This window comes from Exophiala oligosperma (assembly GCF_000835515.1).
Source record: "Exophiala oligosperma strain CBS 72588 unplaced genomic scaffold supercont1.1, whole genome shotgun sequence".
Classification (NCBI taxonomy): domain Eukaryota; kingdom Fungi; phylum Ascomycota; class Eurotiomycetes; order Chaetothyriales; family Herpotrichiellaceae; genus Exophiala; species Exophiala oligosperma.
This window is the reverse complement of record NW_015622818.1, coordinates 3,169,378-3,236,681: the sequence shown is the minus strand read 5'-3', so window position 1 is coordinate 3,236,681 and position 67,304 is coordinate 3,169,378. Positions and strand designations below refer to the sequence as shown.

The following is a 67,304-nucleotide window of genomic DNA, read 5'->3' as shown; positions in this document are numbered from 1 at the left end:
GTACGCCGAGTTGGTCAACTTCGAGGTCTGTTCAGAGCACATGGGAAGGCCGTTGAGGCTTTATTCTACATCGAGCTGCTTTGGGTTCTAGAGTTGGAGACAATATAGCTGGAAATATACTCCCTATAACTTGGCCAACAATAATGAGCGCCAGGAGGACAAACAATATTTCTATCATTATTTACGCGATCAAGCGCATTTGTGATTGAGGAACATCGATAGTCGTATAGATATATAGGTAGGAAGTGTTGTCTCCAGGTGAAGATGGTTCAGTCTACACAGACTTTGCCTGGAGTTCTATGTGAAGACAATACACCATTTCAAGGCTTCCCGTCACTATCCAGCGATTCTACTTGTCGACCTACAAAAAGGCTGATTCGCCGACGGGAAAGAAGAGGCATTCGGTCTCTAATTTCAAGGGTTGCATCACAGGTTAATGTTGTGGTCGACGCTCATTAATGAATGCTCGGTTAACTGCAACATAAGGCCTGATGTGCCGAAGCCTTATAGCCTTCTTCCCCCTTGAAAGCCGAAGTGGTTCAGCAACATCATGGAGCCATACTAGACTCAGAGAATGATCCACATAAACCCCATAGCTGATATACCCACAAAATCGCCATCAGACATGAGCAAGGGGCAAGGTACAAATACTCTGGGTCAAACCCCGCCTTCCGGTCGGTATACTCCAGGTTTACAATTTCAGGGATAGAACTCGTTTTCTTACTTGGACTACAGCTCAGGTGCAATTTCGACGAACATTCCTCTTCCAAACACACCATGACGAGAGACTGGTTCAAGCCAGGTCGACCTATCCAGCTTGCCATTACCTATACATGCCTGTCGGCATTTGTACTGTACGTTTGAGGCCAGCCAGGGGCCAGGGCCTATCCCCATTTGTCGTCAAGCAAACAGCTGACCAAGCCCGGGCAGTTTTGGTTGGGATCAGGGTGTCTTTGGGGGCTTGATCACAAACCCGGATTTCCTTGACATTTTCCATCATCCTGGTCCCGGATTCCTCGGCATCATCGTTTCGATCTATAATGTCGGTTGCTTTCTCGGGTGTGCCATCAACTTCTTCATCGGTGCTCGATTCGGCCGCCGTCATGCGATTTGGGCAGCAATGTTTTGTATAGCTCTCGGAGCAGTCATTCAGGATTCTGCCTATTCGGTACCTCAGATGATGGTCGGGCGGATCATCACCGGGTTCGGTGTTGGTATCGACACATCAACAGTCCCAATGTATCAGTCGGAGCTGTGCAAAAGAGAACATCGAGGCCGCCTCGTCACCACAGAAGTGCTCTTTACCGCCGTCGGGGTGTCGATGGCCTATTTCTTTGACTATGGCATGAGTTTCACCAGTGGACCAATCGCGTGGCGACTGCCAATTGCCCTTCAGATCCCTATGGCGGCCAGTGTTGCTCTTTTGGTGGCGGGCCTGCCGGAAACGCCCAGGTGGCTGATTCAACAAGGTCGGACTGAAGAAGGCGTGGCTGTCCTGTGCAAAGTCTGGAACACAGTACCGGAGGATCCCCTGGTTGAGACCGAGACGCGAGACATTCTCAAAGCCATTGAGCTGGAGGAGGCAGAGCCCTTTAAATGGGTTCGCATCTTCAAGCGAGATCCCATCCAGACTGGAAGGCGCGTGTTTCTCGCCTGTTTGGTGTTGTTCATGAACCAGGTCGGTCTTCGGAGACAGTCATGTCGTAACCTTGACAGTGCTAATCAGACACACAGTGGGCGGGGATCAACGTCATTGTCTTCTATTCAGCGACTGTGCTCGAAGTCAATGTCGGACTCAGTCGGAATACCGCCATTGTTGTGGGTGGCTGTCTGAACCTAGCATTTGCGGTCGGATCGTTGGTCCCAGCTCTCGGAGCTGATCGTCTCGGGAGAAAGAAGCCTATGATGTTTGGCGCCATCGGAATGGGTCTTTCTATGATGGTGGTGGCCATCCTGCTTTCCTACAATGGAACGGATAAAGGGAAGGCAACGGCCAACGTTTCCATTGCGTTTTTCATCACTGTGAGTTACAGGCTCAGGCCGTCCATCCTTGTTAGACTAACCGCTGCTGGCAGTACATGCTCTCATTCGGGGCCAGCTTGAACGCTATACCTTGGTGTTACAGTACCGAGATCCTCCCACTGCGCATTCGCGCTCAAGGAACCGCGTTAGCTGTCTTCAACAACTGGATCTGGGTGTGTTTATCCCCATGAGAGAATTCGTGCTGTCCAAAAAATCGTGCTAATCTGGTCAAGGTTTTTGTGATTGTCCAAATCACGCCAACTCTGGTTCACAATATCACTTGGAAAACTTACCTGGTTTTCATGGCATTCGTAAGTCTTGTCCTTATTTAAAGTGCCTGGGGCCCAACGACTGACAACAAGAACAAGAACTTCGCCTTCGTGCCCATGATCTACTTTTGGTTTCCTGAAACTAAAGGCCTGGGACTTGAAGAAATTGACTACATCTTTTTGAAGTCCGATCGCCTTCCAGAGGAACAAGGAGAGCATGTAGAACGGGTTGTGATGGCTGAGTCGCACGGCACACCGCGTTCGACTGAGATCGACACTCGAGAGAAGACGAGTTTCTGAAGCTATTGAGGCACCAACTAGTTGGCAAAGGAGAAAGAAAGATAGAAAGAAAGATGACAAAGCAAAGTGTGGAAGTTGAGAGCTGCCGTGATATCCGGGCCGCGTAACCGACGCCCCGGGATCATTGGAATCCCCGCTCGGCCGCGCAATTGAACAGATAGTCATAGTTGAAGGTTTGCAAAACTCGCATGCTTGTCTGCCGAGCACGAAGCTATTTGCGTCAGCGGGCAGGCTTCGGGTTCAAGGCCAGTGGCTGGGATGCAAGCTGTAGTCTGACTCCTTTTAATCCTTGGACATTTGTTATAGCGGAAGTATGCCTCCGGGGTTCGGTTTGGAGTAGATGTCCAAGCTTCGGGTTTCGAGCTTCCTGTGAAGTAGCCGGGGCTCTTACACTCCAACGTTGTACTGAAAACGTTTCAAATATGCCTTATAAGGTTGATCGGTACCATCGAAGCGTCATCTGTCGACCAACGGCCGCCCAACGGCCGCCGGCTATGATCACAGGGCGAGCGTGCGCAAGACTTGTCAACCATGGATGAAGTGCAGCATGCTTATTGCTCACGCTTCCGGACCAGAATGGAATCCCGGAGCTGGCTCTGGATTGAGAACCACCAGAGAGAAAGCAATTTCATGTGAGAGCAGCGAATAACCGAAGAAGGTGGGCGACACACAACGCGAGTTGGCATGGCTTAAGACCTCACGGATTTGGTGCGATGACTACCGGACTGAATAAAACCGCGCGGCCTCTGCTGAGCTTCTCTCGAAGTGTGAGGCCCTGGTCCTGATTGTCCCAGACCAAAAGTCACATTTTTCTCTACTTCGGAGACACGATGACGGCTCCCGGCATCACCGTGCAAGACAAAACTGCAACAGATACCTACCTGCACTGCGACGTGACCAGTCTCTTCAGTCTGAAAGATCGCGTGGTGGTCATCACCGGCGGTGCCAGAGGTATTGGCTTGACACTGGCATTTGCAGTTGCTGAGGCTGGCGGTCTAATCGCGTTGGTTGATGCGTCGCCAGCGCCACATGAACATTTTGAGATCCTCAAGCAGAGAGCTGCCAAAGTCGTATACTACCAGTCAGTCTTCGAAACATCTTCCTACCTGGGCCACACGACAGCAAGGCTTAAGGGCAAGATAATGAGACTGATGTACATGTTTCTCCTTTCTCCAGATCGGATGTCACCGACTACGAACGCCTGAAGAGTACCTTCGACGCGATCGTCCAAGACTATCACCGCATAGATGGAATGTAAGCAGACACTCCTGCTCTCCCCACCCACCTCCTTCCAACCTGGGAGCCGGCAATACTCCGATGCTGTCCTTCTTTCATAACCACAAAGAGAGGCAAACTCACCCAGACTGAACAGTATCACCGCGGCGGGCATCTGCCCTGATCAGCCGTTCCTCGACCGTTGTCCGACAAGTGTCAAGCGGACATTCGAAACCAACGTCCTGGGCACCTATTACGCCGTTCAACTTGCAGTGCGGCACATGACCTCGCGACGACCCCTCGGCTCGAGCTCTCCGACCTCTCTGCGCCCTCCAGCAGCAGCCGGCTCCGTGGTGATGATCGCCAGTATCGCTGCTCACCAAGCGTCCAAGCTCCAGTACACGTCAGACTACTGTGCCTCCAAAGGGGCGGTACTGGCACTGTGTCGCCAGCTCAGCGTCGAATTGGCCACCGCGGGAGTCCGCGTCAATTGCATATCCCCGGGCTATGTCATGACTGACATGACGCTGGACATCAGCGCGGCGAGGCCTGGGTTGGCCGAAGTCTTTGTTTCGGAGCCGCCCATGAAGCGGATGGCTGACCGCACGGAACTCAAGGGTGCCGCTGTCTACTTGCTCAGTTCTGCCAGTAGCTATATGACGGGCGGTGAGCTGTTGATTACCGGCGGAATGCACGCTGGGAGGAACTGAACCTGGGATAGTGCTTGGATGGAGATATTTCCTGCACAACCGGTTCTGAGGTAGAGTTCACTTGACCGTTCCAAGGCGGCGAGCAGTGCAGAGAATGCCATATCAGAAAGGGGCAGCGTCCTACCTCTGTCTGCTGGCGGCGGCAAGAATGCAACTACTAACATTCTCTTGTGGTGGGTAGATCAAAATCCCAGTGTGGTTTCTTAGACAAAGGATCTATCTTTGGCTGACCCTTTCACTGCAATGTCGGCTCCCACCTAATTGGATGTCTCTGTTTCCTCACAAGCCCAAATTCCGCAAGGAGTATTCTCCATAATCTGGAACTCCTTGCCCAAGCCACTTTCTCTGATACCTCCAAAGGGCGCCTCTGCGGCGCTGATCTTGCCGGGATTTGTTCTGTCGTACAAAGTTGAAGTTGCTGGGAAGATTCTTTTCCCGTCCTCATTGCCTGTCTTGGAGTATCTCAGCCGAACACCATAGCAAATTTCCTTCGGCTATGTGCCTCGTGGGAAGGGGAACTTACAGAAAATCAGGAACAAGTTGCTTTCAGGAAATGGCGGGTCATACCTCTGTACCCCCGCGTGGTTCGACGGAAAGTTGGGTCATATAGCCGGGTGTGATAGAAGCCGCAATTTCAAATCTACGCGCTTCGTAGCTGGTCCCCAGATTCAAGGGTCTTTGAATATTTAAGAATCCAGGCGTAGTGCACAGCCACAGCAGAGCAGCACCGGTATACAGCTTGTACAGCCGCCCATAAAGAGTGCCAACCACTCGTCTAAACCCTAACATGCCAGAAGCCGTAAGTCGAGTTCCTGCAGACCCATGCCTTCTCCTTAACCGGCTCCAAAGATCTGGCCAGATAAGAGGTCTAGGCTCAAAGTGCTCTCCGAGAAGGTGGTACAGTCATTGTCTAACGCGCTTTTCATCCTTTTAGACGATTTGGAGTCGCCCTCTCAACCATGTGGCTGTATCAGTGCCCGATATCCAGGCCGTGGTAGACTGGTACAGCACCAACCTTGGGTTCCGACTTCTCGGCAAGATCGCACACATCAAACGGTCGACGAATCCGGACGCCGCCATCTTTGCCATCTACCCGTCGAGCTTGAACGAAGTCAAGCTGGCGTACATGTCGACCGGGAATGGCGTCGGGTTTGAGTTGTTTGAGTTCGTGGACCCGAAGCCGGTCTCGGCGGAGCGCGAATTCCAGTATGAGCGCGCCGGCTTCTTTCATGTCTGTGTCACCGATCCCGACCCGGACGCCCTGGCGGAAAGGGTCGCCGGCGCCGGTGGTAGGAAGGTTGGCCAGACTGTCGACCCCGGTAACGTCGGCGTCAAGTGTCTTTACTTAGCCGATCCGTGGGGAAATATTGTCGAGGTCTTGTCGGTCAGCTTCGAGTGGTTGGCGTGCAGAACGGCCTTTTAGTAGAGCAGAAGCAGGATGGATGATTCAGCAAGTCTCACCAGAGGGTATTCGGGGATCCCCTATCGGTCGGAATTTGAACGCATACTGTGTAGTCATGTCCTCTCCGAGAGAAAGGGGTGCCCAACAGGTCCAACGTGGCCGATTGGCTGGGATTCCATTCTGTGTGTTCATCATAAGGACATGATATCAGGCGTGTCACTGGACACTAGCTAAGAGACTCACATACACATAGAGAGGTGCTCGTCTGTGAAATATTGGTCTCGCTTCGACCTCTGGACGGCTCATTATGTTGACTTGGTACCCGGCCATAGATATACTGTACTATAACTAAGCCCCCTGCTAGCCTAAGCCCTCACATTCCAATGCTCCGACTCACCCTTGGTGTCATATACTCATCGTTAAACGTTTTAGTTAGGATACCTTTGCTTCCCTTTTCTTTTGTGGGAGGGTTGGCGTTCTCAAAACATATCGGGGTGTATCCTTCCTAACAAAAGAAGCTTGGCTGTGTTGTCCAAGAGTTTGAAAACTTCATCCATACGAGAAAGAGTGGTGGAAGCAAAAAGAAATGCTGCAACAAAATGGAGAGGCTCCTTTTCCCTTCGAACGCCCAGTATGCGAGAAGACTGTCACGTTGAACAACGGTATATTGACTCTTTCCTGCCTCTTTTCAATCCGAAATGCACATGTCAGGTGCCGAACTTGAGCAAGAATGTCTTTGCTGACCTGGCGGGCCATCCTCGTCGCAGGAATGGAATGTCCATTGGTCGGCTTGGGCACATGGCAGGGTAAGCAAGTTGACTAGATCTCCTCCCGCGAACCTTGCCCCTGCTGTACATTCTCACATGGTGGTCTGACTTGACTCCTTTCCGGCCCTCTCTAGGCCAATACGGCACCTTGGCCGCGCAGCAACTCGAGGACAGCATCATCCACGCCTTACACCACGGGTATCGGCTGATTGACACGGCGCAATACTACGGCGTGGAAAAGGTCGTAGGCTCTGCTATTCGCAAGTCCGGGGTGCCGCGGTCGTCCATCATTGTCATCACCAAGTTCTGGTCGCATTGGCACCACGATCCGGCTGCGGCGCTGCGCCAGTCCCTCGCGGACCTCGAATTTGACTACATCGACATCTTCACGATGCATTGGCCGAACCTCATGCTGAAGGAAGGCGTTCCGGAGCCGTGGGGTGCGAAGCCCGATTTTATTGACACGTGGGTTATGATGGAGAACCTGCTCTTGGACGAGTCGCTGGGGCTGAAAGACAAGGTCAGGGGCCTGGGAGTCAGCAATTTCACTCGAAAGCTACTCGAGCCCTTGCTGGAGCGGTGTAGGCTCAAGCCACTGATCAACGAGGTCGAGCTGCATGCCATGAATCCAAATCTCAAGCTTGTGCCGTGGTGTCAGAAGAATGGAATCCAGGTCATTAGCTGGAGGTGAGTTCTTTCATCGTTTCGGCGAAGATGATGTTTGCCGTCTCCAGCGAGCAGGGATGGCAGCTCGTCCACAGCAGTGGTTAAGTTGTCACCTTTCTGGATATGCTGCCAATTTCGCGAGTGGCCACTTTTGTTCCTAACCCTCCCTCGCCGTTTCGCCTGTTCACTACGAAGATGGTAAAGAGACTGACCAAGAGTTCCACCTTTCTTACAGCACCCTAGGATCCGAACGAGTCAACGAACGAAACCAGATTCTAACACATCCACTCTTTGCACCTATTGCCTCCAAGCACGCCTGTTCCGTCGGTGTCGTCTCCCTTTCTTGGGCCGTACAGCGGGGTGTTATTGTCATTCCGAAGTCATCATCACTGAAGCGTATCGAGGATAACATCAAACTGACTGAGCTAACCAAGGAAGAAATGGAGGAGCTCAACAACGCAGAGAAGACGGTCGGCCGCATGAGGCTAAGTGACACGATCCCGGGGATCCAATATAAGATGCCGGATGGGCGAAACACTATTATAGGGTGGACGAAAGTTGAATTTGGGTGGGAAGATGAGAAAGGCGAGTGGTTGTGCTGAGCCGAAGAAGGGATTCATGGAATTGAAGATGTTTGGGGAGGACGCAGAGAAAATAAAGGAACGGACAGAGAGAGAAGCACTGTCGGCCTTCTAGACCTGAAGGTTTGCTGTGTGCTTTGAATCGCTGGACAATCACACTTATAGATGTCAAGTAGGAAGATCTCCCAAGGTACGTTTCATGCCTGTTGTTGGTTTCTCAAGATAGAAATGATACTGGCTCTGTGGTCCCAAAGTAATTGGGGAACATGGCAAAGTCTGTCGACGACGGAAACGTCTCCTCACCCTGCGACATGTCGAAGAAACCTAGAGTCGGGTGGCTCTGCCAGTTGACATAACTGTTGATTCCGTCCAGGTCCATACCGTTTCCTATCGAAGGGCCTCCGTTTCCAGACACGTTACTATTCCGGAGATCACCTTCGTTCGACTCTACATCTTGATTTCTATTTCCGATCAAGTTGTCAAATAGCTTGGAGATCCAGGGCGCAGGGTCCCACGCTTCGTAAATGTGGTGCCAGACCATTTGACAGCTATTCAGAGCCTGAAACCCGAGCTGAGACACGAGAGGTAGCGGGCTCTTCATTTGGGTGTAAAAGACGGCTTGCGCGAGAAAGAGACCTTGGAAGACCTCGTGCGGCATCACAAGAGATTCATTTTTACGTGTAAATGTGCAAGCCAGGGCCGAGATGCGCTGAGCAGCCACCTCGGTAATTGGGCGTGAGGTGGAACCTCCGCCTAGGGATCCGTTGTCGCCGGTCGTGGACGTCACTCCTGTTGTAGGCCGGCCCAGCTGACTTAGGATCAAGTGGTGGTCGTAGAGTATGGCGAGACAAGTAGCAAACGGATTCGAATTTTTCTCATTCTCAGAACAGCGTAAAGTGGGCGGAAGCGCATTATGCCATTCTTGTAGGGTGTCGTGCAGATTGGCCATTCGAGCCTGGGCGCGATTAGGATCGAATCTCGTCGAGATGATCTCTCTCAAGAGGAGGGATAGCTTGGACATATGAATCTGATACAGACCGCAGACGTCGCGGAGAGGATGATTGACAAAATCTGGGCTTTGAGTGTCATACTCGAAGTCTTCGACCGTTAGCATCTCGGTGTCGGAGTGATCGGTGTTGATGCGGAAGGGGCGGCCGACGAGAGTGCCACATGAAGCATCCCGAATGACCAGGATCCACCAGAGTCTTTTCAGGAGACTCCGGTCATGAGGATGCATGTTTGCTCCCGCAGTGGATCGGTGAATACCTAGGGCTTCTGCAATCGTGACGCCGGTAGAGATCCAACTATAAAAGTTCCAATAATTGTTGGGTCCTCCACCCCAGCACGTCAGGACGATGACGCTCTGTAAAATAGTGATCTTATTGGATTCGTAGCCGGTATCAAACAACGCTTTAGCCTTTCGATAATACGAGACTCTGGCTTGCTTTCGTCCCGTAAATCCAGCACGATGCAAGATGGCGAGGGGACAGAAAGTTGCGGAGATGAAACAGAGCGCATGCAGTAAAATCCACGGAACCTTCTTGGCTTTATATTGTTGAAGAAATTCTTGCCGATTAACCACGGGATAAATAGGCCATACTCGGTCCAGAAAATTTCCGATCAAAGCATCGAGAGTTTCCTGAGAAGGAGCGACAAAGGCATTTTTGGCTTGAAGACATGCGATATCCTCTGGGAGCATATGCGAGGGGTGATTTTCATTCGTAGGTTCAGCCCTCGCCTGGTCTTCTGTGAGCGGTGGCCCAGCATGATGGAGGCGCGGTCGTCCCCCTTCCTTGAACTCCTCAAGCACCATGGCCAATGGGAAGGATTCTCCCAAGTAGGTGATAGAACATTTGTCTATCGTGTCCTTTTGGTACCGTCGTCGCCCGTCCAGAAAATGGTCGAACATGGCAGCCCAAGAGATTTCGCGATAAGACTTTGTGCTAGTCTCCGAGAATGCAGCTTCTGGAGAGGTCAGTTCTGTGCTGGAACCAGTGGAAGCCGACACTGAGAACTCATTTGGGACAGTGGCGGGGGGTTGGCTGCCGACACGGACGCCTTGTACTGCTTGAGAGAGGAGCGGCGATCCGTCTGCAGGAGTCGGGTTGCTAAGAGGACGATTTCCTGGCGCTGCTGACACTTCGAGCATGGCGACGGCGTCGGCGCTCGTGTCAGCATCAACCCCGACAGAGGCTTCCGTGAGCTCTGGTAAGGCGGGATTTGGCTTGGACCTTTTGCGAGGATGCGTGCCTCGCCTGGACTGTATCAGGACACATTCCTCGCTGTTACTCTGTCGACATTTGGAGCAAGGAGTTCCGCACTCGAAGGCGTCACACTTGATTCTCTTCTGATTGCAGCGTTTGCATGCTTTGACCGCACGTGTACGGTTTGAGAGCGCTTGTTCCGAGCCGCCAGGGCGCATCGCAGGTGGTGACTTGAACTGGTGGCTTTCGGGCCACCCAATCGCTCCGAGGAAAGAGAGACGCGTGAATAGGCGACAACAACAGAAGCTCAGTTTCGCGGTGTCTGAAGCGTGAAGTGATGAGTGAACGCGGACAAACTGAGGAGCAGACTTGAAGTCGATGGAGATTTTGCAGGCAGGGGCGGAAGAACGAGACCCCGAGTTTCTCCTCGCCTCCGCTTGTAGTGGTTCTCTAGCCTCCTTCCTGCCTATTAGCGGGGCCTAGCACGCCTACTGCGGGGATGAGGGAGGGGCAATCAGGGGTTACTTGGGGAGCCCATTGGGGCTACAACCCTTGTTATCGCCTCCCCCAATGGTAATACCCTAGGTGGGTGCTCAGTGAAGGGCAAGTGCGAAGTATTACTCCGTAGCTACTTGAGCATTCAAAGTTTCAATTCCCTCCACCACAATTCACCTAATCCCATGTAGCCGGAATGGAACTTGATTCCCGGCCACAGCACTCTGTTCCAATTTCTGGTCATTCGTCCAGCATGGCCATTGTTGAAAGTCTTAGTTCTCACTATATAATGTTCCAAGACCTGTTCGAAAGATCTTGAGATCAACAATGGAGACCGCCACGATCCCCACCAGCACGCATCCTGCGCTGCGCATCCATGCCCGCGAAAAGCTCCAGCTTGATAACATTCCTTCTTTGTAAGTTTCTAGCGACACTCCTCCGAGGCATTTCAAGACGAGCTGGCGAGCTAATCGCTGCTACTTAGACCTTGCGGACCAAACGAAGTTCGACTCAAGATTGCCTACTGTGGGATTTGCGGCTCAGACATTCATGAATATCAGGCACTCCCTATTTTTGCTCCGCCACCTGGTGGCAAGCATCATGCTACGGGAGTTGAACTTCCCGTGGTCATGGGCCACGAAATGTCGGGCACTGTGACAGAGGTTGGGTCAGCGGTCCGAGACCTGGAGGTTGGCCAAAACGTGGCGGTCTGTCCCTCGTTGGACGATCGATCTTACAATGAACCGCCGTGCTCATCTTGTCGCAGGGGCAAGGTCAATATCTGCAAGCGTTTTGCCACCTATGGACTGAGTGCCCGGGGAGGAGGTTTTTCGACTGAGATCGTGGTGAAAGACTTCAATTGCTTCCCTCTTCCAAGTTCAGTGTCACTGAAAGTGGGTGCCCTGACCGAGCCTCTCGCCGTGGCCTGGCACAGCATTCGGACATCGGGATTCCAGAAAGGTCAGACGGCACTCATTCTTGGCGCAGGTCCCATCGGGCTTGCCATTTTGCTCTTACTCAAAGTGTGGGATGCCAGTAAAGTGGTCGTGACTGAAGTTACGGAAGCAAGACAGCTACAAGCACAAAAGTTCGGTGCTGACCTAGTTATCAACCCTATACAAAAGCCCGCAGGCAGCTCAAGCCAAGTGCCTACGGACCCCGTGGTGGATGCCATCTGGACCTTCTCTGAAGACGGTGTTGATGTTGCCTTTGACGCAACCGGTCTCCAATCGACCTTAGACACTGCCTTGGCAGCCACACGACCTGGAGGGACTATTTTCAACGTTGCCATACACGAGAAACCGCTATCTTTGAACCTGAACGACATTGGATTTCGTGAGAAACGCCTCCTTGGGGGAATCTGCTACACCAAGGAAGACTATGAACAAGTGATCAATGCGATGGAGTCTGGGAAGATTCCATTTGAGCAGATGATTACTTCAGTTGTACCTCTAACAAACGCAATCGAGGGCGGCTTCATGGAGCTGATCCGGAACAAAGCGAAGCATGTCAAGATCTTGATCCAGCCTGACCAAGACTAGCCTTATTACCGACTCCCCGCCATTGACAACATTATCTCAGTGTAGAGAGTTGCTTGTTAGTCCAGCTAAAACGCAATATGACAACTATTTGATTGACCAGCCCGGGCTTCTGGGGGGGGAATCTCCATACCTTGACGTTAATCCGCCCGCCACTGCAATACAATCAGACGAAGTTGTATTGCCGAAGGCCAAAATCATATAGGCTAGGCGGCGTTTCGCCGGGGAAGCATATAGCCGGAAGTTCCCGCGCATTAAATGCAGATTAGGTGGAACAAGGCTGAGAGCTGCGTGGACGGACCTGCAGGTACCAAATTGTGCGCTCCGTTGCTGTGGTCTAACAAGGGATACAGAAGGAGACAACAATGTTCAATGATTCGAGGTAATGATACACTTGATGAGATCCTTGGGCTTGTCAACAACCAATTGCAACGCGTCGGCGGCTTGCTGCAAGTCGAACCTGTGGGTGATCAGGGGCTTGACGTCCAGCTGCCCAGAAGCGATCATATCAATGGCGGTGCGAAATGTGTTGGCATACCTCCATAGTGACAAGAGGTCGACCTCTCTCGCCGCCGCTGCTCCCACGTTGATGTTCTGAACCGGCTGTCCCATTCCCACAATCACCACCTTGCCGCCCGGCGCAGCACAATGGATCCCAATGTTTACGCAGGTGTCGACGCCCGTACATTCGAACACGACCTCCGCCAAACCCCATCCCTCGCCCTCCTTCTCAAGCATCTGTGCAGCCAGCCTCTTGGCCATGTCCGGCTTTGATTCTCCCTCTTTGGTACGGATAGGAATCTCAAACACACCATCGGCAAATCCTTGTCGCCTCGAGAAGTCCAGCCTCGCGCCATCAACGTCCACCATGCCAACCCATCTGGCCCCATTGACGCGTGCCACCGCAGCACAAAACAATCCGATCGCACCGGCTCCGAGTACCACCACTCTCATGCCACCCCTGACTTTGGCCCTTCGCACCGCATGGATCGCCACACTCAATGGCTCGATCATGGCGGCCTCTTCCCAGCTCATGGTCCGAGGTAGCGCATACACCCATGGCGCAGGGTGCGTGTACCTGGCTTGTAGCGTTCCCTGAACTGGTGGGTTCGCACTGGCGCTGCCACTGAACTTCAGCCGGGGACAAAGGTTGTATCTGCCACTGCGACAGACATTGCACCTCTCGCACGGCCGCTGTGGCTCAATCGCCACTCGGTCTCCGACCCTCAAACCCAGTCCTAACGACTCCACGTCACGACCTAGCGCGATGATCATCCCTGCAGCCTCGTGCCCAAGTACCAGAGGCGTGGTGACCACGAACATGCCATTGCGGCCGGCTGAGTAGTAGTGCATGTCCGTACCACAAATGCCTGTGGCACGTGGAGCAATGAGGACTTCGTGTGGGAGGGGAGTGGGCGTTGCGACCTGCGTCAATCGCAGGTCGCTGGCACCGTGCAGCAGAGCAGCAACATGAGTCGAGCTTGTAGACATATTGGAAAGACTTAAGCCGATAGCAACGTTTGAAATTATCGAATTGATAGGGTCAAGGAGCTTCTGGATAACTCGTCTCTAGAGACACCAAGAACAAACGGTATAGGGAGTGGTGGACTGCAGCTGACAGAATTCAATATCTGTCTTCCTCGTGTTTCTTGATACACCAAAGTCGTAACCGATCTGGTCTTTCCTTGCCGGCGGCTCTGCAGCACCAATGGGTCTTTCAGTTATCTCAATGACCAGTCGCTTCGTCCTTTTAACGTGCGTTCAGAAGTGGCTTTATTGCGATTTCTTCCGATGAATAAAAATGCCAGAAGAACAAAGTAACCCAATGCTACGGCGTAAACGAAAAGCGTGGTGATTAGTGCCAGTGCTACAAATTTACGGCGAACGGCGTCCTTTCCATGTACAAGAAGCACACTCCGGTCTCCAGGTGACAGCCGAAGGTGTGGGAAGAGCACCAGCGGGTCAGGGTACGTGAAAAGGACAAGCAGGCGAACGGTTGACATTCGATACACATCCATCGACCGGTACGCTAATCGCCCCCTTTTCCCTCGGCCAGCTTGCGAAGGCGGAGCCTGGTGGGCAAGGAACTTCATCATATAGCCGCAATGGCCCGGGAAGGGAATAGGCAAGGCTCAGATCTGGGCCAAGGCGTTATGTAAAAGGCATCATGCTGATGGATCGACTCCCGACAAGAGCTACCACCTAAGGAGCTAGAGGAAGAGGACATTGGGGTAAAAAAGCGACAAAGAAGAACCATATGTCTTTCGAATGGTTAACATGATCGTTCAGGCGGCTAAGCCTTATACAGAGACTCCGAGGACTCATTTGTGCGTTCTGTGCGATCGAAGGCAGGGTGTCTGAAGCCAGCGGCATTGGCTCAACCCGCAGCCCGACATCCCATTGGATGCTGCTCCTCCGTTTCGTACTCTATGTGCTAGATAGGCAAACAAAACACATCGTACCCCTTCACAGCACCTTCTGCTTCAACATGTCCATAGTAGGACCTAAGAGGTGGAACCTTCTGTTGAGTAGAACCGGTAAAAAGACCCCAAAACAAGCCAACGTCGCCGCCACCTTCCATGCCGGGTGTAGGGGGTGTGTGCCTTTGCCGCCATAGAGGTTAAAGTCCTTCCACACCGGCCAATAGAGCTGGTACCAGAACTTCCAGGTTTCGTCGGGGTAGTTTGTGGTATTGCGCCCGGCGGCGTCCAGGTTCCAGTTGCTGCAGCCGGCATTCCAGACCATGGACTTCAGCCGGGCCTGGACAATGTTGACGTCGCGATGCTCTGCAGCTTCCTTGACGTCGATGACTTGAAAGTCTCCGCGGAGGATCGGTTTCACCATAGTCTTAATGATGTACTCCACTTGCACCTCGTTGGTATAGATGACCGAGTTGTGCGCGGGAAAAGCATTGGGGCCGAACACTATCCCGAAATTCGGGAAGCCCGTCACAAATGTCGCCTTGTACGCCTGTGCGCCTCTCGTGTCTTTCCAGTGTTCGTTCAGGCTGACACCACCGACACCCTTGACAATAATGGGAGACAAAAATTCCTGGATCTTAAAGCCTGTGCTTAAGATGATTGCGTCAACATCGATACTTTGTTGAGGCGTTCGTAGACCGGTCTCGATGATTTCTAGAATGGGCTCCGCTGAGACTTCGATATTAGGACTGTGGAGACTCTCGAGGTATCCAGGGTCGAAGATACGTCGTTTACACCCGAGTGGGAATTGGGGAATAAGGAGATCATGGTACTTCTTTGGTGCAGTTGCCATCATGTAGGTCTTAGCCTGTTTGGTGGCAGCGGCGCGGTTACGTATCGATCGGGCTGTCTCGGATTGGTATAGATTGTGAAGGGCGTCCGTATTCTTCCACAGATAGAAGCGGTAGATGCGGTTCCAGAGGGGCAAGTAGCGAAAGCACCATTTTTGGAAATCGGTGAAGTTGCTGTTAGGTCTTTCATTGATCCATTGAGGTGACCGTTGAAATTGGTATACCTGCACCGCTTCTTTAACCACATACGGGACAAGTTGAGCGGCGGAGCAGCCATTGCCGACCACAGCGACGCGCTTGCCCTTCAGGGATACATTATGATTCCAGCGCGCGGAATGCCATATGTCGCCTCTGAACTTCTCGTGGCCGGGGATATTACAGTCTTTGGGTATGGATATAGTGCCCACGCAGGATACCAGCATTTCTGCTTCCTTGTGGAAGACATGGTTGTCGTCGAGGTCCCGAAGAGTCACCCGCCAGACTGACTTCTCTTCGATCCAAGCGGCCTCTACCACCTCCACTCCGAGTCGCACATGGGGTCTAACCTCGAACTTGTCGACCGTGTCTTGCAGATATTGAAGAATCTCAGATTGCTCGGCGAACCGCTTCGACCAATCGGGGTTCAGGTTGAAGGAGAAGGAGTAGAGGTGAGAGTCGACATCGCAGCCCACGCCAGGGTACGTGTTGAGGTACCAGGTACCCCCGATAGATCTCTCCCTTTCGTAAACAACAAAATTATCGTATCCCAGCTGTGATCTAAGACGCGCAGAGAGCGCAATGCCAGCAACCCCGCACCCAATGACAATAAGGCGTGGCTCTGCTGTCCGGCGTGTAGGCATTGCGCGAGTATGTAAAGTCAGGACTTTCCGCTCGACTCGGATTATTTCTGCAAATTCTGCATATCTAAGAAACCTTTCCAGACTTCGAGCTCACACTATATATCAAAAGCAGCCTGTTGTGGACCAGCTGCTTGTCCATGTAGCCTTGAGGGACAGCTCCCAGCCGATATAATCGTACGAGGATTGGTTCCGGTTATATGGCGGTGGTCTGAGATTCCCGGACGAGAACCGCATTCAGCTTCCCGGTGGTACGTTGTGGGCCTTGGTGAAGAATAGGCGATCATGGCGATGTCGGGAAAATTGTACAAGGAGTAGATCCCGACGGAGCTGGGACTGCTGTGTATTTCTCGCTGGAAGAAATGCTCGAACCGTTGCAGATATAATGGGGTACAAAGTCCTGACGGAGAATGGAGGATCGGTCATTGTGAGCGGATGCATTGATGGCAAACATGCCAAGTATCACGAACGGACCTTCTACCACAGTCAATGGCGCTTCTGCTCCATCCATCATGACCGACGATGAACAAGCAGTTCGAGACCTGAGGAAGGTCATCATCGATATCTGTCGACAGAACGGCGGTGGCCATGGAGGGTCGGCGATTGGGATGGTGCCCCTGGGCGTGGCTCTGTGGTGCCATACAATGAGATACAATCCAAAGAATACCGACTGGTTCGATCGAGATCGATTCGTGCTGTCGAATGGCCACGCTGCTATGTTCATCTACACCATGTTATATGCGACCGGATATCCCGAAATGACGTTAGACGAGTTGAAGCTGTACGGCTCGGCCAAGGCAGTCGACCCGGAGACTGGCAAATGGACGGCCACACTGTGCCATGGTCATCCTGAACTTGACGTTCCAGGCATCGAAGTCACTACTGGACCGCTTGGTCAAGGGATAGCGAATGCGGTGGGCCTCGCTATCGCCTCGAAGCACTTGGCAGCAACCTTTAACAAGCCAGGCTACGACATCGTTCGTTCTCGAATCTACTGCGCCACTGGCGATGGATGTCTTCAGGAAGGAGTCGCCCAGGAGGCCATGGCTCTTGCAGGTCATCTGCAGCTCGATAACCTCGTTCTCTGCTACGACAACAACCAGGTCACCTGTGATGGCCCCCTGGAGTGGATTGTGTCCGAAGACACCAACGCCAAAATGCGCGCAATAGGATGGAATGTTATCGACGTTTGCACAGGTGATACCTCGGTCGGCGATATTGTCTCAGCGCTGAAGCTTGCCCGGTCTACCAAGGGGAAGCCTACCTTCATCAACATCCGCACCACAATCGGTTACGGGACGTCCACCGCGGGCACTTTCAAGTCGCATCACGGCACCTATACTGATGCGGATGCCGCCTTCTACGCGTCTTCCGACGTATCAACCACACATACTCTGTCAGAGCAGACAAAAGCGTACCTCGCTGGGTCTGTGGCAAGAGGCCAAACTCTCGAAGAGAACTGGAATGACCTCCTTGTGGCTTACAACAAAGCTTACCCCACAGAATCCCAGCTACTGTCCGACCGAATGAACGGCAAGGTCGACTATGAGACTGTCCTTTCTTCCATTCAAGTTCCCGAGGTCAACCAAGCTACCCGACAATTCAATGGCACCGTCTTTAATACCCTTATGTCACATATTCCAAACCTCATTGCTGGTGGCGCCGACCTTTGGAACAGCAATCAAATGGGCGACCAGTCGTCCCGGATCTATTCCAGCAGGCACCCAGAGGGCCGCGTCATTCGGTATGGCATTCGCGAACACGCAATGGCGTCCATCTCGAACGGACTAGCAGCCTACGGCCCCGGCACCATCCTCCCTATTACGGCGACCTTCTTTATGTTCTACTTGTACGCAGCACCAGGCGTGCGTATGGGCGCCCTAAGCCACCTCAAAGTTATCCATGTGGCCACCCATGACTCGATCGGCGAAGGCCAGAACGGTCCAACCCACCAGCCTGTCGAACTCGACTCTTTGTATCGAGCAATGCCACACCTGGCGTATATCAGACCCTCGGATGCTGAAGAAGTAATAGGTGCATGGTCGACCGCTCTAGGTCCCGCAACCAAGGAGATGCCGGTCATCATCTCGCTGGCTAGGGACCCAGCAATCACCGCGATACCAAACACAGATCGAGCCAAGGTCGCACGAGGCGGATACGTGGTTGTCGAGCAGAGCGATGCCATTGTCACTCTCATTTCTTGCGGCTCGGAACTGCAATTCGCCATAGCGGCGGCGAAGCAGCTTACAGAGCAGCACAACATTGTGACGCGGGTGGCAAGTATGCCGTGCATCAGCCTGTTCGAAACCCAATCTGAGACATACCAGAATGAAGTGCTCGGGGTAACGGAACATGTGGTCAGCATCGAAGCCTATGTCAGTAGCATGTGGGCAAGGTTTTGTACAGCAAGCGTAGCGATGGATGACTTTGGGTATTCCGGAGCAGGCATTGAAAACTTCAGGAGGTTTGGCATTGACGATGTCGGGATTGTCAAGAAGGTGAAGGAGCTCCTGCAAATCAGCACATCGGGGAAGGGCAGAGCAAGATGGAGGTTGTTGAAGTAGTGGCTCTAGGTAGAATTATGCCAGTGGCTATTAGTGTTAGGAATACATTATCAGGTTTAACTAGGGCTCGAGCTTCATCCAGTGGAGGATGGTCACAGCTTGCTCTCATGACCCTATCGTGTCAGTCTCGACAGAAATCAAGCAGAGCAAACAACCGGATAGGGGTACCGTTGAAGCTTTTTTCACAGCTTCTCATAGCCTTGGATTAACCGAAGTCCAAAGTCGGCATTGCACAGGACCAGTTGAGAGCTGATATTTTGCTAACAGTGATACTGAAGAGAGCCAGGTTGGCGAGTACTGTCGAGGCCCGATGGACGAGACGCGCTAGCAAGCTGGCCATAACCGAAAGACTCTTCGCCTTTATACATTCTGCCCGCGCGCATGGCCCGCAACTCGGGTGGAGCAACGGCTCTTTTGAGTGTGAGTTAGGGAGGCTGGCCTTTGCTGCTGGTTCAAAACCCGGGCTAGTGCTATTAACTATGGCGCATATTGCATGCTTCTATTCGAGCCATTCAGGAACGCGGTGGATTGCAACTCTACCAGAACTGAGCCTTCCTGGGCACAGTCTCTTTACCTCGAACTGCAAGCATCCTCCGCATTCTTCACGTCAGGATGGCCGGAATACTTCGCAACAAAGTCATTGCCATCACAGGTGCGTCGCAAGGAATCGGGCGTGCCACGGCACTGGCATGTGCTCGACAAGGCGCCGATCTCGTCCTGCACCACTTGGGGACCGAACAGACGACCTCTGACATCGGGGCGCTACAATCTGAACTCAGAGCAATCGATCCATCGCTACGGCACACCTCTTTCAGCGGCGACGTGGTCCTGCCAGAGACCGCGGCCAATTTGGTGGCCGAGGTTGTGGGCAGTTTTGGCCGTCTTGACGCCCTGATCAACAATGCAGGCATCTGCACATTCTCCGCCTTTCATGACGTTACGCAGGCTCTCTTGGAACGGCATATGTCGGTCAACTTCACGGCGGCTTACATGCTCACGCAGGCGGCCACAAAGCAAATGGTGTCCCAGGGGACCGGGGGCAGTGTCGTGTCTATCGCCTCCATTACAGCCGTCCAAGGCTCGTCGGCCTTGACGCACTACGCGCCCACCAAGGCGGCCATCCTGGGCATGACTGTCGCCTGCGCGAGCGCCCTGGGCAGACATGGCATTCGGTTCAACAGCATCTGTCCCGGCACCATCGAGACCACCATTAACAAGGCTCACTTGGACCACAATGGCCAGCGCGAAGTCATGGCGGCGAAAACGGCGCTGGGCCGTCTGGGCACTCCCGAAGATATCGCCGGAGCAGCCGTCTTCTTCGCCAGCGATCTCAGTTCATACGTCACTGGGCAGTACCTGTTGGTGGACGGCGGTGCATCAATCCATTATGAGTGATGACGATGCACTTTTTGTTGCTGCTGCTCTCGATCACAATGGGATCACCATCGAACGAAACACCTCTCTCTCTCCTTCCTCGTCTGGCAGCGAATACATCCAGAGCGATGAGCTGGGATTTAGATGAAGCCCCAGAGAGCCCCAGGTTATAGGTGCGCTGCTGCATTTCCATGCAACCGTGTTGCGGCTGCGGCACCGAGTATGTCTTGCATTATTGGTCTGGGAATTGATTAGGATAAACGGCCAAAGAGAGAGCGGGAAGTTTGAGGGCTTTCGAAACGGCACAGCTTTCTAGATTCTAGAGTCTCGGGAGATCCTTTACGTGTCATAGTCCTCACGCACAGGTCCCGAGCAAGGCGGAAATAAGATGAATGGAAAGGACATGTTCAGAATTGACCCTGTTCGAAAAACGAAAGCAATGCATCAAGGACTTTTCAAATAGACATCCTGTCTGCCTCTTCTCTTTTCTGTTCAAGTTGACAACACCTTGCCCTGCAATCTTGAACTCTCTGCCTCAAGTATACTGGCAGCCTCCTCCTCAATGCTCCTCTCCTTAGGCGTCCAACCCAGAAATTTTCTCAATCGCTCCGCCTTTCCCCGTGAATTCAAGCCCCAACTGACGGCTTCGAAGCCGGCTACCCCCAGAGCCTCGTCTTTACCAAGGTGCTTCTCCAAGGGGTTTGAGGGAATGTAGCCTTTGTCCGCCGCAATGGCCGAAATCTTCCTGGCCAGGTCAGCCCACTCATGCTCGCCGTTCTCGCAGAGATGGTAGCCCTTGGCGCCCCAGATGTCACCAGACAGGTTTCTGGCCACTGCCGCTTCAGCCAGGAGGACGAAAGCAGCAGCTAGGTCGTAGACGTGGACATGGTTCCACCTTGCCTTTCCTGCGCCCACGACGGGAGTGTAGCCCTTTTGGAGTATGAGCTTGCTCAGTTCGTAGACCTGGCGAGACCGTCCAGAGGTGGGACCTCGACCATCACCTAAGCGGAGAGTCAGCAGGGGAGGGATTGCTCAACGCATGACAGTTGGAAATCGGCTCCGAAGGACGAAACCAATGACGATCGCACACTTCCTGGGGCTGCAAGACTTGCCGTAGATGGTGGGCGGGCAAACCAACGCCGTCTTTACCCTGTCCGCATACTTGGTTCCAGCTTCGAGAACGATCTTGTCGACATTACGATGGAATGCCTCATCGGGCAGGTGTGTCAGCTCGTCCACTCCACCAAGATCGTTGTACTCCTTGGTCGACCACTCTCCCAAGCGATCATTCTTGGAGTCGTCATAAGTCAAGATCCCGGTACCGCCCGTGTGCAGCCAGAATCCAGGCTTTGATGGCGCATGGCCCTCGGAGAGGCCGGCAGCAATGGCTCTTGCCGCACCTTCGTGGTCCGATGCGTCTGCAGTGTCTGGTTGAATTGGACAATCGGGTCAGAACGCTGTCCGATAAGGTGGGCATCGACAGTAGCTTACGCAGGACGATATCTGCCCTTGCACTCTCTTCACGGAGCACGGCCGAATCATCCAGATCACCCAGGACGACGCGAAGCTTGGGATACTGCTGTTGAACTTGGTTCGCCTTCTCCTGCGTCCTGATCAGGGCAGCTATCAGATGATGTCAGCAAATTTTTGTTTCCGTGTTTCCCACGCAAAAAGCAAACGGACGTCCAAGCTGTGCCGATGAGTATGGAAAATCCCAGATGAGGCGAGAGGAAGACAAGCCATATGAAATTTACAAACTCACAGTATTCCCATTCAGGATGTTTCTTGTTCAGTGCATAGAGGGCATCGCCACCTATATATCCAGTAACTCCGGTGCTGAATTGGAGTCAGCGGGTATAATTATCGAAATCCATCCCTTCGGCCCCGTACATAAACACTTTGACCGCCATGATGAGTGTGACAAGTCCCACTATGTTGCTGTGATATTCTCTATTCTCCTCGTAGAAGTTATCAGGATAGTCGCTTATTTGGTGAAATTTAGTTTGTTTTGCTGCATACTAACAATAAAACACCCCCCTGAAGCCCGGATCTTGGCGACCCTGCCGAGGCCATCCAAAATCGCTAGGGACGGAGTCAATGACCCCCGGTCAAGCGTTGCGATTCACCAGAATTCCACGTTCAGAAAAGGTTCGACGTCAGGACCGTATGGTCAATGAATCCGAGGCAGATGAGGGTTTTACTCTCATAGTTTGTGTTAAGCTAGGCTATTACTGTATCACGACTACCTCGCAGGCTTCAAGAGCTCTGCTCAATTTCTATTCATGTGCAGTAAGACATTGTTGAGCCAGACTCACAAGTTAGAGGGGGCGCATTGAACGTAAGCAGGAAGCTTCGCCCGGAATCCTTGCGGCTAGAGCCAAGCCTGTTTACGATGCTCATTAGGATGAATGTTGACGTTACCTGCGATGGGTGTTCGTGCTACTCTGAACATTGTTATCAACAATGGCCTGGCAAGCGAGTCACAATGGCTCTTTGCAAGTGTGCGGGGTGATTCTAACGAATCTGGCAAGGAGCAGCACCCTGTGGAGGAGCTTCTGGGATATGATCAAGCTTCAACGGGAATCAGATTCCATTACCGAGCACATTTTTTTGTGGGCCCGGGAGTCGATTCCCTCGGTCTCTACGAAGTACGTCTTCGGGTAACGTGCCACGCCTTTATCCCTTTAGACACCGGGCACTCCTCCGGCTACAAGGGCTGTTCGATTCAGCGGTTGCTTTTTCCCGCACTCTACGATCGGCTCCTTGACATCACTATACGGAAAGTCCCCGCTGCATCGACTAGGGTGAGTGGCCTTTCAAGCTAATTGAGATCTCCCGCCAACCGTCTATCTAGTCTTACAGATGGGGAAGCATGGAGACCCCTTGAGTGTAATTGCCCACGTTCCATCAAAACTGGCTTCGCTCCCGATCGCATGAAGTGGAAGCTGAAGTGTATAACCGGGCTTTTGGGGATTGAGGACACATTGGATTATCACGGGGATTGTCACGGGGTCCCCATGGGGAGAGACGGGTGAATGCTTTATCAGGATGGTGTATTTCAACCCAGTGGCATATGGGAGCATATGGGGCACGGTGTTTCCCTTGTCTGGATGATTCAGTCAACTCAGGTCAGCTTGTCTTGCTTGCCGCTATCCTCGTCAACACTCTCATTTTTATGCACTTTGTGAGTTCCTCAGACCAAAGTCAACTCTGTGGTCCAGATAACCTTGAAAATATGGGTCTGCTTTCCCTTCAGGGCCGCGGCCCTCGCAGTCGCCATCACCATGACCTGTGGCTTTTCTTTCATGCTCTTCGGCTCGGATCAGGGTGTCTTCGGCGGCATCTTGAACGACCCGGCGTTTGCCAATCAGTTCAAGAACCCAAGTCCGACGATTCAAGGCCAGATTGTATCGACCTATGACATTGGCTGCATCATCGGCGCCATCATATCCATCTATTGTGGTGACAAGCTGGGTCGCCGCAAGTCAATTGCCATGTCATGTGCCTTTGTCATTGTCGGAGGCCTTTTGCAAGCATCTTCTTTCTACCTGCCACACATGATTGTTGGCCGGATCATTGCCGGTCTGGGGATCGGGCAAAGCACAGCCGTTGTGCCCATGTGGCAAGCTGAGACCAGCAAGGCAGAGCACCGCGGCAAGCTTGTTGCTCTCCAAATGGTCATGGTGATATTCGGAATTGATCTGACCAGTTGGATCAATCTAGGAATGACTTACGTATACGCAAACGAAGACAGCCGGCGCTTCCCCATCGCGATGCAATGCTTCTGGGCCTTCGTCACGCTCGGACTGCTTGCCTGCACGGTGGAATCTCCTCGGTGGCTTTGCTACAAGGAAAGACACGCGGAAGCCCAGGTGGTGCTAGCCCGCCTTGCTGCCAAAGACCGCGAAGACCAGTCGGTCAAAATCGAGCTAAAGATCATCAGCGACGCCATTGCAGCCGAAAAAGCTGGCGGAGCCATTGGATGGCGTGAGTTCTTTTCGAGCGGTGAGCAGCAGAACTTTCGGCGCCTTGTTTTGGGCGCCGGTACATCCGTCTTCAGCAGATGGGGGGGATCAACGTGGTAAGCATCGAGATCCAAACTGATTACCTTCCATTGTCTTAAAGTCAGCCGGTTTCTGCTCGCAATACTGACAGCAACTCCACCATAAAGGGCAGGTTGTATGCTATTTTCCGGTGATCCTGACCAAGTCCTTTGGCTTCAGCAACAGGCTTGCCCTGATCCTGTCAGCCATCGACTTCATTTGCCTCTGCGTTTGGGGTTCCGTGATCATGCTACTGATTGATCGCTTCGGACGTGTCCCCCTCATGCTGTTTGGGTCTATTGGGTGCGGGATACGCTTCACCCTTACCACCATCGGTCTCGATATTGGAACAAATGCCAGCTGCGCCGTGGCTGTGTCGTTCATGTTTGGATACCATCTCTTCTACGTAAGCCAGGTCTCTCCTTTTCAAAGTCCTCAAAAGTCCCGAAACTGACATCTTCACTTGATCCCAGGGTCTCTCTTACCTGACCATTCCATCCTTATACCCCTCTCGAAATCAACTCATCACGGATGCGCAGCATTGGTAACAGTGCTGCCATGGATACGAACTGGATTTTCGTGTACGTCGTGGTAATCATGATCCCCAGCACCATCGCAAACATCTCCTGGAGGTTTTATATCATCTTCGCCGTACTCAACTTTGCTTGGTTCCCCATCGTCTGGTTCTTCTACATCGAAACCAAAGGCCTGTCCTTGGAAGAAGTCGACCGCATGTTCAAGATCAAGTATCACGCTGGCAAGAACATGAGCTACAAAGAGGCAGCGCGCTTGTCGAAGGAGGAGACTGAGGAATATAAGAAACAGGGGACAGAAGGTGGCGACAAAGTCGTGGTGGCCGAGGTCGAGGAGATGTAGCTTGCGTGAACCATCTAACATGAATGAGTACGTCAAACTGACGAGGCTGACAACCCTATTTTGTTGTGGTGGGATTGTCTTCGTGGGCGTCTCCTTCATGTGGGTTGCGTGTCTCTCGAAGGGGGCCGAGAGCTCGGAGCTGTTCAACCACTGCTTGTGCTATCAAGGCGTGGTCGATGCAGCCCTAGCTAATCCCCGGCGAGCGCGAGCCGCATGAGCGCAAATCTCTGTCGGAACACTTGGGGTCACCATGTTTCAAGAGGACTCGCACGTTTGATGCAGGCTTTTCGCATAAGAAACTTCTCTAAGTATTAAAATCATAAAACTCTATACTGGCCTTATTCGCTTCTTTTTTATAATCTTGTTTAGTTACTTTTTTATCTTACAGTTTCCTCAAAAGAGCACTCGTTATCAGGGCAACTTATACAGAGTGTTATCTAGAGTCTCTCTATGACGATTCATGCGGCCATCAGAATGACCTCATCCGGAGGAAGATTTACCCTCGTTTTCACCATTCAGACAAACAGAGAATGGCCTCTTAGTGACCAAGGGCAGACTCATCAGTTCATCATGATATTGGACCCCTGACTATTACTCCGCTATTTTCCGCGCCGTCTAACAAGTGCAGCCTCGCAGCCTCAACCAGAAGTGTAGATTTCAGACAAGACGGCTGGGCTCTGCGGGAGAATCAGAGGGCCGGCGACCACACTTTCCTTGGTCGGTGCACCTTCCGCATCCGCTATGATGGCAATGATAATGCCCAGGGCATCAAAGGACTCGGGGATAGTGGTAGAATTGTGCTCCGTGTCGAAGGGGACCGAGATGTTGCTGACACCGTGGAAGAAGACGGCATGGTAGTCCTTATCCGCAAAACGAGGCTGGTTGTCAGGTTGAGTGAAGCTTACGACAAGCTCTGAGCCCGGGAGAATTGACTTGGTCCCTTTGGCCGGAGTCATTTGAGGTAGATGCTGGCGTGGCGAGGGGAATACCGGATTCTGTGGCGGACAAGAGCCCTCGACGACCCATTCGTTGGTGAAGTCGAGAATCTGGTTGGCGTAGGGAAAAATGGTGTCCGAGGGGCCGGCAAAAGGGGCCGAGTTCCAATTCTCGATCAGGGACCAGGTGTTGTGGCGGGATTCGGTGGCGGCGATGGCGACGAGAGCGGCGCGAGAAGTGTCTAGTCGAGCCTGGAGTTCGAGACCCGTGAGGAACGCCATGCTGGAAATCTCGATGATGGTCTGAAGGACGAGGAAAGAGGCGGGGTCGTCGTACGGAAAAGCATATAGACATGCTCCTGGTTTGATCGAGGTGGGGGAGATCTGATCCTGGAAGATGCGGAGGTGGCCTGCTTCGTTGTCCCGGATCTGTTGGATACGTTCGTAGGTGGTGTTTGGAAAGCCCGCCTCCATGAACGAGGAGGCGTTGAAGCGTTCGACACCTTGCTGGTAGAAAGAGAAAATGATCCATTCAGCAGACAGGAGATTCTGAAACAGCAGGTCGTCGGCGCCAGGAGGGCCGGTGGTGATGTTGAGCACTGCACCTGTGATGTTTCCAGGGAAAGGGCGTGCGGTTCCATTGTACGTGGCGTAGACATCTGACTCTCCTGGTGTTGGACCGTAGGATGGATCAGAGAGCTGCGATGGGCCTGGAGGCGTAGATGAGGCCGATGAGGATGATACAATCGCCGGAGCACACAGCCCTAAGCCATATAGCATGGCGGAAACGAGGATAGCCTTTCTCATGACAGCCATAACCGTGAGACAATGGTGGAATGCTCAGATGGCGCACGTAGATTAATTTAGGATGATTGAGGAGAATCACCTAGTCAAGCATGAAGAGAGAAGAGGAGGGAAAGATTCCGAATCTCCGTTGGCACATCTGGCATTCTTATAGTTCTGACTGATTGCCTGCTCAGGGAGGCTGCCGAATCTCCACTGAGAGATTTGGGCGGCATTTGGGGACTGTGGTGATCCAGGTGGTAGCATGCAACGTCAACCTCGATACATTGCCAATGTCATCGTTGCTGATCGTGATGATATTGAAAATTTCCGGATGGTGGACCGTGGCGCAGTTTTGGGATAGACTCTCAAGGCTACGAATGTTCGCTAGCTCATCGTAACCCCTTCCAGAGCGGAAAGCGATGCCCCATAGCTGAGCTGATGCACACCTGAGGCTCGAATGGAAGGGATATGAAGGGTAAGGTGGGTAAAATGTGGGATGCTTCAACAGGACATGAGTTGATATCATCCTGTTCAAGCCAAAGTACGAGGCTTGCGCTAACCCTAGCCGGACGAAGATCTCTTCCTAATGCAGCGCTATCTACGATTGGCTGATGCATTGACCTCAACCCAGCCGAGAAGGGAAAGTCGATGCCTCGTTACCCGCTCCATTCTTTTTCAAGCTTAGTCCTACTGGAAACTTTCGGCTGCAAAGAAAAATTGGGAGAATATGCCTTTGGAATGATTTAGCACATATCAATAAAACATCCATTGACGTCCCTATTTGATTGACCGGCGTACAATGGTGGGCAGAGGTGGGCGATCGAAAGCATGCTTGCCTTGTCGGCAACAGCGTGTGAAATGCGGTAAGAGGCCTTCCTTTCAGTTTTGACGGAGGCAGAAGACTTATGGTCCTTTGACCCAGACGAATCCAAACCAGAATGTCGTCGATGTCGGAGTCGAGGGCTGACATGTACTGGCTACCCGGAGGGGCTCGTTTTCATCGAAGAAGCCACGACAGACCGACGATTCGCCACAACACGACTTCACGCCCGGAGAAGCCTGTCGGGGGACCCTGAACCAATCAGCAATTCGTTGGTTGTCATGAGTACTGATGTTTATTTTGCTTTCCTCTTAAAAGAAACGCATGACTCTCCTGGCGCTTCTCCGTTCGATAGCCGCTGGCCACTTTTTGCAGCAGCTACCATGTCCGAATGCCTCCCACGAGAGTGCCTGGAATGCTTTGCGACATCATATTATGGACGCAGACAAGGCTCAGATCACATTCAGAGCAGCGGAAGGAAGCTATACACTAAGTGTCTTCGAGCATTGAATAGCTGTCTTCGAGAGCCGGAGTCGTCAATAGCGAGCGAGACTATCATGTCGATTATCATTCTCACGATATGCGAAGTATGTTCCCCCTCCCTTCTCCTCCCACTTACCACATAACTAACTACAATTGAAGTATCTCACCGCGACAAGCCCTACAGCCTGGATAGAGCACATGCACGGATTGGCCGCTTACTTTCGCTTCCGAGGCCTTGGAATTTTTCGTCAACCACTGGTACTCGAGCTTTTTGAGGCCACTCGATTTTCGATGATCACGGCAGCTGTGGCCACTCGACAAGCTACATTTCTCGCTTTGGATTCATGGAAAACGGATCCGTGGAGAGCGGCCGGGCTCAAGAAGACCATGGTGCAATGCTTGATAGATCACGCCGCAGAGATTCCGGCCCTTTACGTCGATTTTATACAGTATTTGAAAACATCAAGTCCAGTCACGAAAGCGAACATGGCGGCTGTCTTGGAGGTGAATATGGCGAACCTCTTCAAGAAATTTCAAAGTTGGCATCACACGTGGAAAATGGAAAACGATTCATTCATTCAAGAGGTCACTCTCTCGGTAGAGGAACAAGAATACTTCGGTGTCTCTTCTAAGCTTGCCTTTATCAATATCGACCACACGGTTACGGAGATCCACTACCTCCAATCTGTGATAATTCTGCTGGAATTGTGGAAAAAGTTTCGTGGAGTTGCTCCCAGGCTCGCTATGGATGCCCAGGGCGGACAGAACTGTCACCCAGAAGAGACCAGAGCCGCCAGGTCGGATCATCACCCACCAACAACCTCACTGCATATGGAAGGCCACGCAGCTGCCTTGGAGATTTGCCGGATAATACTCGGATGTCTTCAACCCTCGGGGAGACTAGCCTATGCGGTTCAATTCATCCTAGCCATTCGAATGGCACTCACTGTCTTTCGCCAGGAAGATGGAAACTTGCAAGTAACGTGGCTGGAAGGTTGTCTACAAAGAAGCTCGGAAATAAAGCACGGCTGGGACATTGGGAACAATGCCATGCAATCCTATCAATTGGCTTGACGCCGTAAGACGTACGTATGCATGATACGCACATGTGTGACTTTGATTCTCAGCACCCCGAACCATAATGCCCTTCCTGCACCTCTTTCGCCAAGACTTGCGCCTTATTTGAACGGTGCCGAACACAACTACTACGTCTAGAGCACCGCCGCTTTCTACCATGCCCTTCATCAATGATATTACCGCCATTTTGGACATTGCGCAATACCATCCCGATCAGGGGGATTAATCGCCATTGAAGCAGCAATACCTCCATCAACTGGTAGATCTGTCCCTGTGAACTTGACCACAGACTGAACAATTTCTGCATCACCAACATCTAATCTCACAAAAGCACCTTCACCCAATGCGTGTCGCAGGGTCCTTGGCTAATTATGTATTGAAGCCCGCTATAACAACGTTTGCTCCCTCGCAAGCCAGCACCTTGCACCTAGCGAAGCCAATGCCCGAAGCTCCGCTAGTCACCATGGCTGCTCTATTCCGCTGAAAGTTCGGGCTCCGTTGATTGGATTCGAGGCCCACGCACCAATATTAATCCGATTCTCGAGGATGATGTCGAACCAGTGCCAGCCATTGTATTCGAGGCCCGTGTCTACTTGCCGATCCATCCAGGTCACGGATTTCCCAGGTATGAACGTTGACTTCTTTCCCGTCAGCAGCAATCACACCACTGACGCGAGAGTTGGGAGCGGCCAAAGGTTCACAGGGTATGTACCTCGATAGAACGCCCAGCTCTGCAATGGCAGAGCGACTGCAAGCAAAGCAAAGAATGGGAAAGCTTAGTAATAGCCATGATGGAGATTGTAGACACTATCTAATATCTTGAGGAGATTTGTAGAACACTCCACATCTGATGTTTTCAAGTTCCTGTTTTCGATTGCGAGTCTACCTAAGCTCTCGGATGGATCTGGCTCCTTCCGAGGCCGTATGCGAGAGGTTTTATGCTCGACGCCATGCCGAGTTGTACGACCTATAAAGGGAAAGCCTCCAACCCAGACTGGCCCGGTTTGGATCCCAACCTTCTCTATCGATCTACCTGATCTTCTTGAGCGGTTCATTGTGGTCCTGTTCTGAAGCTGACAGACCAAAGACCTCGAGGACTTCAAACCCAACATGACGGATATTCATTGCGCGCCTCTGGGCAACTCTACCTCACGAGACAAGATACTTCGTCGTGTGCAGACGTCAGATAGCGTCTTTATGCCTCGCGACCTCTTTGAGATTCTGTAGCTCAATCCTGAACGCAAGGTCGCAGGCGATTTGACCAGAAAGGTAGGCGAGGAGCTCTTTTGCGGACAATATATATAAGCTGACGCGTTATTGCTTGGACATTAGTTCGGTAATCCCACTCCGCTCTGCCTATTGGGCTTCGTCGTCGCCGCGACTCCTGTAAGTCTGATTCTTCAAACCCTCATTAGCAATTTGGATTTGCAGGCTTTCGAAACCTTTCTGGTCTCCTTGAAAGAGCTTGTATGTTTCCCGGCTTCCTAACCATCAATAGTTTTCTTGTGCAAACATGGGTTGGCGAGGAGCAGGAGGCCAAGCAGGAGCTATCATGTAGTCACCTAATCCCTTGAGAATGTCCCCGCGTGTAAAGCCATTTTGCTTCACGACTCACTCGCCGCCCCAGCTTCTCCATGACTAGCAGGCTGCTATTATAGTCCAGTTATGATCTTCTTCGGTGGTATGATCCAAATTATTGGCGGCATCATGGAGTGGATCATTGGCAATACGTTCTCGATGTGCCTCTTTTTCACCTACGGGACCTTCTTCCTTGCTCAAGGGACTTCACTCATCCCCTGGTTCGGAGTGGAGATCCACTACACTCTCAACGGGAATAATTTGAAAGGGATGTAAGAGCCAGCGTACTTGGCGACCTTGGGTATGGCCGATTCTACCTTCCTTTTCTTTTTCCAACTTTCCACCGACCCAACTTCGGCAAGACTAATGATGTGGAAATGATGACTAGGTTTCTATTTTTTCTCTCTCGCAATCTTGACAACAATCTACACCGTGTGCGCCGTTCGAACTAACCTCGTCTTCCTCTGTGAATTGTTCGTCCTCATCTTTGCTTTCGGCTGCTCAACCGGAAGTCTCTGGAACCTTGCTCTGGGAAATCTTGAAACCGCAAAGGACTTGAATAAAGTATGATTTTGATAGCAGAGCTCTCTCCCTTAGATTCATGTCTTACTGACGCTGAGAACAGGCCGCTGGTACGCTTGTGTTCAGTCTTATAATGGTTGTGTGGTATCTACTTGCCATACAATTATTCGAGGCAGTCGACTTCCCCTTTGTATTACCAGTGGGAGACCTATCGGGCTTGATCAAGGGAAGGCAGGAGAGAATTGTACAGCAAGGGAAACAGGAAGAGGTCAAGGGAGAGAAGGCTCAGACTCCCCCATTCTCCTCCTAGTACGAGAACAACGTACCCGATCGGTATAGTCCCCCCTTTTGACTGCTTAGTCAGCCATCTCAGGCTGGCCTTGGCAAGGGGAACAATGCACGAAATCTTGTCTCTGTCCTTTACGTCACGACTTTCAGCCTCAATACAAGGATTCCATGAAAAATAGTCGGATCTCGACCAAACAAGCAATGATCTCTCCCAGGAACCAGATCTTACCTAGAATTTGGTACCTGCGCAGGGCCAGATCTGTGCTCGTACCATTGAAATCCAAGTGGTTGCATGACGGCATGGCTTTTTGTTCCTTCCCTACCTTCAGTATGCATATACAGCACACTCCACCAAAGCTTCCCCCAGTTGTACTTTCTTCTGTTTTATTTCGATTAAGCTCGCTCTTGAATCTCGCCTCGTGGTAAGACGGTCACCTTGCCATCGATCACAGCACCCCAAAACATTTGCGTTCAGAAACGTGAGGTAAAATGTCCAAAAGAAACATCCCTGACCACCCTGAAACCAAGCATCCATCTACAAAACGAGCGAAGGAGATCGATGCCAGTACGCCCTACGAAGAGCTTACGAGTCTTCTTGCCAATCAAGGAAGTCCAAAAGAAACAAGGAACGTGCTCCATTGGTTTCGTAGCAAAGACCTCCGCATTCATGACAACCAAGCCTTACATGCAGCATCCAGTCTCGCTAAAGAGTCCAAAGCTCCCTTGATATGCGCCTATGTCAACTGTCCAGCCGAATTTCGATGGCATGGGACCTCGCCCGCGCGGACAGACTTCATTTGTGAAAACCTCGGGCTTATGCAGACCGAGCTCAAGCAGTTGAATATCCCTCTGGTCTTTCTGGAAGCGAGTGAAAGAGATGAAATCGTGCCGGCCATCGTAGATTTCATCCGTGAGAACGGTTTCTCGCATGTCTTCGCCAACTACGAGTACGAAATCGACGAGCTGCGTCGCGATATCAATGTTCTCAAGGCAGGGCCTGACGATTCGTCCAAGGCCTTTCAGATTTCCTTTCACCACGACCAGACCGTTGTCGAACCCGGCACCATGCTCACTGACAACAACAAGCCGATGAAAATATTCACGCCTTACCACCGTGCCTGGCTCGCCGAAGTCAAGTCCAACCCAGGCCTTTTGGACACCGTGCCCGCGCCGTCCAAGAATCCCGGGGATGTTTCAGGTGAACTGAAATCCTTTTTCGACAGCAAACCGCCCACTCCTCCCAAGGAGAAACAATTCAAGGATGAATCGGAACGCAAGCGCATCCGCTCTCTGTGGCCGGCTGGCCATGATGCAGCAGTCGCACGTCTCAACAGTTTCTTGGGCGACAAAATCGAAGACTACGCTACAACCCGCTCCAATCCTGCAAAAGACTCCACCTCTCGACTGTCTGCTTACTTGGCGGCCGGTGTGCTCTCCATTCGTGAGACTCTGTCGGCGGTACGTAAAGCAAATAAAGGGTCTGCGGACTTTTCGCAATCCAGCTCCGGCTCCGGCATAGCATCGTGGGTCCGTGAGCTCGTGTTTCGCGAATTGTACCGCCAAACCACGCTGACGACACCCCACACGGCCATGAACCTGCCACAGAACCTCAAGTTCGATTTCGTGCATTGGGAAGACGACCAGGAAGGTTATGACCGTTGGGAACAGGGCACGTTAGGTGTACCCTTTGTCGATGCGGGCATGCGTCAAATCAAGCACGAAGCTTACATGCACAATCGGCTGCGAATGAACGTCTCCAGCTATCTGTACTGCAACCTGCTGATTGATTACCGACGTGGTGAGCGCTACTTCGCCGAGACTTTGATCGACTGGGACTTGAACAACAACACGCAGGGTTGGGAGCCCAGTTACACCGTCTTCAACCCCGTCAGTCAGGCGGAGAAGAATGATCCAGAGGGAGAATATATTCGAAAATGGGTCCCAGAGTTGAAGGACGTGGAAGGAAAGGCTGTCTTTGACCCGTATCACAGGTTGTCAAAAGAGGAGTTCGAGAAGCTGGGATATCCCGCCCCATACGTGGACTGGCATGAGACCAAACAAAGGGCGATTGAGAGGTTCAAGTCAGATATGAAAGATGCCGATCCCTGAGGGATGTGGCCGGACTCGCCCATCACGGTACGGGCTGTATACTCCATGCATGCTCACAAGTTTTGCTATACTGACAAGGCTGTTGGATCTGAAACGGACGCACATGTACATCGACATTTTCGATATCGGGACTGCTTCATGAAGTACCTCCTCGATATTGCTCGAGTCTTAACCCTGCATAGAATTTATGCCATCTCCACCTCCTTTAACATCTTCCACTCTTCTATCTATACGTGGCTGTGTTGACGTATTGACGAATTTGCCGCGGTGGGATTGTTTGTTTTCACGTCAACAAACTTGCGACTGAACTTTTTGACGACAGTCACTGCCAGGAACATATCGTTCAAGACAATGAGAACGCACGGCAACATTCTCACTCAACAGGTCAATAGGTTTCACGTGTGCCAGAGAAATATCAGTGTATTTCAACGTCCATTCCAGTGAATTCACATCGTTTCACCATTGCCAGTGAAGTGGAAGCACGGCAGAATCCCAAGCGGTGATGGAGGCTCCCGGCGAGAGACCACATCCGCCCTGCCATCAACCGTCTCGACCGCCTTTCACCAAAATTGAATGCCTCGTTATTAACGTCACCTCACAACGCGTTTCTCGTTAGCGCGTTTTCCCTTGCTGCCGCCCTCCTGTTGTTGTTGCCCCAAGGTGTCGTATTTCAATCCTGCCTTACCATGTCCTTTCCCTCTCTTCCTTCCTCCCCTCCTCCCTCAACCACCAACACCCTCCGCGACCAACTCTTGGATTTGGATAGAGAGGGGCAGGCCCTCAAGCTCAAACAGAGCAAACTCGAACGCCGGCTCAGGGCCGTGAGGAAGTTGATAGCCAAAAATATAAACGACACCCGCGTCAAGATGAAGGAGTTTGACGCCAACTTGGCATCCCAACAGGCCGTCAAGCCATTCGAAGCTTTCTTCGAGGACCTCGACAACGTTGAGGCGATCGTCGAGGGTCTTTGGCACCAGTTACAGGGCAACGCGGCGTTGAGGATCGCCGTGCACGCCATTGCCAATGGCCGTGGTTCGGCTGACCACATGGTCAGAGTGGCGGCGGCTCTGATGACTGAGTTGGTGGGCGATGCCACTCAGGTCATCCAAGACATTGCGGCGAGAGCGCAGCAGCGCGTCAATCGCAACGGCGAAGACGACAACGTCGACGATGACAACGATGACAACCTTGATCCTCAACTCGTTGACGCCACGTCAACTTCCGATGACATCCCGGCCTTCCTTCATGAGCGAGTCATCAGAGAACCATCACTTCCCAACGCCATGTCTTCCTCTCACCATCAACATCGCCTCACCTCTCCCAGCATCAAGAGTGAAGACGTCAGCGACCATCAGCCGACCCCGAGTCGAGCAACTCCCAACATGTATGCATCTCAATCAAACAACAGCAGCAGCAGCAGACCACCACCCGCCACACAGTACAGCTCTGCAAACATATTCGCTCAACCACCCTCGGTCGCCACAGGAGCCATGTATGCGCCTGCGCCAGGATCTGCTGCTACAGCCGCAACTGCATCTGCACCCGCAAACATGCCCACTGCTACCTTGTCATCGTCTGGAAACATTCTCAACAGGACTCCAAAACCACCAACAACAACTGCTGTCCAAACTCCGCCTACTCAAGCAACAACAGTGGCAGCACGATCTGTCCAAGTTCCAGGCGCCAGTTCCAGATTTCTTCGTCTTGAAAGTGCATTCCCTGGTCTTCTCGACAGCATCAACAGCCGTCCGACACCTGCAAAGAAGCGCCCTGCACCACCTTCCGAGCCTACTCCACCACCTCCTGAGCGACCAGCCACACCTGCTCGAGCCATCAAAAGAAACAAGACAGCCAAGGAACAGAGTAAGCTTCAAACACCCTTCTACACATCATTCTATTTCTTGTTCTTCCTCTTTTGCCATGAAATACAATTGTCAGTCACAAAATCATTTGACTAACCAAACTACCCCAACACAGTCATGCAACCTGCATTTGTCGAATTTCTCACCAAAGTCCAACAACTCCACCAGGCCGGCAAGACCATCTCTCGTACTCTCCAATGCTCCAAGTGTCAAAACGTTCGTCGCGACGTGCGTGTCCTCTCCTGCCTCCACCTCTACTGCCACAAGTGTATCATCGCCTTACGCAACGAGGCTTCTGCAGGTGACGCGCTCACTGGTTTCAAGGCATCCTGCGCCGTGGGCGACTGCAAGGGTTCCGTGAGTGGCAAAACTTCAGTCATCGACGGTGACATAATCGACTTTCTCAACTGGTACGACACCCAAGATGCCGCGATTGGAGACTTCCCGTGCCAAATCCAGGTCATGAAACTCGCATTCGACAAGACTCCCGACGACGACGACGTTCGGGTCAAGAAGCAGGCCGTCGAAAAAGAAGTCGGTGATGCCCAGATGAATGGAGAGACCGATACGCCTGTTGATTTGGTCAAGCTTGTGAGGCTGATTAGAAAGCCGTTTTGATTTGATTTGCATGCACAGCGAATGTCGCGAATTGCGAAAAAAGCAAACAGCAGAGCAGAGTGCAAAAAGTGCAATGCAATCAATCACACATCTTATCATAACAACCAAACGAAAACACCCATGTGAAAAGAAAAGCTTCCACGCCGGAAAACATGGGCTGCAGGTGAAAATGTCTTTGGTATCCTCACAATAGGAAGAGAGATACAAAGAACTTACACATCATCATATCACAACACAACCTGACCAAAACAAATCCCTTTTGCCTTGCCAGTTAGTTTGCTGAGACGGAATGATATGAAGAAACCCCAAAAAGGAAGGAAACACAGACCAGAACTATGAGGACGCATGGTCTTTTTTTCCTCCTTCTTCCACAAAGACAGGGCGGAAACGATGACGGATGCATTGGCGCTCACACAAAAAAAGGGTTTGATCCTTGGACAAACATGGACACTTTCGAATCCTGGATCATGTATGATTTGGAACATTGAGAGACACACACATCCACAGTCACAGAGACCCAAGAGCGACAAAGGGAGAAAGGGAGACTCAGAAGTGACAGCTTACTTGCCTGCTTGTTTTTTGCCCTTTTTGCGAATTATACCAGGAGAGCAATTTGGGCACAACGTGTGTTTTTCCCTCAAACCTGGAAATAGATGAGATCAGCCGAAATGAGACGAGACGAAAGGAATACTCATCCAAAAAATTGTCAAACTGCAAACCGTTGATAGAATCCTCACGAATAGAAGTATGGAGGGTCCAAAATTGAGATTCTGATTTGCATACCAGTCTTTCCTTTCGAGTTTCCTTCCCTTTCCAAAGTGATAGTATCATATCCTCCGGGATAATCTAAAAAAAGAGCCCATGTTGAATTGTTGGTTAGCAGTATGATCGGCAAGGTCGCTTCGATTTCTTCTTTCACCGCCCGTCCACCCCCTGACATCGAAATCGCCAGGCTGGAATTTGGGTTGAGATTACAGACTTGGAAACCCCAAGCAGAGTGTATAGAGTCTCAAGTAGACGCCGGCGAACTTGGGAAAGCTTTCGACGTTCTCATCATCCGCCATGGACCGATATGAAGATTTTTCTACCTACCTGAATCTAAAAAAGCGTTTCCGTACAATGTGTGCAATGTACACAGTCATATTTTTACATTCTCTCTTGCACTTGTTCTCGCTGTGTATGTGACCACGGAGAGGTATCTTTCCTCCCCCTCCCCGGGTACCTATCGAACGAAGGGCCGCGGGAAACGGTCCGCCCTCCCTACCACCCTTGCTTCCTCATCCTCCTGATCTTGCCACATTCGGCGATGAAGCCTTCCCTGAACAACCTTCTCCACCTCAGCATGCGCATGTCCTTTCTCCTCTGGCCCCGTCGCACGTGCCTCTTTTGTGCCATCGAGTCGCTCTTCACCTTGTTCTCGGAACATTTACGTTCGAGCGCACGGAACGCCCGCGCCGGTTCGCCGTAAACGCCGTCGACCGTGCGTCCGAGGGACGGTTTGAGGCGGAGGGCGATGGACGAGGTCCCCGCCATGGCGAGCTCCCGCGCCATGGCGTCCTGGTCGAGGGCGTGCCGGGCGATGCTCTCGTTCAGGCCGGCGAGGAGGCGCGACTGGGACTTTTGGCCACGGAAGGCGCTCATGTTGCCGGTGGCGGTGCTCGCGCCGCCAGGCCCCTCCCTCGAAGTGGTTGTGGTGGTCGGTTGCATGGGTTTCATGGATTCCATCATTTGTTTCCAGGTCTTGGACACGTTGGACGATTGTTCGGGTTGGGGCGGAGAAGATTGTCGGTTTTGTTGTCGATCACCGAGGCGTATCGACGAGGTGGTCAAGGTTCTCGTCGCTCGTGACGATGAGGAGCATGGGAGCTGTTGTGGTTGTTGTTGTTGTTGTCGTCGTCGCATGCTTCGGATGGACGTGGAGGTGGAAAATATCCGTTGCGTAGGTCGAGAAAGTGCAAAACATCTCTGCAACGACGGTAACGACTCCATCTTGCCCTTGAGCAGCGGGCGCGAACCAGCCGAAGACGTGCTCAGGTCAAGAAGTAGTTGGTGTACAGAGTGCAATAGTTGACCTTGAAGTTTCGCCGGTGCAGGACGAAGACGAATTCTCGACTTGAAGCTCGCAGGTAAATTGTGGCCAATCAGAACATTAGTTGTGCGGAGCCCAAAATGTTTCATGTTTGACCGACGTAATTTGGACAATTCGCAGACTTACAGGGTAACGAGTAAATCAACTCGAGCAGTCTCCCTCTCTATTTCTACAGAAGAGAAAACCATTCATGAATGCACAGACCACAAGACCTCTGCTACGATCGCTGCTCAGCAATAAGAAATACATTGCCACGCCGACCTCTTCACCTCGCGTTCACCATCTCCTACCCCTCCGAATCATGTCCTCTAGCTCTGCCCCAATAACCCTCTCGTCCCTCACATACCTGCAAGGCAAAGCCCTGGCCCCTCTCCTACTTGATCCTACTGAACAGGCAAAGATTGCCGTGATTGATGTTCGAGATTCAGATCACGTAGGTGGAAACATCAAAGGGAGCACATGGATCCCACTTAACCAGCTAGATGTGCGGATACCTGAACTCTTGAGGACGCTCAAGGACAAGGAGAAAGTGGTTTTCCACTGCATGTTGAGTCAGCAGAGAGGTCCTCGCGCGGCGTTGATGTACGCAAGAGCGAAACGGGCACACAGTTCCAAGGAGCAAAAAGCAGAGCAATCTGATGAAGAGGTGGCGCAGGGAGCGCAAGAAGTGTGCGTGTTAGAGGGTGGCTTCGGGCAGTGGCAAGCACAGTTTGGGGAAGATCCTCGATTGACTGCGGACTACGTGCCGGACATCTGGCTCTGAACGACCCAGCTGTTTGAGAGTGGATTTGGTACAGCACAAAAGAAAGACTGACAGTATGCCTTACCTCGAGGCACATCCACACGGCCACCAATAGCACCTGGATGCACTGGAATTGCATCCTTCTTCAAAGCATCCGACATGGCTATGTCGGGAATTCTGGGCGACAGGTGAGACCTAAACAGGCGGCGTCCAACGTCGCCCGGTCCTGTAGTCGAAAGATTCGGGCCCCTTCCAGGGCTGAGAATACCTTCGCCATATGGTACCTTGTATACCTATGGAAGAAGTCTCATCTTGGTGTGGACGTCGACACTGGTGGCAATGACTCACCAACTATGACTATTCATCCGAGGTGAAGGAAGGACGCCATTCGAGGCAGGGCATTCCGCTTGGGGAGAGTGTATAGTTTTTGCCGGTGAGGATCCGATGTTTGAACCGTGTCCACATGAGTTAGCCCTCATAAATGCTGCTGCCGAATAGAGAGGCGATGGCAGCGTACCACATTTTACAATGTGGCGTGGTGGTGATGGTTCGACCATTCTAGCATCTTCCCTGCTATAACGGTCGGGTCAAGCTCAGCATAGGAACTCAGAGATGAAATACAATGACTCTGTCTATTTAGTATACTTATGTTTCTGTATGCTCCTGCTAATCTCAAAAGAGTCCTGTAATGATATCATCTTGGTTGACAATATTCCTTGTTGTACTGTACAAGGCTGACCTCAAAAGGGTTGCCAAGCTGATCCGTGTCTAAAAATAGCGGGAATATATTTTGGACGGAGAACAACTCAAAGCGTTACACAAGTAACGACTTCCAAGTTTGATTTTCGAGTACTTCGAACATTCAAAGACTAAACTCAAGTGTCGGCATCTATACGGAGTTCACAAAGAACAATATTCATCATGTCTACTATCAACAAGAAGACATTCCCGATGTGTGGCGTCTCGTATGTCAGCCGAATCGAACACGAATATCTCCACAGCAAGAAACTATCAGTCTGTGCCAACTGCCTGGCATTGGGATTCCAAAAGCCTCTGAGACGCTGTAATGGCTGCTTGTTGATTGATTACTGCTCGAGAGAGTGAGCCACATGACCTCATTATGTAGTGTGAACTGTGCTAACCCAGCATAGGTGTCAAAAAGCACACTGGCCCGTCCATAAATCCTTTTGCAACCTTGTCCAGGGCAAAGGTGCTCCAAATGCATACTTGTCGTCTTTGGAGCGCAGTCAAGCGCTACGGATGATTGTTGATGCCTATCGACTCCGAGTTGAGACGGACCATCTCTCACGGGAGGAAGACCATGGGATATATTATCCAGGAAAGCCAATCGACGGATTGGTTTGGGTAAAAGGTGATGGTGAGTTTTGACTCGCTGCCTTCGGAAGTTTTAGTTCTTGATAGAATTTTACCTCCATCTTCCTTACTAATCTGCAATGCCACAGTTGTCGATGATTTTCAGCGGTTTCTCGATCTAGTGGAGGGCACCTCCATCTTACCTGAGTGGTGGCACTCGGAAGAGAGGATGGAATGTCTGGTTCTAGCAACCGATAAGGGCGACCCGGAGTCAATATTCAAGCCACTGAACCAAGCCGAGCTTCCTACAAGATACGGTGGTGACATGTCGGTACGGGTGGCTCTCGCAATCATAGCGGAGATGGTAGTGGGCTATGATGGAAAAGGCCCGGCGAGAGATGACACCTGGTTCCAAGACTTTCAAGAATTTTTAGATCTCCATCCACATGAGAGGGCACGTCTGATAAAGGGAAGCATAGAGATGGCCGATCAAGTCCTCAGAGAACATGGCGAGCAGTTCAGGTAAATCCTTAGCTCGAGCAACTCGATCCTTACAAAGAAAAAAAAACGGCATCGAGGAATTGAATCGCAGGTGGTGAATGATTGTTGTTAGGAAGGCGCCATCCACCAAAGTGAATATTCGTTGACTCGGTCCAAGATGGTTTGAAAAACTGCGTCGAAAAATTCTTCTTTCGCGACATCAACACAGAACAATACGATCTTTGGGCGTATTAGAGATGGCCCGGACCAATACGTTTCCAATGTAGGTGTGCAAGAAGCCAGCTGCGTCTTCCCAAGCCTCAATTCGAAACTGACCACTTGTCTCATAGCTCGGCCATGGTGCGTAGCAATTCCTCAAGAACGACACGGCAGCTGATCGTCGTCTCAAGGATAACCACGATGGAACTATTAGTATCCCATTGTCAGAATACACCGACCTAGTGAGTCGTTACCCATACGACTGAACGGGAGGACGGCTGATCGTTGCTTGCACAGCTTCGGTCCGAACGAGAGTACATGTCTCTTCGACAAGCCCTTGTGGCAGGTGGTTGTCCCATTGACAAAGTCAATGTCCTGATCGAGAGCAATCTTTCCTCAATCGCACCGCGCAATCCCTCCAATACAGCTTACACGACCGTGAGCGGCGACATGGCCGGCGACGCAACAAGCAGCAGCCCATACCATCCTTCCGGATGTGTGCAGATCAACCTTTCTCCTCTATTCAAAGAATTTCGTCCGAGACATCCGACACCATTTGTATCTCGTGGGTACTCACCGGTATCGAAGAGAGAATCTCTGTTCGAGTGCGAAGATAAAGCCGTGCAGGTTCTACAAGAGGAGGTTGCAGACCATTCTGGTAATCAATATCGTACACTTCTCTTTGCCGGCTTGCCTCTATCTGTGACTCTACTGGATCTCACAGAAGTAATAAGGGGTGGCCAACTTCTTCAGATCTCCTTGCGTGATGGTGACAAGTATGCTCGAGTATCATTCTTGGATCCTGTTGCAGCTGAGAGGTTCTTGATGCATTCTGAGCAAAACGGGATCTTCATCAAAGGACACAAAGTATGATTGATCTTGGTAATCTATGGAAACCCTTCTAACAGACAGTAGGTGAGTGTTGTGTGGAACGACCGCCAGCTGTCTCTAACGCCACACCTTGCCCATCGAACTGCGAGTGGTGCCACACGCAACTTGATGATTCGTTATTGCAAGAAGTATATGACAGACGAGTCGATTCGTGAAGATCTTGATCATATCCATAATCTTCAGATCGTCAGCATCCACCATTCCGGTCCACACTGCGCCATCTCTCTGAGCAGCGTTCAAGGCGCCACCGCCGCCAGAAGCTGCATGTACACTCGCCAGAAGTACAAGAGTGTGAGAATCGAATTCTATCCCGACGAGTGTGCACAACCGATACCAGAGTGGCAGCCCAAGGACTATCACATGAGCAAGAGTCCTTGTATTGAGATAAGAAATCGGTTCGAAGTCTTTCTTGATGATTCCGACGAATGAAAAACTCCGAGGGTAAGTAGACACTAGATGAATACCAGACTGAAAGACCTTTCAAAAACCTATTGATAGATTTGCTACGGGTGATACCATCGGCTTTGTTGAGACTGGTACTAGTATTGTGTGTATCATTATGGGCGGGACGACGTCTGGGGTCTACAATACTTCTGGGTATGATGTATGGATTATGAAAGATGCTGTGCATCCTTACCTACCCTTAGCACATGGCAAGTGTTTATCGACCCGACCAGGGTGACTACTGTGTGTCATAAGCACTCATTGTGCTTTATCCTAAGAAATCCAATTTTCTATTGTTCCTATCCAAACGTGTTGTTTCATGCTGAGGTCCCTCTTGCCTATTCCAAGCATTAGATTTTGACGTCTGGCTGCAATAGATTAGGTGGTAGACATAATTGCGTTGACTCTTGATGTGACAGATAAATAGGAGAAGTTGATGGCAGAAACATTTCGGGGGTTGTCTTTAGAAGGAAGCAGGACATGTTCCGTGAAGCCGCTTCATTCAAGGATTACTTGCAGATTTCCAGCGAAGAACTCAATTACATATAAACAGCTACAAATACGAACTGGTCTCCCCTCCAGTTTTCGTTGTTTTCACAGACTGCTTCTTGCCCGGCCGATTGTCGCTCATTCACTCCCTCTCTCCCACATGACTTGACTTCCTTTTCGGTCCGATTGTTGTTTTGAAAGGAAACCCCCCCGGTTTTGACGTTTGCGCGACACGCTTGCTTGCCTCGCCTCGCCCTGCCAATGCCTTGCTCTCTTTCTCTTGTCTCATCAAGTCCGAAGTTCATACCCATAATGCCAAGACGGACTGGCCAGGTCTTCCCTGATTTTGTAAGTCTGCTCGGCGAGGTCGACCGTCTTCATGTCGACCTCGACGATTCGCATGCCGGGGGTGCTGTCCTCGAATCCGCCCTCGACGGGGCCCACGAGGGGCAAAACGACGCGGGAGAGCCCGGCGTAGTCTTCCGCCGGGGGGCCCCCGACGTTGCAGAAGATGACGGCACAAGTATTTTCGAAGGCCCGAGTGACGAGTGCGTTCTTGAGGAACATGACGTCGACGTCGGGACCGTACCGCCGAGCTTCTGGGGTGAGGTCGTCGCGGGTCCAGAAGGTAGGTATGACCTAGAGAGAGAGAGAGAAAGATAGGGTGGTCAGTTTTTGTGTACAGTCGTGTAGGTATCTACGAGAGAAAGAATCATGGGAAGGGAATTGGCTGGAGTAGAGGGGTCTAGGAAGGGAAACTGTTTTGGGGGGGGAAGAAAACTGACAATCAATCTAGCACCTTGTCTGACCAGTGCACGAAAAGCCTCGGGGAAAGCCAGGTCCCAGCAGATGACTATTCCGACGGGACCGAGCGGCGTCTCGATGACCGAGTGCGGGTTGGGAGGCGTGGTCGGTGGTCCTTCGTGAGACACGGGGCTCGCGGCGTGGTTTGGTCGGGTCGAGTCAGGGCCCGAGGTCAGTACTGTGCGTTCGGGGATCCAGAGGTTCGCCTTGGTGTATGACCCCAACAGTTCTCCGGTGTACGAGATGAACGGTGCGATGTTGAGCAGGGCCCTAGGCTTCGTCGGGGTGGTACCGTTGCTGGCGCCGGGGGCGGGGAGGTTAGGGTCGACGGTCACAATCGTGCCCGGGACGATGTTGATTTTCAATTCGCGCGCGAGATCCTGGTAGCGAGGGACGTAGGAGTAGGCCGTCTGAGCGAGTTCTGTAAACTTTGGGTCGTCCGGGACCCAGCCTGTCAGGTGGTACTCGGGCAGGACGGCGAGGGAAGCCCCTTGAGAAGCTGCATCGCGGATGTGATTTGCTGCGGCCGTGAAGTTGTGTTCTGGGTCGAGTGCCTGCCCACCATAGATGTCAGTGATGAGGTATAGCAAGAGCTGTATCTGGGTGAGAAATGGACAGCAAATGGGAAGAACATATAGAGTGGATATTGGCAGATGGCCGCAAGCGCAATGTAAGTAAAACAGTTGCTCAGACTGTGTGGTGTGTTTCTGACTCATTGGAACGGGGTTTCCGAATTCCTTCTTGAGTATCGCAAGAGTCCAGCACGACTTTCCGACTCTACTTGGCCATCTTGGTGAGGACATATACAGAAATGCCCCATGCACTTCGTCAGGTGAGGCTGTTCCTTTGCTTTTTGAGCCAATACCTGGGTTGCGTCGAGTGTCTCGTGAGCTGGTAAACGAAGTTGGTGTTCAGCTACAAGCCACAAGAGCACTGGAACAAACTCCGTACCGTCAAGCGGCTCTTTTCGAAACACCTTCTCACGACGAAAATTCATTGTCTTCACCCCGCTCTGTGTACTATTGCCGCAATGACAGGAATGCAACTTCGAAATCTCACCTTTGGATAAAGCTGGATCAAGGCAACCTTGAATGTCTGATTGAAGGGTTCATAAGAGGTCGCCATTGTTGTTTGACGTGTGTTCTTTCGCCTAGTATGATAGCAGTCTCCAAGTATATCAATAAGGAGAGGTCATGGAGCGTTATGGAGGTGCGGGAGGTGCTGCAAGGCTGAGGAGGAGATCTCCGTTTGTCACGTGCAGACAAGCAAGGCTGTCAGATCTACGGCGGAGTACAAGGTTGGGCCACATACACTTTTCGAAATTTCGACTGCGGGCCCGCACTTTTTGTCGGGCGCAAGCAAGACGAGTATTCTGTCCAAAAGTCCTACGACTGCATTGAAGACGAGGAGTGTTCATCTTCGAGCCGATTCTCTCTGAACCCGCAACATCTCTTCTTTATAATTTCCCTTCCTTCTTCTACCCCTTTCGAAACCACCGTCCTACCCACCCACAATGTCGTACCAAAACGGCAACACCATCGACGAGGACGATCAGCTTGAGGAGGAGCTCGTTCAGGACTACCGAGAACAGATCCAATACAACGAGGGTGAAGACATTGAACGAACAGAATCCCTCAGCGGCCCTGCGGACATACGTGCTCAGTTAGAGGCAGCGGCGGCCCCTCTTGAATATCAAGCGTCCCTGGAGACCAAGTTCGCTTCATACGACAACTATTGCAGTCTCTTCCACTACATCCTGAATTCCGATGGACCGGTCGACATCGAGCAACCTTCCTACTACTGGGCCTGGGACGTGATTGACGAGTTCATCTACCAGTTTGAGTCGTTCTGCAGATATCGAAACCGCGTCGCACGGACGGCACCGAACGAAGAGGAGGCACAGGTCCTCAGAGAAAACCCCAACACATGGGGTTGCTACTCGGTCCTCAACGTCCTGTACTCCCTGATCCAACGTTCTCAGATCAACGAGCAACTCGCGGCGCAGAAGCGAAATGAAGACCCAAACACCGTCGCCGGGGAGTACGGCTCACGACCACTCTACCGCATGTTGGGATACTTTTCCATCATCGGCCTGCTGCGTGTCCACTGCTTGTTGGGCGACTTTAGCCTCGCCCTCAAGACGCTGGACGACATCGAGATGAACAAGAAGGCGATGTTTGCCCGCGTCATGGCCGCCCACCTCAACACCTACTACTACGTCGGTTTCTCGTACATGATGCTCCGTCGCTACGCCGACGCCGTCCGGATGTTCAGCCACATTCTCGTTTATGTTTCCAGGACCAAGAACTTCCAAAAGGGCAACCAACAATTCGACGCCATTGCCAAGAAGACTGAGCAAATGTACGCTCTCATCGCCATTTGCGTCTCCTTCGCCCCCACCCGTCTCGACGACACCATCCACACTGCCTTGCGCGAGAAGTACGGCGAGAAGTTTGCAAAACTCCAGCGCGGCGGTCCAGATTCTCTCCCCGTGTACAAGGAACTCTTCCAGTCTGCGTGCCCCAAGTTCATCACCCCGACTCCCCCTGACTTTGACAACCCGTCACTCAACATTGACCCCGTCGAGCACCACACCGACATCTTCATGGATGAGGTCAAGAACACCCTGTTCAACCCGACCGTAAAGTCTTACTTGAAACTCTACACCACCATGGACTTGAAGAAGCTGTCCAGCTTCCTCGAGGTCGAACCCGAGAAGCTCCGTAGCTGGCTGCTCGTCAACAAGCAGCGAAGCAGACAGATTCGCTGGACCGAAGGTGGCCTGTTGGACGGCGAGACTGTTAATGGCAGTGAACTCGACTACGCCATCGAGGGCGACTTGATCCACATCAGCGAGGCCAAGCAGGGACGGAGACTGGTCGACTGGTACTTGAGAAATCTTGCCAGGTCTTATTAAGTCTGAGCTCGAGTTTGAGTTCAATGAAGCATTGTGACCTTTATTTGTCAGGACAAGGGAAGAAGAGGTTATGACTTGCATGCGAGTGAAATGTGCCTGAATGGACTCGGTCTTGTGCCGACATGGGGGAAATTCAGGAACTCAAAAAAGGAAAATCGTGAGCCCAATACGCGCATCACAAGGTTTCAATATCCATTATGCGTGTCCCTCTCTCAAGAGGGAGACTTGCCTGGATTCTTTGAGCCCCGCCGAGGGGGTTGAACGAAAGGAGAAGAGTAAAGGAAAGCGAGAGCCAAGGACCCAGCAAACGTGCCAGAAATGACGAGGTGTGTCGGACGAGAGAATATCGCACATCCAATGTACTTTCACGGCTGCTTGGCCGGCTATGTCTCGTATCTAGACAAGCTTGCGAGCACTGCGCATCGGGCGAGTGCTTCCGAGCTAAGATGTAGAAGGACAGACAGAAAAAAAAAGTTTCAAGAAACGTTAGAGATAGATGATATTTTCAGTCCAAGAACTGTTCTCTTATACCTAGGTAGTTTTGTGACCACTGTTGCAAAACGCCAAAGTCATGCCATGCCATGCGGCCACCCGTCCAGCTTGTGTGTCTCCCACTCAGCGCCAAAGTTCCGATGCTCGTCATGGCAAGTGAAAGCTGTTGATACGAGTACTCGAACGAATCACGACTAGTCATCGTGCATTGCGTCCTCGTCGTCGTCCTCATCCTCGTCGGCAACGGCATCCCTGCGCCCGTTCACCGGCGGCGGCGGCGTATTCCTGTCATCGTCCCTGTCCCTGTGTCGAATACCGTTCGAAGTGCTAACCTCCATATCCTCTGCGTCCTGCACCTCGGCCATGCTGACATCCTGTGCACCCGCGTGGAGCTCTCCTTGCTCCTCGAGGATTTCATCTGCGCGCGCGGCCTCTGCGGCGGCTTCTCCGGCACGCAGAATCTCAGCATACTCGTCCGCAAAGGCGTCGTCGTAGTCGCCGCGGAACTGATACCGGCTCACCTTCTCGGCGGGCCCGGGCTCGCCGAACATGACCATCAGCTGGTCGGGGACGGGCAGTTCTTCGTCGTCTTCGTCGTGCATTCGGGTCGCCTTGTTCAGATTCGCCCTGTCGGCCTTCATCCTCACGCGCTCGATGATGGGGTAGTAGTACGCCGCGTTGCCCTGTTTGTGAAGCCTCGAGTCGGGCTGCAGTTTGTCCTGGCTGATGAGCGAAACGGCCATGATGCGTCGGGGATCCACCGTGTTTTGCGTCGCAGAAGTGTACACGCGCACCCGCTCAAAGGGAAGGCGCTGCGAACCGTCGGCAGACTCTTCGAGGAGAGGAGCGTACAAGCTGGGATCATCCTTGGCAGGGTTGCTGTCGTCGAAAATCTTGCGCAGGCGCGAAGTAGAGTCTGGCTGTTTGGGGATGTTGAGTGACCACATGTACGGCTCTTGACCGGGGTCCTCGTACAGCTCGGGATGTTCGTCAAAGGCCTTCTTTTTGGCACGCCATTTGGCGATCTCTGCCGTGTTCTCGGTACTCATCAGCAGACCAAGGTCGATGCGGTCGTCGCGCCGGCCACGAACAGGTGGCAACGGCGGTTTTTCGAACTTCAAAGCCCACCAGTTGCTCGCCAGATCCGTGGTCGCGTCGAGGTCGGGTAGGATAGGGTAGTATTCGACGGGTTTGAGACGCGGGTTGTCAGGGTGGACCGGATTATTCCACGCTTCACGCTCTTGCGCAGTTATCGGGTTCGCCTTGGCTTCAGGCGGGTTATAGGGTATGCTATCTGGGTAGGCGAGGTCGAAGCCTTTCTGGATGTGTCGTTTAATGTTCTCTGGATCGTCGCGAACCACCGGCGGTGGAACTGGTTTGGTCTCGGGTTTTCGTGCTCGAGCGGTCGATCGCATCAAGGGATCATTGGCTCGTGCCATTTGTGAGGCGGTCATGTATTGTGTTTTTCGAAGGAAGGAAACGTTGTTCTTTGCACCTTGACTCTTGAGCTGATCGTAGGATAGCATGAGTGCGTGGTCCGCAGGATCAAGGACTGGTTGTATCTCTGGAGCCATGATCGCACTTTCGTCGCCCAGGAAGTAACCTGGTACACCGACCATGTCTATAGGCATGCCTCCTTCTGCGTCCACCTCAATGTTTGGTTCTTCTCGTTTTGCAAGGGCGGAGGCATATCCCGTTGTCAGGTATTGTGCGAGACCACCAGTGTCGATGTCGAGAAGCTTTGGGGCCATCGGCGGGGGAGGGAGGTCATTCCGATATCGTATCGAAACGACCAAGTCCTGTTTGAAGGCCTTTGCATCGCCGGACGTCGCCATCTTGACACGAGGTGGTGGTCAATATCAATATTGTAGAAATGTCTCTGGCGACGCGCGCAAGTGGAATGGCGGAGTGGCAGACGACCGAGTAAAAGTTCGAAGAGAGACAACTTGTATGCTCAAGGTAGATTCATCGTGACAGGATCAAACGTGATGGTCTGGACAGTCTCGTGGAAAGTATTGTCGACCTCCGAGCCTTGGATGTTATGGGCGTTCAGAGTGAAATATAGTGCAAAGATGCGGGTCTTCGGCCTGCGGAAAATCACATCCATCCAAAGACGAACTACTATTAGTAGAAGAATGTAAAAGTACCGCATCATTTCTCGTCTTCACTTTTTTGCCTCTTTCGACTCTTCACGACCATTCCTACTCGTCATTTGATCTCCGTCATTGAATTAAACAATCGCGACCAGAAGCAATGGGCTGGTTTTGGGCAGACTCTCCAAGGTCAAATCCTGCAGTCGTTGCACCATCGAGTGCATCATCACCTCCGGTCAGTTCCAGTTCCATCCCAGCCGCAAGGCTTTTGATAATGACCCTCATTGACATTCTTCACAGCCGTCATGTCCTATGCATAAACCTTCAGAATCAAACGCCGCTCCATTCCCCCCTAGACAAGATGCTCCTCGATCAATACCCTCCTCTTGCCCCGTCAGCCGGGATCCGAATCATCCACTTCTACACTCGCTACAACCTCAGTCCTCCTCACCATCCACGACCGAAGCCCAGCATACAACCTCCTCGACCTCTTCAACACTATCCAAGCTCAACCCTCTAAACTATATGCCGTCACTCAGTAACGCCCGGCCGACGGATTCACCCCAGTCCGTCTCCCTCCCGCTCGACCGGGAAACCTCGACCATCCCACGTGCCGATAACGACGAAAATTGGGAATACCCGTCGCCCCAGCAAATGTACAACGCCATGCTCCGCAAAGGCTACACGGACACTCCCGCCGAACACGTCGAGTCCATGGTCGCCGTGCACAACTTCCTGAACGAAGGCGCCTGGCGTGAAATCGAAGAGTGGGAGCGAATCTTCGCCCCGGGGCTCAGCCACGGATGGGAAATCTGTTCGAAAGGTGAAAAGGGTATCGCATTCGAAAGAGCGAAACAGGAATTCCTCGCCGCCCGCAGAGAAGCGTTGGGGCTTCCAGCGAACCAGGAAGAAGAACAGCGCAAGCCCAAACTCGTCCGCTTCCAAGGTCGGCCGAAGGAGCCTTCTCCCAAGGCCCGCATGCTCGGCATGATGGGGATGATCATGCCGGAGAAGTTTGGCGGAGAACCACCATTCGACCGCCACGACTGGTACGTCGCGAGAAAGAACCCGGACGGGACGGTCACCGAGGTGCGGTACGTCATCGACTACTACAGCGGAGGTGTACAGGCGACAGGGGAGCCCGTGTTCTATCTTGACATCAGACCTGCACTCGACACGCCGACTGCGGCAGTGGAGAGAGCCATGCGGTGGGGTGGCGACATATGGCACCGAGCCAGCGGCGCTTCGGCCAGAGAAGCTGCGAAAAGGGATGCGGAAAACAACAACAGAGGTTGAGAGAGCGCGTCCGTCTTGTTGATTATGCGAGTTTTATAATGATGTCCGACGAAATTTGGGTAGCGTCCGGGGGTTGGAAAATGCCGGTGTGAAGACCCTTTTATCTTTCGCAAGCGTTGATTCCGGCAAGGTGCTTGATGGAAAAGCATGTGGATCGAAAAGAGAAAGACTGGCGAAAGTTCCTGACAAGATGTTCCTGGATTGGTACTGGTATGCCGGAGCCGACCGACTTTTGTCCTTCTCAAAAATGTCGATGTTGATGTTGATGACCAAACGAGGTTTCGAATTATTTTCGAGTCTTTGGTAATATTGGCGAGAAAGTCCTCTGGACTATTGCAGTGACGATTCCGGGTGTTTCTCAGTGGCTCGATGAGCCTTGGTCTGTTTGGAGGCATGCCGACACGTTATCTCTTCTCTTTATTTCTTTTTTGTGGGATACGAGACGAGTTGGAAATATCACCTAGTAATCATGTGTCTTTATAAATTCAAGTTGATTATTTGACGTACGGTATGTGATGCGTACAAATGTTTGTTTATATTTATATCTCTTGGTATCGACAATGGTTGCAAGGATCTAGGGGACCAGATTTTGTCATTCTCAGATCTTGTCAATCGGGCAGGTCGCATTCGTAGGTTCTATTGAGAACGTGTCTTTTTCTTCACTTGGGTCCAAATGTCTGCCCAAGCCCTGGCCTGTGATCGAGGCATGTATAAAAAAGTAGCCAAGAGCCGTTCCACGTCCAGCCAGATCAACGAGCGCAGATCCTCTGTCATGCGAACGATCAGGTTCACAAAAAAATCCTCTTCGGGCTGTCCCATGGCGCACTGTGCGAATACAAATAGGGCCCAAGTGACGGCCTGGAGCTCTACAATGGTGGTGATGGTGGTGGCCGGCGGCGTCATCGTCATCATTTTCTCACCCACCCCAGGATTTTTCCTTGATCGTAATAATAACCAACTTTCAATCGCGTCCATTTGATGACAAGTCATGGCTCGCCCTAGACCGGTCGAAGGCATGATGGTGTGAGGAGCAAAGGACATGAAGCCGAGGGCAGCCATGCGGATGACCCGTTCCAGCGGAGGCACGAACGGCTCCGTGTCGCCGTGCACGAAGAAATCAGGAATGTCGTAGGGGTAGGAAACGAGGTCGTATTCCAGTTCGATGGCTTTGTGACGGAGCAAGCTGTTTTCGGAGGTCGAGAGTCCCTTGGGGTTTGTGGAGCTGTACTCGACAAGATTGCAGATGTCTCGACTCGTTCCAAGCAAGGCTTGCAGACTCGAGCTGAGCGGCTTTAGTTGTTTGAAGGCAGACCCCATCCGCGCCAATACGCTTTTTGCTGGAGGTGAGATTCGCTCGAGGATCTCCTCGGGGATCACTGCGCGCTCCCAGGGAATGGGCAAGATTGGTCTTTGCAGCAAACCAACAGACACTTTGACATTGGCGACTGGAAGCCACATCATGGACTCCTCGGAACAACCGACCAGTGAGATGATATGCGCGATACCCTTGAGGTGCATCTGTGCCTCTTCAAAGTTGCCCACCACCGTGGCTATCGAGACCAGTCCAAAACAAGAGTCGACTAGGTATTGACTCGGCGCCTTGCTCTTCTGGACCAATGTCCTCACGGCGACGATGGCTTCATGTTTCACCTTTCGATAGTCGGGGTCATTTATCAATTCGTCGTGATCGCGATCGGACGGCCTGAGATCCTCGTGCCGGCCGTACAATACCGCCCGGTGTGCTGCGACCGTGGCCATGAATCCAAGATATGTGGCAGGGTTGTTCATTTTACTTTGCAACACCATCCCTTGACGAGCGAGACGTTCTTTTGGCTGCTTGAACTCGACAGAAAAGGTCGTCGGCAACAGCACGTCGAAGCCTAACGCAAGGTCAATCTCGTTGCCCTGCCTATACAACTCGCAGCCAGGCACTCACAATAGCTCAACAAACCCTCGGACGACTTATGTGGTAAGTTGTTACAGGGCAGGGTGCAGAAAGGGTCATACACGTGGTTTGCCGGAGAGACCGTGAGTGGTGTAGTTGGGGCAGAGGTCGCAGACCACACGACAGTAAGTCGGTTTGATGGACGGACAGTCTCATGCGACCCTGGTGCGGAAACATGAGACTCATCTTTGATAGAGACACTCGACTCTGTGGAGATCGAACTCGCTCGAGACTGATGTGGTTTGGCCCTGTGCTTTCCTTGCGCCGACTCCAAACGACGCACTCTTGCCATGACATGAGATCGAATCGCCGAGAGTTGTTGCTTGCTGCCGGATTTTCTGCGCTTGATGGAGTTCACGTCTTCAGTATGATTGACGAAGGTGAATTCGACAGTCGTCTCAGCGGGGGCCGAGGGAGTCTGGCTCGACTCGTCCGGTGAGTCTGTTCGTTCCGGAGGTCAGCGATAGTGAAAGAGATGTATGTTGCCAATGTCCAGAGTACTTACCTTTGTCTTTGGCATTTCGACGCATAGTTTCTCGTCCATCTCTCCGACACCAGGCCCGCGGTGAACCCAGTATAGATGCGAAAATGCGAGGTTTCAACGCGCTGCGCCAGAGTAATTGTGATTGAGCAAGTCGCAGGAAAGAAAATAAGAGAGGGGGGAAAAGCTATGCCATGGCGAGAAAGACGGTACCCATGGTCTCGTCCATGGACAGATGTAACTCTATTGAACCATATTGGGGCATGAGACCGGTCACATCAACGACCTCTGGGCACAGGGCGAACGCAAGGACGTGCTTGCAAACCATCAACATCGAAATGGGCGGTGGTCGAGGCTAGACCGATAGAAGAAATGGATCCATGGTCCCAAGAGGGGCCCAGACTGTGTGTGGATTCTCGGGCCATGATCGCCTGCATGGATGTCGGCATCGGGGTCCAGGGTCTAGACGTCGATGCTTAGGAGTGTGACGATGCACAGCATGGCGACGGTATTAGTTTGAGATAGGAGATGAGTAGGTGCTGTAGGAGAAACAATGTTGCAGGCATTTCCCTAGTAGTGGCTCGTTTCACTAGACACTTGTCAACCACAAGATCGTCAGGGAATATCAACGAGCCTCACTTCCAAAGCGGAACGCGAGGCGTATTTACTTTTCAAACTTGACAGACTATCATATCCATCATCGTATTGTATGATTTGCAGATTCTCAAAATACATGTGCATGAACGACATGACCATGACCACCCAGTCTACGGAGTAAACCACCAAGATACCCTGGCGCCCGGGGGTGTTCCAAGTAGAGTCAGTGTTCCACACCCTGGTCGCCTTTCTAGCAACCACCAACCAGCCCTGCCTTAGTCGTCCCAGTGAAACCATCGCTTGAACGTAGGATCTGCAAACAAAAACGCCCAATGAATGCTACGCCAAAACTCTCAACCATCAATCATCTTCGCCGAACACTCTTCCTGCCATAACGTAGACTAGGAAAAAACCTGCCATGATCCAGTACTTATTCCTCCAGATCCATCCTTGACCTGCGTTTCTCGCCGCTTGACCCCCGTGTACTACAGCTCCCACTCCGCCACCACTACCCCCCAGTATCCGTCGAATTGCTTGGGTTTCTGGGGAGCAATGGATGGGTTCGCCCTCAGGATCTGGCAATATCTTGCCTGTAGCTGGGTCGATGCGGTGTTCAGTCATCCACTCGCAGTTCTCCGTGTGTTCTTCAGGAAACTCGGCCTTGAACTTTCGACCACCATCTCCAGCCTTGATACCTCCGAGGCCTTTCGTTGAAATTTGCACACCGGCCACTGGTTTTGAAGCTGTACCACCTCCTGTAGAATTGAACCACCTCGATCTCGCAGCGTGCCATTTTCGCTCTGCTTCGGTTCCTCCAACGCTTCCAGCAGTCATCTCCTCGCTGTTCATGAACGACATGAGGCCGAGCAAGATGGTTGATACCGACCAAGCAGGGTTGAACGATTTAGGATGATAGTCACTGATACTTAGACACAGTCGTGTGTTTGTCTGGAAACGTCCACTGGGAGTATGCATTCGAATTGCTGGGGGTGCAAATGGATAGTTAGGTGGGAATATGAGCGTACACCAATACTGTCCATTATGGTAGGGCGTGTCCGGGGCACCGGTCAGCAAGCAGTGCCATTCGAGAATGTTGGATTCGGATGGATGCGCTGTTATCAGAGGGACAGGGCTCTTCTGGAGTATTTGAAACTCTCTTGTCAGGCGTTTTTGTGCTGCTGGAGTCGCCATCGAGCCGTAGCGCACCCGGAAGGTGGGAAGAGGAGGTTACTGTATTATGTAGGCAAGTCGGCGTCCTCTTCGATTTCTGATGAAGGTCGCAAGTAGGAAGGGTGAGGAGACAGCGACAGTACAGTTCAAGCCGCGCGGACAGACTGAAAGGAAGGAATTGTAGCAAGCAAGGGGAGGAGAATGGCCAGGTAGGCGCTGGTGATGAGAGCAAACAAATTGTTGAGGGAGAGAAGGTTTGAATGATATGGGCACACGACATACAGTACAAGCAACGTAGGCGGAGATAATGGCAGTGGCGGCTCAGGAAATCCGGAACTCACGTGGGCGGGCGCTAAATAAATACTCAGACCGCGCCGCTTTTACAATATCATTATCGCCATTCACACCGATCTCAAGTGCCTCGTTTAGACCAATATATCTTTGCTGCAAGAGAAGAGTCTGTGAACATGGTCTTCAGCCAGGCTCCGACTGTCCTGAACCAAGGGACCTGAACATTACTTTTGGCCAAGTGGCAGTGAAAGCCGTATGACATTCTAAACAAAGAAGCTTCAACAGCAAGACACATGCACAATCCCTCATACCAAACTAATTACTTCACACTACGCCCAACATCGTCTACGATCAATATTTATGCATGACCGTTGACCTGGGCTTTAGTAGAAGTGCTCTGCTCCCTTGAACTTTGGACACGACTGTTGATCTCGGCGTACGTCTTTCCCAAACTCTTCATACCTGCCTGTAACATCGAACCATCTGCTCCGCTCAAGGACCACGTCGCTCCCATCTGGAAGAATCTCTCCAACAAATCAAGCCGTGGTCCAATGCCACCGATACCGATTGGCTTTCCGGCCTTGACTCCTGCGTTGATGATTTTGGTGATCGAGTCAAGATACAATGGATTATCGTATTGACCGGGGATACCGAGGTCGGTGCAAAGGTCGTTGGATCCAACCAGGACCCCGTCGACGCCTTCGATAGCGAAGAACTCGTCCGCAAGTTCCACGGCTCCCGGCGTCTCGATCATGGGGATGACCATGGTCTCGGCGTTGAGCAAGTGATTTTGAAGCGCGGTAGGTACTGCTTGGAAATTCAAGATGGGCTGGTTATTCGTGCAACCTCGACGGCCTATTGGCGCATATTTCGCATCTTTGACGATCTCTTTGACTTGCTCAACGGTCTCGCAGTGCGGGATCACCACCGCGGCGGCACCGGCATCCAAAATCCTGCTGAGATGCCAGTGAGCTTTGGAAGGAATCCGAACAATTGGACTGACGCCCACGTAATTGCACGCAGTGATAAGCTGGGAGAGTTCTCGAGTGGTGATGGAAGTGTGCTCCATGTCGATGAACATTCCGTCGATGCCGGCCATCTTGGCCATCATGGCGATTTCGTTGCCCAGGACGTACTTGACGCTCATGACTGAGCAGACTTCCCCTCTAAGGATCCGATCCCGCCATGGGTTGGAAATTGTAAATGACGGTTGAGCCATGGTCGACTTACGAATATCCTCCTTAGGATACAGATCGAAGAACAAAAGATGATCAGTCAAGGTCGTTCGGAAGAGTTATTATTCAAGCCGGGCAAGATCAAGAGTACTATGCTTAGGCACAGAGAAATTTGACCGCTCGAGGCTTTTATGAGTCGCAACGTTCCTCAGCACCACGATGTTCACAATGTCAACACTTCGGGTGTTTTCGTAGCAGAGACAAAGTCGCAAACGTCTCCTGAACCACTCACATGGAAGTGTCGTTGGGTTCACAGTTCGGCCTCGCACGGGGCTTCACGCATTTGACTCCTCACAACGAACCCCTCTGATGCATTGTTGGAGGCTGACCTCCAGTGTGATGTTTCGGGGGATCGTAGGAGTATGAGCCGAGGATATTGCCGTCTGCTAGTCGAGCATGGTGTTGACGCGGCATCGGACACCGGCCGCGCAGACCCACGGAAATGATACTCCACATGTCCGACGACCACCGAACGACCAGAGACAAATAGTCGATGACTCTCGCGAGGCCACTCTGAATGGCTTCATTAGCTTCGATGGCGATCTAGTGCTCTGGAGAGGAGATGGCCGAAAGTGCCTCGCCGGATCAAATGCCGTCTTCTCGATGGAGGGGTGCATCGCATTCGGCTCTCTGTGGAGGGCCTAGCACACCCAGGCAGGCAGACGATATACAACAAGCATGGTTCCTAGTTTCAATGCTAATTGAGATCCAGTGACACTTTCAAATTGACATTTCTCCAACAGATATCGACCTGTTCATCCCATCCGTCGTCTTCGGAAAACTTGTTCTACAACTCTACCTACTAAGGGGTTCACACGTCCTCTCCAATATGGCACCATCAGCAGTGACACCTCCCTCTAGTATCATCAGCCGCAGCAACAGCAGTACCAAACCAACTCTGTACCTTTTGGACATTTTCCATCCTGCCGCAATTGAAAGGGCCCGCGAACTATTCACCGTCGTCCTCCCCTCAGACCCCGAGTTCGTCGACTGGCCACAACATGCCAAGTACTTGCTTATCCGCGCCTCGTACTTGACAGCCTCCCAAATTGAAGCCGCGCCGCATCTACTCGCCATCGGAAAACAAGGCGTGGGAACGGATCGCGTCGACGCCGCTGCCTGCGCCGCCCGGGGGATCAAAATCTTCAACACCCCCGGGGTGAACTCGCGCGCCGTGGCCGAACTCGTGCTCTCCCTCACCACTTCCTTGGCGCGACAGATCCGACCCATCAGCCTACGGGTCGCCCGGGGAGAGGTGGTGCGCAAGGAAGAATGCGATGGGCTGATCCTCCACGGGTGCACGTTGGGCCTGGTGGGCATGGGCAACATTGGAAGAAAGGTCGCCGAGATCTTCCGTGGAGCCTTTGAGAGTGACATCGTCACCTTTGACCCGTACATGGGCGCGGGGGCGTGGTCCGACCTGCCTCACAAGCGCGTGACCAAGCTGGAAGATCTGTTGAAAGTGTCGGACGTGGTCAGCCTGCACGCCCCTTTAACGTCGGAGACGAGGGGACTCTTGTCGTACGACCAATTGGCCATGATGAAGAGGTCGGCGCTGTTGATCAACGCCGCCAGAGGAGGTATCGTCGACGAGGCAGACCTCGAACGGGCACTCGACGACGGCTTGATCTGGGGAGCCGGTCTGGACTGTCACGAACAGGAACCCCCCACCCAGCAGAGATACGAAAAGCTGTGGAAGCACCCCAACGTCATCAGTCTGCCACACATAGGCGCGGCGACTTCCCAAACCCAGAGGGAGACGGCTACGGCCGCCGTCGAGAATCTTTATGCTTATGTGAAGCAGACGGAGGAGGCGGCGTCGGCGGCAGCGGTTCACGAAGTGCTTTGAGAGATTTGAAAGGTTTGATATGTTTATTGTACAGGATCGGGATTCTCTTTTCTGCAACCATGGTTGGATATATGTTCAATGCTTGTTGGTGATACAGGCGTCTATGATCCATGTTCGATCACGCAATCTTTTAGAAACATTCAGATCATACCTTCACAGCCATTTCTCAGTTTTGAATTGCAGTATAAACATATTGTATCATGGTTGGCTAGGCGCAATTTTTTGTCAACAACCAAAGTCTTTGAGATCATTGTCAACTGCTAGACTCGTTAACGCTGCGTGATTTGATGTAGCAATAGTGAGAATGTGTTATACACCCAAGATCATCCGTTACCACAACTATACGTTTGACACTGTACCATCAACTGCTGCCTGTTCAGTTACCTGAGTCTCCGAGACATTGAAGTTCTTCATTAGTCGATTCCTAGATGTGGATGACCTCCTTCTCTTGGATAATATGCTTGTCCCCCTCGATATCATCATCAGGACGGACATCAGCTGCACGATCCAAATCTTCTTTGGTTGGGTATGCGATTTCCCGAATTCTGTAAAGGGGGCGTTCGAACAGCGAGTCCATCGATTCGAGTGATCTTCCAGCGGTTTCCTAGACGGACAGTGAGCGTGAAGATCCCAAGGCACAAATATGGCAAGTGAACCCGACTTACAGGCATGCAGAAAAAGACAAACACAAGAGATGTCGCGGCGATGCAAGCGAAGAAGACGAACGCTCCATATCGATCAGTCGCGGCAAGAAGACTCGGCATGGCTCGAGAACAACCAAAGTAGTAAGCCCAATGCATCGACATCATGATGGACATGTTCAACGATCTGATACGAATGGGGAAGATTTCGGAATTGATCAGGTAGGGTGCACTGAACCAACCAATGGACCAGGCAATTGCGTGAAGAAAAATCGCAACGATGGCCACGGTCGAGGCGTTTTTGATCGTAGGGTGGCTGGAGATGTAGTCGGCGCTCATGCCGTTTGTGCCACCCAAGTATCCAGCCAGGTAGATCAATGTCGTAACCTGCAGGCAGATACCGGTGATGAGGGATCGTCGACGACCAATAAAGTCGACAATGAACAATGCGAACAAAAGTGTCGAGACAAACTTGACAATGCCATAGATACCAGTCGTCAAGAACTTGACTTCGGTGCCCTCAACGCCGAGCTCGTTTCCGTTAGCACATACGTATGTAGTCAAGCCGGAAACACACTCACATATCCAAGAATTGTAGGCGAATATTGTGTAATGGCATTGGCTCCAGACCATTGCCCAAACGTATGAGCTCCAAGCATGAGCCAGAAACGACGACGATTCTGCACAGTGGAAAAGGTCTCTTTGAGAAGACTCCACTGGCTCGCTCCGCCGACTACCTCGACTTCGTGGAGGAGCTGCAGGCTGATTGCTGAGAGTTCTTCTCTCACATAAGGATGATCTTCTGGCAAGTGACGGAGCCGAGTCAAGTTCCTGATTGCGTCGGACTGTCGATTGACAGACATCAGCCACCGAGGAGACTCGAGGATGAACAGGGTGGCTACGCCCCAAATGACCGCTGGGACGAGCTGGAGAGCGGTCGGTAGCTGCCATTGAAGTTCGGTGTTCGCGTGGTACTTTGTGATCCCGTAATTGAAGAAGAAGCCAAAGACCACCCCCAGCTGCTGACAAGCAGCATATTGGACCGTCACGAGACCTCTGATAGGCCTTGGAGCAATCTGTCACCGTGAAAAGTCAGCGTGATTTTGTCGTATCTTGACCTGAATAGTGAGTGTGCTTACTTCTGAGAGATATATACTGGGCACCACGGTTGTACCTCCAATACCAAAACCAGCAATGACCCGTGAAACGTACAGCGCAGCCAGTGAGCCGTTGGAGAATGTCTGTCCGAAGATACCACCCATGTAGATGACGGTGTATATCAACAGTGCCTTCTTTCGCCCGAATCGAGTGTTGAGCCAACTGCACTTTTGGGTCTGTCAGATGGTGTTCCGTATTGGACCGAGTTCGACAACAGTTGAACTTACAGAAAGACATCCAAAGACTGCACCGGCCGTCGCGATCGACACAATCCATCCCTTAGTATTCGCATAGGTGACGGAAGATTGTGAGTCGAGCCCAAATTTCTTCTTGAAGACTGGCATAACAACAATGGATGCAATATTCCCTGGACATGGTGAGTAGGGCAGCCATGACCATTAGTGTTGGAGGAGAAAAGCTCACCTTCATCGAAACCCTTGGATACGCCGCTGAAACTCATACCAAGTGTGCAGAAGGTGAGGTACCAATTAAAGATCTCACGAGGGCTTTCCCGGACCGCCTCTCTGGTCATTGAAATGAGGTTGTTGGACTTGGCCATCTTGCTAAGAAAATTTTTCGATTTGCGCTCTTCTCCAAGGGTCTTTGAGTCCTTACACGACTGGAAATTTCCAACAAAGTGATGCGAGTCCTCACATATTTACAAAAGGTCTGCTAGTGGGGTCCCCGGCCTCATGCCATCGTTGACCCTTGTTCAAGCTGGGGCAAAGTTGGTCGACGACTTCCAAGCGAAGCGATAACATGCTGGAGTAACGAAAGGGCGAGGCGGACATTGTCGGACCTTTTGGATGGATATTGACCCACATGTCCGAAGCGCCCGACAAATTTCTTGAGACTTCAGTACACTATGGCCGACGGATGAATGTTGCGTGGAGCTTGATTGCTCCGCATAGTTCATGAATGGGGATGTCGGGACTGTTCTTCAAGTTCGTTTGTACAAGAGAGTAATATCGGAGCAAGCCAGTCGGGGGCGTGCTCTGTTTAAACGCGTGTTGTCACAAGCATCAGTAAACGAGGAGGAAAAGGTTTATCCACCCTACACACAACAATCTTGGTCTGAGTGGCCTGAAGCCCGAACATGAACTTCTATCCTCCACCTCCTGTGATCAAAGCAGAGGTGCATGTGCGGGTTCCAGATGAGTTATACTGCACGGAAGAAAGTGAGTGGCGAGGAGGGTTCACTGGTAACTTCCAAAACATCTTCTTGGAAGGTCCTACGGTAGATGCGAATGGGGACCTCTTCATTACAGATATTCCAGGTGGACAGATCCTCCGTGTCGACAAGGCGGGCCAGGTCACCAAAAGAATCAAGTACGATGGAGAACCGAATGGGATGGCCATTAGACATGATGGCAAGTTTGTCGTCGCCGATTATAGGCAGGTAAGCAAGCAATCTCAGGGCCCGAAGCGTCTAGAGTATATATCTCTGATGCTGGTGAGACAGGGATTACTTTTGTTCGACCCAGAAAACAACACAATCGAGCCACTGCTCACGAGGAGGAATTTGGAAAGGTTCAAAGGCCCTAATGATCTCGTGGTCAGTTCGACCGGCGACATTTACTTCACCGACCAAGGTCAGACGTCGATGGTTGACCCGACGGGGAGGGTGTATCGTCTCTGTCCGGATGGGAAACTAGACATGCTGGTGTCGAATGGCCCTTCTCCGAACGGATTGGTTTTGTCACCGGATGAGCGTTTTCTCTACGTCGCCATGACCAGGTCGAATGAAGTATGGAGGTTGCCTCTACACCCAGATGGTTCTACGTCAAAGGTAGGGGTGTTTTTCAAGTCTTTCGGTAATGCAGGACCGGACGGCCTCGCCATAGACGAGGAAGGGAACCTCTTCATCTGTCACCCCAGCCTAGGGTCCGTGTTCGTGGTGGATAAGCATGGGATTCCAAAGGCGAGAATTGCTAGTGGGACAGATGGAATCAACCTGACGAATTGTACATTTGGAGGACCCGATGGGAAAACATTGTACATCACAGACAGTCTTTTGGCAAATGTGCAAAAGGTGGAATGGCATTGCGCTGGCGTTGGTGCTCCAAAGAAATAGCTGCCCCCCCCGAAAAGACCGGAAAGGCATCATGAAGAGACTGCGCGACATGCCGGTACACATGTGGTGGTGTGATGAAGCTTTACGGAACACGAGCTAAAAACATACTGTAGTATATGGCGGAGACAAGGGTGTTTAGGGTGTCCGATCCACCAAGGGTCTTGTCGGACTATGGCCGAGTCAGTTGGAATGGTCAAATCCTCCATCTTGTATCTTTCCGATCATTAAGTAGGATCTTCTAGATGTATTCCAACTTACAAGACCGTTTCTTCTGTCAGCTAATTCACTAAGTCAGGCCATGTCATTCGGAGAAGACCATTACAACGGGAACATGCTTCCCGGGTCAGACTTCGTCCCGCCAGGGTCATGGGATTGCCACATGCACTGCTTCGACCCTGTACGGTTTGCATTAAGCCCCGACCGAGCCTATACACCGAATCCTGCCTCTCTGTCATCTTACGAGGCCTGGTCGCCATTTGACAACGTCATCATCGTCCAGGCCACCATCGAGGCTGCTTCGGACGGCGTCCTTGCACACGTTGCCGAAGGTTCTCGACGCTATCCCGGCAGGAGATTCTATGGTACAGTCATTTCTGACAATACAAGTCCCGAGCCCATCATCAATGCAACACCGAGGAAGGTGGACCAGCTTCATGAAGCTGGAGTACGGTGTCTGCGGATCCACTGTGGCTTCGGCGGCTCGAAAGGCTTCGACCAACACGTGGTCCACGATTTGAGTCGGCTCGCGGAGTCCAGGGGTATCGTACATTACGGCTGGGCCATTTGCTTGCGGATGCCACTGCGCTTTTGGGCTTCTTTACTCGACCAAGTCGGTCAAGATGAATCCTTGAGAAAGGCGAAGCTTGTCGCAGACCATGTCGGATGTGCGAGTCCCAGCGACTTGTCAACGGCAGAATTCGAGGCGTTCCTGGATTTGATCCGCCACCACAACGTCTACGTCAAGATATCTGCGCTTCACCGTCGCAGTCCGGGCAAATTGAAAGACATGAAGGTTGTCGTTCAACAATTGGCAAACGCCGCCCCAGATCGCATGCTTTGGGGAAGCGACTGGCCTCATGTAAACACTGGAGGAAAGGGTCTCGAGCCGACTCCTCCATTAAGCGATGCCGATGCGATGGAAGAGCTGAGACTGATAAAGTCATGGTTAACCTCCGAGCAATGGAAAAAGATGCTGGTGGAGAATCCATGCCGTGTGTTCCGCGGCGAAGAAGCAGAAAAGGCTACCAACTGAGTCGGAAGGGGCGACAAGGATGTTCCTTCATTTAGAGTAGTCTTCTAGACACTTCGCTTAAGCGATACTTGCATCCGTCAATTCATTGTCACGCATCCTGTGGTGTTTGCTGTAGTATGAGGAGAGCGTATCGGACGCCCTCCGACAATCTACGTTACTGAATGCTCGGTCTCCACCGGTACTTTAACAAGGGGACCATGAAAGCAAGCTTGGGAGCTAGCTGGAGATGCGGTGAATCCCCAGAATAGGCGGAGGAAAGAAGAACCTGGAGCATTCATAACAACCGTCTCGAGTCCTTACTGATCCAGGTTGCTTGGTCAAACTTCTCCTAAGTGCTTGACGAACCTGTGCCACCACAAGACCATAGTCATGGAAGATTCAAAAGAGGCCCAGTCGAAAGACATTGTCCTCATGGAAGATGTCCAGGACACAGCTCCAGAGAAGCTCACCGTGGCTCAAATATACGACAGCTATACCCCTGAGTTTGCGGCGGAAACCGAACGAAAACTCCTGCGTAAAGTCGACTTGCGCCTCCTTCCTCTCGTTGTAACCATGTATATCTTCAATTACCTGGACAGAAACTCCATCACGCAAGCTAGACTCTACGGCCTTCAGAAAGATTTGAATATCAAAGGGGCAACTTACAACACTGCAATTTCCATCTTCTCGGCTGGTTACATTATTATGCAACTACCTTCCACTCTGATGATGGCAAAACTTCGACCTTCAATCTTCTTGGTAAGCTTGGTTCCTGGCCCCCGAGATGATATATAGTGGCTGACACTGTACTTGAAGCCGACATGCATAATTGCATGGGCTATACTGTCTGGCCTCACATCAGCGACTCAGAACGCCGCGGGATTGCTGGCTCTGAGGTTCTGTTTGGGCTTGATCGAATCCCCGTTCTTTCCTTCGGCGATTTATCTCCTTTCTTGCTGGTACACGAAGCGAGAATTGGGATTCCGGATGTCGCTGCTGGTGAGCGGCTTACTGTTATCAAATTCTTTCGCCGGATTGATCTCGGCTGGTATTCTGGGGGGTATGGATGGGGTCGGTCATATTGCCACCTGGAAATGGCTTTTTATCTTGGAAGGCAGTGCCACCGTCATTCTCGGAATCATTGGGTACCTGGTCCTCCCTGACTATCCAGCAACGACAAAGTGGTTGAGTGAGGAAGAAAAAGTCGTGGCCCAAGCACGATTGACCAGATCCATCGGCTCAGATGACGTGCTTACCGAGGAAACTGCGTCGGTTCGACGAGGCGTTGTCTGGGCAGTCAAAGACTATCGAGTTTGGCTCTTTGCTTGTCTTCAGATGGCCACCACTGCCGACATCTCATATTCCCATTTCTTTCCTACCTTGATCAAAGATCTTGGGTTCAAGAGCAGCACCGAAACTCTCTTGCTAACGTCACCACCATATATGTTTGCATTCTTCTTCACGGTGGGGATATGTTATTCTGCCGACCGAAAGCAGAGAAGATCCGCCTTCGCCATCACATCGATTTGCATCGCCATTTGCTCTTGCGTTGTCCTGATAGCCACCAATGAGCAAGACCAGTGGGTTCGATACGCATTCTCGTTCCCTCTCACGGCCGGCACATTTGCTGTCTATTCGACCACGTATACCTGGCTTTCCTCGACCATCCCACAGCCAGCCATCAAACGTGCAGCAGCTATCGGCATAGCGAATACTTTTGCGAACCTAGCGTCTCTTTATGCCAATTACTTCTGGCTAGACCAATACGGACCTACTTACCGAGTTTCGTGGGTGATTTTGCTAGCCTTTCAGGTTTTAGGACTTGCTAGTATGGTGGCTCTTCGTCTATCGTTGAAGAGGTCAAATCACAAGTTCGAGAAGCTGTCGCAAGAAGTATCACCGAGTGATACTAACGCACTGGCGCGTCTTGATATCGACGAAAGACGAGCGGTAGTGGGTGGCTTCCGATATGTTTCTTAAAGCTGTGTTTCTCAACGGAGACCATGTTAGAGATGGTATCTGAACATGAACGACTAACATCGTCATCAACAATGAAGGTATTTGTGAGGTCTGAAAGGTTAATGTCTGAATGAGAGTATGTAGAATGGCAAGAAATGTGCACCGACCGGGACACTCAGCCCGGAGCTTCCCTGCTATGAATAGGTAGAAGATATGGTTTCATTCCCCGAATAGATGTCTGTCAATGTGAAAATATCCAACCGACTTTGCATTAAAAGAATATACCTGAAGGAAAAGAGAGGAGAGGAAGAAGACGTAAGACGTGGGTGGGTGCATCTGTTAGTTCAGTCGGCTGATGAGAATTTACCCAGGTCTGACAGCAAAAATTGCAAAGTGCTGGTCGAGAGAGAGAAAAAGTTCCCCGTCAAATGAGCTTAAACATACTGTCAGACGAATGATTTTCCTTCTAAATGCTCAAAGTGCAAGAGTCCAAGTGCTCGCACTGTTTTAGTTCTTCCCATATTCTTGCCAGCGACTCGAAGGAAACTCGCTCAATGCGTGACGTCTTACAATTTGCATAGGAGATACTATTCTGAACCATGATCAAACAACGTCATCAATCGTGAAGCGCACATGATGTCGCAAAGCTTGCTTAGTCAAGCATGCGAGAGGTGTTGGCGGCGAAAGCAAAAATGTGGCCGTCAGATGCCGCAATGCTCTGAGTGTGTCCAAGCCGGAGTGTCATGCCTCCCGCGAACATGGGGCATGCCTTCAGAGACTGATAACATGCACTCACGGGAAGACGTTATGGCGGGGAGGTAAGTATCTTGTACCTCTCTATGCACTCCTGCTGAGAAAATGCACAGGGGTTATGTCGCATATCTGAAGAGACGAATTGATCACCTCGAAGCCCTGAACAATTCAAGTCCGGCCATTGGAGTTAACAATGGCCCTGAGGCTGCTCATGGAGATACGACCGACACCGTCAGCCCTCAACAACGCCTCGTGGATGCGGCTGTTAATGAGGTTGAATACCTCTCAGTGGCGGCGATGAGTGGTCCGAAGCGGCCACACCAGGTCGTCTTGAACAACTCTTTTTTTGCGAGGTTGGTCACAGCGGCTTCTAAGATGGCCCAGGAAGACTTGTCCGCACTCTCTAGCAGAAAAGATGCCGCTGAACTCACAGTTGGGGCACTCAGGAATCTGATGCTTCAAACTGGCCGTGATTGTCAATACTTCATCAAGTGCTGCCACCATAATATCGGACTGCTGTTCCCTTGCATCTTTATCGAAATGGCTGTGGACAATTTCGAGACCATGTCAATGAACAGAACTGACGAGGACGCTCCAGTACTAGTCGATCAGCCGCCCGAGGTTGCCTGCGTTGTTTATGCCACCTTAAGCCTGGGAATTTCTTCAAGTTCTCATGGTAAGTCCTTGACGGCTCACGCATATGACTTTGCTGCAAGGGCTTTGGCGCTACTTCCACAGCTGGCGGGAGAGACTTCCGATAAGGAGATGATCCGGTGTATGGTTCTCGTGGCACTTGTTTTGCTGCACTTTCGCTGCGAAAGCCCGGGCATGTACCTCCTAGGTCTCGCAATGACGAAGGCTATTTCGACGGGCATGCATCGTGGAAACGCTGATATCGCCCATGAAACAACCGGAGTGCCCCTTTTCTGGACACTTTATGTTCTCGACCGGACTCTATCCATAGTCACGGGTCGACCTTTTCAAATCGAGGATGGTGATATTGACTTGGAGATGCCCCAAGTTGCTTTTCATCCGCCTCACAGTCAATCGGGCCTGCATTTACAGTCATTTTTCATGTGGACGGTGCAATACGCAAAAATGCTGTCAGATTGGCGCTCTGGACCACGTATCGAAATCCCAGTTTGCCTATCCAGTCTAGAATACTGGTACCAGTCCAGTGAAGATATCATCGATTTGGTGGCCATGGCCGAGGACCTCCAGAGCACTGATAAGCCACGCCTAAGTGCAATCTTGGACATGCACAAAGAGCAGCTCAATTGTCGCGCCCTTCTTCAGCTTCTCTGCCATTGTCTCCAATATTCATTAGCGGAGCTACCCCGTGGTCTCATACACGGTAGGCTGAACCGGGAAGTGCCCCGATACATCAACAATATCCAACTTTGCCTTGACAAGTATGAGTTTGCGCCAGGCATCCTGGA

The 67,304-nt window shown here is 51.8% G+C and overlaps 15 protein-coding genes across 16 annotated transcripts in view; 10 read left to right on the top strand and 5 right to left on the bottom strand.

Moving 5' to 3' along the window:
• Positions 1-28,057: 28,057 nt before the first annotated feature.
• Positions 28,058-29,231, top strand: PV06_01111 (uncharacterized protein; the record flags this gene model as incomplete). The annotated part of the gene is made up of 2 exons (XM_016401698.1): positions 28,058-28,261; positions 28,317-29,231. 2 exons carry the CDS (start codon positions 28,058-28,060, stop codon positions 29,229-29,231), a joined length of 1,119 nt encoding a protein of 372 aa, XP_016268751.1.
• A 2,753-nt stretch (positions 29,232-31,984) lies between these two features.
• On the top strand, positions 31,985-33,931 carry PV06_01110 (uncharacterized protein). The gene has a single exon (XM_016401697.1). The coding sequence runs from the start codon at positions 32,112-32,114 to the stop codon at positions 33,729-33,731; it is 1,620 nt and encodes a 539-aa protein (XP_016268750.1). The 5' UTR covers positions 31,985-32,111; the 3' UTR covers positions 33,732-33,931.
• Positions 33,932-37,203: 3,272 nt separating this feature from the next.
• PV06_01109 (uncharacterized protein) lies at positions 37,204-38,389 on the bottom strand (the record flags this gene model as incomplete). Its single annotated transcript, XM_016401696.1, has 1 exon — positions 37,204-38,389. One exon carries the CDS (start codon positions 38,387-38,389, stop codon positions 37,472-37,474), a length of 918 nt encoding a protein of 305 aa, XP_016268749.1. The 3' UTR covers positions 37,204-37,471.
• A 56-nt stretch (positions 38,390-38,445) lies between these two features.
• On the top strand, positions 38,446-39,686 carry PV06_01108 (uncharacterized protein). Its single transcript, XM_016401695.1, has one exon. The coding sequence runs from the start codon at positions 38,491-38,493 to the stop codon at positions 39,061-39,063; it is 573 nt and encodes a 190-aa protein (XP_016268748.1). The 5' UTR covers positions 38,446-38,490; the 3' UTR covers positions 39,064-39,686.
• A 277-nt stretch (positions 39,687-39,963) lies between these two features.
• PV06_01107 (uncharacterized protein) lies at positions 39,964-40,882 on the top strand (the record flags this gene model as incomplete). Its single annotated transcript, XM_016401694.1, has 3 exons — positions 39,964-40,142; positions 40,194-40,420; positions 40,506-40,882. 3 exons carry the CDS (start codon positions 39,964-39,966, stop codon positions 40,880-40,882), a joined length of 783 nt encoding a protein of 260 aa, XP_016268747.1.
• A 491-nt stretch (positions 40,883-41,373) lies between these two features.
• PV06_01106 (uncharacterized protein) lies at positions 41,374-42,375 on the top strand (the record flags this gene model as incomplete). Its single annotated transcript, XM_016401693.1, has 2 exons — positions 41,374-41,922; positions 41,971-42,375. The coding sequence occupies 2 exons, from the start codon at positions 41,374-41,376 to the stop codon at positions 42,373-42,375; spliced, it is 954 nt and encodes a 317-aa protein (XP_016268746.1).
• Positions 42,376-42,885: 510 nt separating this feature from the next.
• On the bottom strand, positions 42,886-44,848 carry PV06_01105 (uncharacterized protein). The gene is made up of 3 exons (XM_016401692.1): positions 44,743-44,848; positions 43,665-44,237; positions 42,886-43,518 (listed from the first exon to the last, which is right to left on the bottom strand). The coding sequence occupies exons 1-3, from the start codon at positions 44,806-44,808 to the stop codon at positions 43,168-43,170; spliced, it is 990 nt and encodes a 329-aa protein (XP_016268745.1). The 5' UTR covers positions 44,809-44,848; the 3' UTR covers positions 42,886-43,167.
• A 199-nt stretch (positions 44,849-45,047) lies between these two features.
• Positions 45,048-47,064, top strand: PV06_01104 (eukaryotic translation initiation factor 3 subunit L). Its single transcript, XM_016401691.1, has one exon. It carries the CDS (start codon positions 45,197-45,199, stop codon positions 46,598-46,600), a length of 1,404 nt encoding a protein of 467 aa, XP_016268744.1. The 5' UTR covers positions 45,048-45,196; the 3' UTR covers positions 46,601-47,064.
• An 18-nt stretch (positions 47,065-47,082) lies between these two features.
• On the bottom strand, positions 47,083-49,174 carry PV06_01103 (uncharacterized protein). The gene has a single exon (XM_016401690.1). The coding sequence runs from the start codon at positions 48,925-48,927 to the stop codon at positions 47,287-47,289; it is 1,641 nt and encodes a 546-aa protein (XP_016268743.1). The 5' UTR covers positions 48,928-49,174; the 3' UTR covers positions 47,083-47,286.
• A 54-nt stretch (positions 49,175-49,228) lies between these two features.
• Positions 49,229-51,148, top strand: PV06_01102 (uncharacterized protein). Its single transcript, XM_016401689.1, has 2 exons — positions 49,229-49,420; positions 49,486-51,148. Exons 1-2 carry the CDS (start codon positions 49,346-49,348, stop codon positions 50,479-50,481), a joined length of 1,071 nt encoding a protein of 356 aa, XP_016268742.1. The 5' UTR covers positions 49,229-49,345; the 3' UTR covers positions 50,482-51,148.
• PV06_01101 lies at positions 50,989-53,205 on the bottom strand. Of its 2 annotated transcripts, XM_016401687.1 has the most exons (3): positions 52,932-53,205; positions 52,418-52,867; positions 50,989-52,361 (listed from the first exon to the last, which is right to left on the bottom strand). In XM_016401687.1, exons 1-3 carry the CDS (start codon positions 52,954-52,956, stop codon positions 51,118-51,120), a joined length of 1,719 nt encoding a protein of 572 aa, XP_016268740.1. In that variant the 5' UTR covers positions 52,957-53,205; the 3' UTR covers positions 50,989-51,117. The 2 variants fall into 2 exon arrangements, with proteins under 2 accessions (XP_016268740.1, XP_016268741.1); XM_016401688.1 differs by having other exon boundaries at positions 50,989-52,867.
• Positions 53,206-53,575: 370 nt separating this feature from the next.
• Positions 53,576-54,985, bottom strand: PV06_01100 (uncharacterized protein). The gene has a single exon (XM_016401686.1). The coding sequence runs from the start codon at positions 54,693-54,695 to the stop codon at positions 53,865-53,867; it is 831 nt and encodes a 276-aa protein (XP_016268739.1). The 5' UTR covers positions 54,696-54,985; the 3' UTR covers positions 53,576-53,864.
• Positions 54,986-56,880: 1,895 nt separating this feature from the next.
• Positions 56,881-58,206, top strand: PV06_01099 (uncharacterized protein). The gene has a single exon (XM_016401685.1). It carries the CDS (start codon positions 57,030-57,032, stop codon positions 58,047-58,049), a length of 1,020 nt encoding a protein of 339 aa, XP_016268738.1. The 5' UTR covers positions 56,881-57,029; the 3' UTR covers positions 58,050-58,206.
• Positions 58,207-62,175: 3,969 nt separating this feature from the next.
• Positions 62,176-63,211, top strand: PV06_01098 (uncharacterized protein). The gene has a single exon (XM_016401684.1). The coding sequence runs from the start codon at positions 62,221-62,223 to the stop codon at positions 63,172-63,174; it is 954 nt and encodes a 317-aa protein (XP_016268737.1). The 5' UTR covers positions 62,176-62,220; the 3' UTR covers positions 63,175-63,211.
• Positions 63,212-65,877: 2,666 nt separating this feature from the next.
• The window catches only part of PV06_01097 (uncharacterized protein), a gene marked incomplete at both ends in the record, with an annotated part of 1,835 nt that continues 408 nt past the window's right edge, over positions 65,878-67,304 (top strand). Inside the window, 2 exons of the mRNA XM_016401683.1 lie at positions 65,878-65,930; positions 65,979-67,304. The exon at positions 65,979-67,304 is cut by the window's right edge and continues 304 nt beyond it. Of these exons, the coding sequence (XP_016268736.1) occupies positions 65,878-65,930; positions 65,979-67,304 (1,379 nt within the window). The remainder of the gene's footprint in view (positions 65,931-65,978) is intronic.

Coding starts and splice junctions, on each gene's coding strand:
- PV06_01104 (XM_016401691.1), top strand. CDS start 45,197: ATGTCGTACCAAAACGGCAACACCATCGACGAGGACGATCAGCTTGAG.
- PV06_01108 (XM_016401695.1), top strand. CDS start 38,491: ATGAATGCACAGACCACAAGACCTCTGCTACGATCGCTGCTCAGCAAT.
- PV06_01099 (XM_016401685.1), top strand. CDS start 57,030: ATGGCACCATCAGCAGTGACACCTCCCTCTAGTATCATCAGCCGCAGC.
- PV06_01102 (XM_016401689.1), top strand. CDS start 49,346: ATGGGCTGGTTTTGGGCAGACTCTCCAAGGTCAAATCCTGCAGTCGTT. Junction 49,421..49,485: donor CGAGTGCATCATCACCTCCG/GTCAGTTCCAGT, acceptor CATTCTTCACAG/CCGTCATGTCCTATGCATAA.
- PV06_01098 (XM_016401684.1), top strand. CDS start 62,221: ATGTCATTCGGAGAAGACCATTACAACGGGAACATGCTTCCCGGGTCA.
- PV06_01101 (XM_016401687.1), bottom strand. CDS start 52,956: ATGCGTCGAAATGCCAAAGACAAAG. Junction 52,868..52,931: donor TCGAAATGCCAAAGACAAAG/GTAAGTACTCTG, acceptor CGGAACGAACAG/ACTCACCGGACGAGTCGAGC. Junction 52,362..52,417: donor CGAGGGTTTGTTGAGCTATT/GTGAGTGCCTGG, acceptor ACCTTGCGTTAG/GCTTCGACGTGCTGTTGCCG.
- PV06_01110 (XM_016401697.1), top strand. CDS start 32,112: ATGTCCAAAAGAAACATCCCTGACCACCCTGAAACCAAGCATCCATCT.
- PV06_01103 (XM_016401690.1), bottom strand. CDS start 48,927: ATGGCGACGTCCGGCGATGCAAAGGCCTTCAAACAGGACTTGGTCGTT.
- PV06_01105 (XM_016401692.1), bottom strand. CDS start 44,808: ATGGCGACCTCTTATGAACCCTTCAATCAGACATTCAAGGTTGCCTTG. Junction 44,238..44,742: donor TGATCCAGCTTTATCCAAAG/GTGAGATTTCGA, acceptor TATGGTGGGCAG/GCACTCGACCCAGAACACAA. Junction 43,519..43,664: donor GACAAGGTGCTAGATTGATT/GTCAGTTTTCTT, acceptor CTCTCTCTCTAG/GTCATACCTACCTTCTGGAC.
- PV06_01100 (XM_016401686.1), bottom strand. CDS start 54,695: ATGGCGACTCCAGCAGCACAAAAACGCCTGACAAGAGAGTTTCAAATA.